The 71387-nt window shown below is 41.7% G+C and overlaps 3 protein-coding genes across 4 annotated transcripts; 2 read left to right on the top strand and 1 right to left on the bottom strand.

Moving 5' to 3' along the window:
• Nucleotides 1–4427: 4427 nt before the first annotated feature.
• Nucleotides 4428–14412, top strand: LOC127373610 (ATP-dependent RNA helicase DHX8). Its single transcript, XM_051418239.1, has 23 exons — nucleotides 4428–4606; nucleotides 4883–4968; nucleotides 5076–5148; nucleotides 5343–5434; nucleotides 5531–5637; nucleotides 5792–6238; nucleotides 6353–6497; nucleotides 6869–7075; nucleotides 7191–7278; nucleotides 7967–8064; nucleotides 8291–8438; nucleotides 9020–9201; nucleotides 9637–9831; nucleotides 9934–10119; nucleotides 10231–10441; nucleotides 10540–10721; nucleotides 11241–11381; nucleotides 11515–11670; nucleotides 12205–12342; nucleotides 12536–12664; nucleotides 13017–13213; nucleotides 13300–13479; nucleotides 13600–14412. Exons 1-23 carry the CDS (start codon nucleotides 4498–4500, stop codon nucleotides 13817–13819), a joined length of 3717 nt encoding a protein of 1238 aa, XP_051274199.1. The 5' UTR covers nucleotides 4428–4497; the 3' UTR covers nucleotides 13820–14412.
• An 861-nt stretch (nucleotides 14413–15273) lies between these two features.
• Nucleotides 15274–25864, top strand: LOC127373611 (ATP-dependent RNA helicase DHX8). The gene is made up of 23 exons (XM_051418240.1): nucleotides 15274–15399; nucleotides 15536–15621; nucleotides 15707–15773; nucleotides 15860–15939; nucleotides 16786–16892; nucleotides 17032–17379; nucleotides 17589–17733; nucleotides 17917–18108; nucleotides 18217–18304; nucleotides 18392–18489; nucleotides 19614–19761; nucleotides 20281–20462; nucleotides 20679–20873; nucleotides 20974–21159; nucleotides 21269–21479; nucleotides 21583–21764; nucleotides 21986–22126; nucleotides 22270–22425; nucleotides 23571–23708; nucleotides 23789–23917; nucleotides 24136–24332; nucleotides 24696–24875; nucleotides 25311–25864. Exons 1-23 carry the CDS (start codon nucleotides 15297–15299, stop codon nucleotides 25528–25530), a joined length of 3579 nt encoding a protein of 1192 aa, XP_051274200.1. The 5' UTR covers nucleotides 15274–15296; the 3' UTR covers nucleotides 25531–25864.
• Nucleotides 25865–26123: 259 nt separating this feature from the next.
• etv4 (ETS variant transcription factor 4) lies at nucleotides 26124–57818 on the bottom strand. Of its 2 annotated transcripts, none has more exons than XM_051418241.1 (12): nucleotides 57602–57818; nucleotides 56767–56857; nucleotides 56493–56540; nucleotides 51172–51225; nucleotides 37076–37205; nucleotides 35968–36150; nucleotides 35059–35504; nucleotides 31649–31717; nucleotides 30861–30908; nucleotides 29601–29773; nucleotides 27758–27859; nucleotides 26124–26639 (listed from the first exon to the last, which is right to left on the bottom strand). In XM_051418241.1, the coding sequence occupies exons 1-12, from the start codon at nucleotides 57656–57658 to the stop codon at nucleotides 26412–26414; spliced, it is 1629 nt and encodes a 542-aa protein (XP_051274201.1). In that variant the 5' UTR covers nucleotides 57659–57818; the 3' UTR covers nucleotides 26124–26411. The 2 variants fall into 2 exon arrangements, with proteins under 2 accessions (XP_051274201.1, XP_051274202.1); XM_051418242.1 differs by lacking the exon at nucleotides 57602–57818 and adding an exon at nucleotides 57122–57318.
• Nucleotides 57819–71387: the final 13569 nt, after the last annotated feature.

Genomic DNA, 71387 nt, shown 5'->3' with positions numbered 1-71387 from the left:
CAACACAGATGCACACAACCGCAGCTACGTAAAGTACATGGTGTACTGTACGTGTTCCATGCTTGTAAGCCAGCAGCAAAAACTCTTCATTTTCATCTGTGTCTGTGCTCTATTCTTTGCAACACTGGCTGAAAAGAACACACAAACATGACCACGTGTTTACCAGGACACTGGAGCAGAAGAATGCAAGTTCAAGTATAAGGACCCAAGGGAGACAGGACGGCCTACTATTACCTCTCCCCCGTCTCCCCCTGTCTCTTTCAATGTCTTGTACACACTTCTAAAGAATCTTTCATGGACCAGCTCCAACAGTAGCTCTCTTTATTCTCTCCTCATCTCTATTTCTCACAGTCTCTCCCTCTTTTGTGTCACCACCATAAACTCTTGAGAAGATCAAGGACAGCTATGCACATGTAGCATGTGGTCTGTGTACATTAGGGGCCTCTTATGTAAGTGTGAGCTCACCCTCCTCCCCTTCCCGTCGCCCATATATTTCCCTGCTTCCTCTCAAATCAGGTCAGGTGAGGACGGCAGAGCTAGAGAACTGCCATGGTCAGGTTAGGATGGCATTGAAAATACAGACGTAATCTTGGAAACCTACACCACACGGGGAGGCTCACGGAAACATGGCGGGGTATTTGAGGAACATTTTTTATAAACATTGGCTTGACCTGGAGCCATGTGAATGGACAGAAAATAAATAGATTCTGTATTAATTTAAAGTAGCAGCACAGTGCCACCTGTTTCAACATTGCTCTTCTGCCGGTGTTGATTAGCCAATGTCATTTTAAAAATACTTTTTGTCTACTTCTATATACACTATATGGCCAAACTTATGTGAATACTCCTCCTCACTTTTGGTCTGGGGCAGTGATTTATGGTTTGGGCCGGGCCTCTTAAAGGTCCAGTGGTTAACATTTAGGAAGATCTATTGGCAGAAATGGAACATAAGAATTATAGGTATATTTTCATTTGTGTATAAGCAACTGAAAATAAAAGTCGTGTTTTCATCACCTTTAAATAAGCTGTTTTTTATCTATGTAGGAAGCAGTTGAACCGCCATGTTTCTGCAGTAGCCCAGAACAGTTCGCAGCCACAGTAGTTTCTCCCACATCCTTGAAAAGCGTTCAGCAGGTCATTCTGTAACTTCACCGCTAGAGGCCACTAAATCCTACAAACTGGTCCTTTAAAGGTGGAGACAGCGACTCTGGAGAAATCCTGTTAAATACCATAGTGCGAACAATGACACAGCAAGTATTGTACCTAATGTTAGCTGAGTTGTGGGTTTGCAAACTGCTGCAGAGAGGCTGCTACAATAACATCACAACAACGGCATGTGTTCACTGCTAAATATCTGAATGTATATTTACAGTACATTACTGGCTACTAGTTGCATTACTTTCACAGCAGATTACTCTATGTACATGTACAGTAAATTACTGGTAACTGGGTACATTACTTTTACATTAAGTTACTTTTATGTACTTTTTACGGTAAACCTTTGTGAAATAACAGTGGTAAGCTGTGACCTCACTGTAGTTGTGCAAGCATATTACTCCAATTTAGGAGTATGCTCCTGTAGAATTACTGTATTTACATGTAATTTCACAGTTAACGTCCACCACATTACTGTAATCTAGCAGTATGCTGTTACACCGTTACCTGACGCACAAATCCTGGATGGAATGGCCGGAATAGTGTTTTGTGGCTTGGTCCAGTCCACTTGGTTTGTTTCTCATTTACAGAGCTAGAGCTGTGAACAAACACCGGGTTTTGTTTCAGCCCACTCACAGAGTGTAAAGGTAGCGGACCGTGAGGAGATATTCACTGAATTTGAAAGGAAGTGTATTGGATTAGAATAGCTTACTTCACTTTTAAGGATATTCTTACAAAAAATACTTCAACATTTTAGAAATATGTGTAGTACTTGGGATTGGCTTAGTTTAGCAAAAATACACCTACTGTACCACCACCTCTAAGGTTGGATTTATAGTTGACAGAAGAGGTTGACCCACTCTATATATAGATTGTGGGCTACACACACTGTTTTAATGTCTTGTCCATGTCTTGGCTGGCCTGCACAGAGCCCCTCCTCAACCCTTTCCAACACCTTTGGGATGAACTGGAACACCGACCGAGAGACAGACCTTCACCCGAAATCCGTGTCTGACCTCTCTGATGCTCTTGTGGCTGAATGGAGTCAATTCCCTGCAGCCAGGTTCCAAAATTGAGACAGTTATAGCAGCACATTAAAGCCATGGTCTCTGTGAAATGTTCATCACACTTTTGGCAGTACTTTTATATTAATCTTAGCTGCAAAAGGATTGCATAAATGTGGGTTGTTTATTAATGCTAGAGCTCATGAATTATAGTAAAAATGTATTTTTCTTTACTCTTTACACTACCAAAAAAGGCAAACAGCTGAATAAATTCCAGATTTTATTTTTAACGGCACAAGGAGAAGAAATACTTGGAAAATAAAAAATGCATTGACTTGGAAAAAAATCATGTGGGGCTTCTGAGGAAAGCAACCTCCTGGGATGGAAGCTTTTCCGAGAGAATCCATTACAGCCTAAGTCAACATAAGAAGACATAAAAATGTAAAATGTACACTTCTGGAGAAGCGAGAGCAGGAGTGTGAGAAATGACAAGTGAAGCAAAAATAATTACCAAAGATTACAAAGATTACAGAGGTTCAGCACTCATCCAGTGTAATGTACTGTAGTGAGACACATGCAGACATAATCTCATAGGTTAACTCCTTCTTAAAATGATAAAATATCAGAGGTTGCGTGAACATCATGCAAGAATGTATGGAAGGTTCCTTGGTCAGGAATTAAGTAGTAGTTAAATAAGTGCTACGATTATGGAAAGGTAATGAGGATTAAATTTAATAAGGAGATTAGAGGTAGGGGGTCTGAGAGGACGGGGCCAACTAGACACTGACAGAGGACAGTGTGTGTATGGAAGGTTGCATAAGATCAGGTAGAGTTGAGGAGGTGTGTGGAGGGTTATCCCAGGACGAAGGGAGGAAGGCTGTCTCCCATGTCCTGCATACCAGCTTGTACTCCCAACATAAACACCATACACTGACCTTATATAATACATTATGATGATCCTGACAGCACATACAGACTGATACAATATGCAGTCTTGATTTACCGGTCCACACTTCTCCCCTCAATAAAACACTTCCAAGACACCAGGAGTCAAAAACCTGTTAGTGAGTGCAAAACCATGAATCATGTACTGCATGTAGTGACACTTTGTGTTCTGGCCAAGATAAAAAACTGAGATAAAGGCACAGTGGAAGCCTGAGCTAAGTGCTCGAGATTGCATAGAGTGATTAATTGCTATAAACTGTGCACAGTTTTTTTGCTCAACGATTGATAGACACTGCATGACTAGAAATGTAGACTCCTAAAACACTGTTGAATCTCTCATTCCGAAAACTTGTGCATTAATACAGTATGGTGCTATAGCCGCCTCCAAATTTCTCTAAAGATTTTATAGTCCAGTTTCAAAGATTTACTACCATAAGAGTATAAGTGAGGTCAGGAAAAATTGGTGTACAGTGCATCCAGAAGGTGTTGGGTGGGGTTGAGGTCAGGCCAGTCAAGCTAAGAAAATGTCTTTATTGACTCGTTTTCTCTATGAAGGCGTGTTGGAAACAAAGTTGGAAGCACACTGTCCTCTAAAATATAACTGTAAGATTTCCCTTAATTGGAAGTAGCCCAAACCACAAAAAACAGCACAAGACTCATGGTTCTACTGGTTCCCTTGGGTTACAGCTGAGCTAAATGGAATGAGTAACATGTTTTTTCTGCGTCTAAAATATCTTAAACCCATCAGACTGAATAAATTCTTCATTGCACTGTAACAAATTATTTAGGCAACAAGGCTACGCTAGACATAATGTAGTTCTCACAGCGCACCCCAAGGGCCAAAGCTAGATCTGTGGGCTGACAGAACATAAAACACAAACCATTAAATGAGTTAAGATGTGTTAAGATGTTTTTTTTGGACACAAGACGTTGCACACAGTAATATCTTTGCCAAAATCTGCTAAAATATGGATTAAACATTTACACAAGCCGTATACAAATCAAGGAAGGAAGAGGAGCCAAATAAGGAGAAAAAATAAAAATATATAGGATATAGTTTCTTTTTACTTTGTGTTTAACTGATATACCTGATTTGTACAGTCTGCTGCCAAAACTCAAATGACAAATTGATATTTCAAACCAAAAAAACTGCACATGTGGCGACATCACTGCTGTTGATGTTTTAAAAGTATTGGTAGGATTTTTAGCGCCATCGTGTGGGCACAACTGGCATCGCTTATATAGCGGCGGTGGTGACGCGGTGAAGGGATCAACCAATAGCGAAGCACGTTTGAGAGCGAAGGCGCGTACGAAATAGAAGCGGAAGTCGCTCACATCCAATATGTCTGCTGGCGTTTAGCTCTCCGCTCCACGAAAACAAGACGCGTGGAGAATGGCAGACGGCGGAGTTGACGAGCTATCGCAGCTTGAATATTTGTCTCTGGTGTCCAAGGTCTGCACGGAGCTTGACAACCATCTGGGAATAAGTGACAAAGATTTGGGTGTGTATTTTTGTGGCTGCTCTAAACGACAATTTGGGATTAGCTACCTAGCCTATGCTAACAAACAGTTGTGAGTTAACTCTAAACGGACATTGTATTCAGCATGTAAAGTGTTTTTTTTTTTTTTTTGCATTTTTTTCCATCCAAACGTAACGTTCACTTAACTTGTGGTCTTTTAGTAAGAGTTTGGATCATCGTTAGTTAATACGAGTTAACTTATTCAACAGTTTGTTTTTGTTTTTTTTTGTCCGCTGTTAATTTGTTGTTGTCTCGCAGCTGAGTTTGTCATCGACCTTGCTGAGAAACAACCGACCTTTGATGGATTCAAAGCCCTTTTACTCCAAAATGGAGCCGAGTTCACAGTAAGTTCAACGCTAAACGTGGCTTTAACAGTCGTACAGTGGCGTGAACTAACATTAAAAGTGAGTCAACTCCGAGCAACTGATCCGTTTTCTTGTGTCCATTGTAGGATTCTCTCATCGGTAATTTGCTCAGGCTCATTCAGACTATGCGACCTCCATCCAAGGAGTCTACGAGTAAAGGTAAGTTCATTAAAGTCATGGACTTCCAAAGCATTCATTGAGGGCACCAGAAAGCATATACCTTGAGAGACATTTCCCCTATAAAAGCGGTGTGATATTTACTGTGTATGTACAATGTTATATGGTGTTTCCACATACATTTCTACCGTGGGAATTATCAAAACTACAGTTGATCCGTAACTGTCCATTTTCAGCCTCTGAGGCTTTGGTCAAGCCGAAGTCAGAAAAAGACAAGTTGAAGGAGTTGTTTCCTGCACTGTGCAGAGCAGATGATCCAGCACCGAAGGTACGTGGCTTTATCTGTGGGACCTGTAATGTTACCGTTAACGCAAGGCAAGATCTTTACTTATAGGCTAAAATACTCACCCTTTGACTTTCTCAGAGACTGCTAGACGAAGATGATGTGAAAGTAGCAGCTGATGCCATGAAAGAGCTGGAGATGTTTATGCCCAGTGTCAGTGGGACGGACTCCAAAAGCAGCAAGAGCAAGTAAGGCACTGGTCACATTTTTATTTGGCTTCTTGAAATTTCACCTGCAAGCGACGTATAATGTAATATCATTTAATATAGGAAACAGAAATGACCTGCCAATGGTGGCTTGTGATATTTGCTTTTATTTACTGTTTCAAATAATTTTTTGCAGGTCGGAAAAGAGCAGACGCCACAGCCGAAGTCGCAGCAGAAGCAGAGAAAAGGACCGACACAGGGACAGGGACAGGGACAGAGACAGAGATCGGGAAAAGGACAGGAAAAGAAGGCATCGTTCTCGTTCTCGCTCCAGGTCCAGGTCTCGCTCCAGAGACCGTGAGCGGCACAGAGATAGAGATAGAGATAGAGATAGAGATAGGGACAGGGACAGGGACAGAGACAGAGACAGAGATAGAGATCGCGGCAAAAGAAGAGACAAATCCTCCCGCTGGAGTGAGCGCTCGCCAAGCCCCAAAAAAGACCAGGACAGAGACTCTGACCGCTGGAAGGACAAACATGTGGACCGCCCTCCACCAGAGGAGCCTTCTGTTGGTGACATCTACAATGGCAAAGTCACCAGTATCATGCAGTTTGGATGCTTTGTTCAGCTGGAGGGCTTGAGGTCAGTGTAGAGTCACCAAAGTGATATTAACACGACTTTTTTTTATTTTTTTGTCACATCAAAAACACCAGTTCTGTAAATCCGATTGTCATGTTGTTGTTCTTTTGTATGTAGAAAACGCTGGGAGGGGTTGGTCCACATTTCCGAGCTGCGTCGAGAGGGTCGTGTGGCCAACGTGGCCGATGTTGTCAGCAAAGGCCAAAGAGTTAAGATCAAGGTGCTCTCATTCACTGGCTCCAAGACCAGCCTCAGTATGAAGGTAAGAAGAGTCTTATCGAACAGACTTCTGTGAAGAATAAATTCAGTGAAATTTATGTGCATGTAGAATTCAGAAGGAAGACTTTCAGATTTATTTGTTACCCAGGTTGAAAAATTGTGATCTTGATGGCAGCGTTTGTGCTTAATTAATTTGATTTAAAAGATTTTGTGTGTGGTGGGGGATTTATTCTGATGTTCTCCTCTTAAATCAGAGCTGGTATTGGTTTGTAGTAATTAAATCATTTAGATTTTCCCGTGAGAGATATTTGGAAATACTAGTTTATCGTCATGGGATCTGCTCTCAGGGTCGATTGTTATCCCTCGACTTGTCAGCACGACGTTCTTCTTATCTTTTCCCCCTGTCGTTGCCAGGATGTGGACCAGGAGACGGGAGAAGACCTGAACCCAAACCGGAGGAGGAACGTGGGCCCAGATGGAGGGGAGGAGATCTCCATGAGGAACCCCGACCGACCGAGCAACCTGAACCTGGGACACGCCCCGGAGCTGGAACAGGACGACACCCTGGAGCGCAAGAGGCTCACCAAAATCTCTGACCCTGAGAAGTGGGAAATCAAACAGGTGGGTCTATACAGCCTGTATTTCTGCACAAAGACTACTAAGGAAAACTCGGGATCCCTTTTGAAGGTCTATTTTATCAAATGCCAATACTCATTCTCTTTATCTGCCCCCCCAGATGATTGCTGCCAACGTCTTGTCCAAAGAAGAGTTCCCTGATTTTGACGATGAAACAGGGATCCTTCCTAAAGTTGATGATGAAGAGGGTAAGACAGTTTCTTTTTACTAGTGTGTAGTAAAACACACATACAGGGTTACTCATGTCTGTACAAGTTTGTAACGAATGATTGTCACTGTTTGATTCTTTTACAGTATTTGAGTCACTAAACAGAAAATACACTTTCTTATGAAAACTTTTATGTAATTTTAATTATTGTTACATTACATAACAGTGTTTTGCCGTTTCCAGTCCAGTGGAGCGCCTCTATCGATTGCATTGTTGTTCCGCCACTTTGGTCCAGACAGAAATATCTGAACGACTGAAAGGGTTTCCACAAAATCGTTTGTTACCCAAAGGGTGAACTGCAATAGCTTTACTTCACTTTCCATGTGGGGCCACCGTCAGGTCAAAATTTCCATTTGTCCAATACTTTGATTTATAACCACATTCTGCAAAACAAATGACCTTCCCATCAGCCTCAGCTGTACTTTTGCCTTTAGCTCTAATTATCAAATGTTCGAATGCTAATGAAGCTAGTGAAATAGCGAACATTAAACCTACTAAACATAAGCATGTTAGCATTGTTATTGTTATTGTGAGCTTGCTGGCATTAGTTCAAAGCACCACTGTACAGTCTCACACAGACACTAGCATGGCTGTAGACTCTTGCATTCCATTCTTATGAAATATGACTTAAGTTGCTTGCTAATTGATCTTGTTTTGCTGCCATTCAGATGAAGATTTGGAAATTGAGCTGGTTGAAGAGGAACCCCCATTCCTGAGGGGACACACCAAACAAAGCATGGACATGAGCCCGGTCAAGATTGTCAAGGTATGTCTGAACATCTAGCCAAAGACACAGAGGAGAGACTTCACAAGAACTCAATTGGAAAATACAGTTTAGTTTTTTTACAAGTTGGTGTGAACTGAAGGGAGGGCAGTTACTCGAAAGGAGTCGATTTGAAAAATATATTGTTTTTGATCAGCACACGGTATATACAACTTAATAAAATGTACACTTAAGTCACATGGTCCTGTGTTTTCCCCTTTGCCCGCAGAATCCAGATGGCTCTCTGTCCCAAGCGGCCATGATGCAGAGCGCTCTGGCGAAGGAGAGACGAGAGCTGAAGCAGGCGGCACGAGAGGCAGAGATGGACTCCATCCCCATGGGGCTGAATAAACACTGGGTCGACCCGCTGCCAGACGGTTAGAAATCCATTAGATGTGCACATTAAGTAATTTCCAAGTCACAGATGTTGATGCTGAAGTACGATTCATCAAAGCGGGGGACAGCCAGAAAAACATTTGCCAGCTTGAAATTTGCATACTGATCATCTTAACCTCTGTCTTCAGATTTTATTTAAATATATATTTCAGTTTAATTTTTGCTTTTGGCGCTTAGGTTTTGATTATTAGGATCCATTTTGGAATTAAATCTGTGTGTTTGTCCCCGCTTTATCAAAACCACATCCCAGTCTGAGTCATACAGGAGACTTGCTCCATGATGGCAGCAACCCCTCAGGCTTCCCAGCACTGGAGATAGTTATCTGGCTTCCTGCATCCACATATCTGGCCGGATGAAATAGTCTTACCATGGTTCAGTGTGCTTGAATGCCCTCCATGGCCCCAGGTGGTCTAGAAAGTTTCCAGTGGTTGGCATTATCCCGCCATAACCACACAGATCTGGCAGTGACGTAGCTATAAATGTGATGAGATTATAGTTGAAGTGTTAAAAATAGACTTCGTTTGTCTTCATTATCAAGCACACTTCTACTCCTCTTTTACAGCTGATGGTAGGCAGATTGCTGCCAACATGAGAGGCATTGGCATGATGCCTAATGACATCCCAGAGTGGAAGAAACATGCTTTTGGGGGCAACAAGGCCTCCTATGGAAAAAAGACCCAGCTCTCCATCCTGGAGCAGAGGGAGAGCCTGCCCATCTACAAGCTGAAGGAGCAGCTCATTCAGGTTTGTAAAAACATAAGTTAAAAAGAGAACCCAAAGGGAGACTTCACATAGATTTAGTTGGATGCTTCACATGGGAGTTTATAATAGATTCTCATTAGGTTCTTTTGAAAATGTGATTATCTTTTAACAAGCAGATGTTGATGCTTAAGTAGATTTATGCTTTAATATGCATTAAGCATCTGCTGGATGTAAAATTACAAGTATTTTTTGTTTTAATTTGCATTCCTTTGGTGCTGATGAAGTGTGATCAGGCAACTCCTTCAGAAATGTGTCTAAATAAAAAAGACAGTACCAGTGCCACAGTGCACTGGTTGCATTGTCTGTAGTAGTATTCTTCTGTTGATATTTCTTAAACTCATATTAGCCTTAAGGGAGACTGGCTACCATTCAAGTGCCAGTTTATAACATTTGCTCTCTTGTGTTTTTCTGTCACAGGCTGTTCATGACAACCAGATCCTGATTGTGATTGGGGAGACTGGCTCCGGGAAGACCACGCAGATCACTCAGTACCTGGCTGAGGCCGGTTACACCACCAGGGGGAAGATTGGCTGCACGCAGCCCCGTCGTGTGGCCGCCATGTCAGTGGCCAAGAGAGTCTCTGAGGAGTATGGTTGCTGTCTAGGACAAGAGGTGAGTGATTTATCTGTTACAAATATCACTATCATGAAATGGGAACACAGTAATAGATTTGTTTAATCTCAAGAAGGCTAATCTAAATATTTTTTGTTCCAGGTGGGTTACACCATCCGTTTTGAGGACTGCACCAGCCCTGAGACTGTGATCAAGTACATGACAGACGGTATGCTGTTGAGAGAGTGCCTGATCGACTCTGAATTGGGCCAGTACGCCATTATCATGTTGGACGAAGCTCACGAGAGGACAATCCACACTGATGTTCTGTTTGGTTTGCTGAAGAAGGTAAGACAGATGAGGAGACGCTTCTTTATTCAGACATTCAGGGGAAGAACAGTTGAGTGACGGGTAGGTAAAAAAAGATACTGAGTGTTTTTTTTTTTTTGTCTATCTCAGACGGTTCAGAAACGCACAGACATGAAGCTGATTGTAACATCTGCTACACTGGACGCCGTGAAGTTCTCTCAGTATTTCTATGAAGCGCCCATCTTCACCATCCCAGGAAGAACGTACCCAGTGGAGGTTCTCTACACCAAAGAACCTGAGACAGACTACCTGGATGCCAGTCTCATCACAGTCATGCAGATTCATCTGACCGAACCTCCAGGTATGATTTTAAAATCCTAAAAAAACACAAATGGTGATCTTGTTATCTGTACACCCCAAAAATGGTCCATCTCCAAATCCGTCTTGTCCTTTGTCCAGGTGACATCCTGGTGTTTCTCACCGGACAGGAAGAGATCGACACCGCCTGTGAGATCTTGTATGAGAGAATGAAGTCACTGGGGCCGGATGTTCCTGAACTGATCATTCTGCCAGTTTATTCTGCCCTACCCAGTGAGATGCAGACCAGGATCTTCGACCCTGCACCCCCAGGCAGCAGGAAGGTAATAACATGCCCCAGATAGGATTAAAAGCTTGAGTTGTTTTGTATTTTTTAGAAAGCCAACATGCCTACATTCAACAGTAATCTTTCAAACACATGGTAATATATGTATCTCATAAGATTGCAACGCTGCACTCTACCTAAAATGTCTGTTTGATGCATGTTAGTCCAAAAATATTCTACTTCTGGGAAAGATTTATTGTTCTCTTGGTTATCTTTCTTCACTTCTTATATTAATGGTCTGTTTTGTATGAAATGCCCTACAAAATATTCATGAATTCATTCAGTCCATAGTCTTGATGTATGGCTTGTAATTTTTGCCCCACTATATCTTCAGCTGGCCTCTTGTAGTAGTTTTATTTATTTATTTGTATTATTTATTACAGTACCATTTCTAAAATGATTTAGGTAAACAAGGGAAGTCCTTGGTTTAATGGGCAATGATGGCACAAAAAAGGTAATTTTATGTTTGACATTTGTTTGGAGTTAATGTGGAATAATCTTTGTTTTTTTCCTTCAGGTTGTCATTGCCACAAACATTGCAGAGACATCTCTGACCATTGATGGAATCTATTATGTGGTGGATCCTGGCTTCGTCAAGCAAAAAGTGTACAACTCTAAGACAGGCATTGACCAGCTGGTGGTGACTCCCATCTCACAGGTACAGTATTGGTATAATGTGCTTGATATTGCAGCAGAAGAATACCAAATGTTTCCTGATATATCTGCATATGTAACTGAAGCAGCTGGCTATCTTACTGAGTTGTTTTTAAAATGTCTGTTTGTTGTTTCAGGCCCAGGCCAAGCAGAGGGCAGGCAGAGCCGGCAGAACAGGCCCGGGGAAGTGTTACAGGCTCTACACTGAGAGAGCCTACAGAGACGAGATGCTGACGACCAACGTGCCTGAGATCCAGAGAACCAACTTGGCCAGCACTGTGCTGTCTCTGAAGGTAAACACTCTGCAACAAACTAATCATGCTTACTTATCTTACACAGAATGGGATGTTTTGCTGTTTACGGCGAGTATAAGCTAGAAACGTAGCTAAGATAACATAGTAATGGAGTAGGTTTGTATTTGGAGACCACAGAGGAGTTTCTTTGGCAGATTATCTCCTTCTGTCCCATAACTGACCCTGCTATGTGCAATATTTGCAACAGTTTTAAGTTTCTACTATATTGCCACTTTGTCAGTCAAATAAAATGACTTTGTGTCACATTTATTGAAACAGTGTCACACCTAATTTAAACATCATACTTATTTTTTCTCATACCCATTATTTGTCCAAGTAATCATAGTTTGAGGATTGTTTGACTTTAAGAAGTAATTTGTTAATCAAAGTGAATTCACACCGCTTGTAAACAGGTTTACTATTGAGTAGCATTTGAGTATTTTTATTTTTAATTTTTTTTAAAGGCCAAAAGTTGTAGCCTTTTTGAGTAAAACCATTAACGTTGGTATGCTTTATTCATGTTTCCTCCACCAGGCAATGGGCATCAATGACCTCCTGTCTTTTGACTTCATGGACGCTCCTCCCATGGAGACTCTGATCACAGCCATGGAGCAGCTCTACACTCTGGGAGCTCTGGATGACGAGGGCTTACTCACACGGTTGGGAAGAAGGGTGAGGAATGCTTTTACTTGGTGGTTTGTCTCAGCTGCAAGGACGAGGAGATTAAATCAAATCACATTAATGCACTTTGTAGTTGGATTAAACTAATGGTCAGTGTGTGGTTGCTTCGTTTTTTCTTTTGTCCTTCACTTCCCTCTTATCTCCTACTTTTTTAACATTGCTCCAATTATTTTCTGTCTGCTAGATGGCTGAGTTTCCTCTGGAACCCATGTTGTGTAAGATGTTGATCATGTCCGTCCATCTGGGCTGCAGTGAAGAGATGCTCACCATCGTGTCAATGCTGTCTGTGCAGAACGTCTTCTACAGGCCCAAGGTATGCCCATGACTTCACTTTATATTCAATGACAGAAAATCTTTCTGAGTGGCCATGTTTCTAATATAATTGAAGACCTGGGTAAAATACATGATGATCATGGGAAGTGTTTTTATTCTTCATGATTAGGGATAGAACATAGCTGTGCTGTTACTTGGAAGCTAGTAAAATAAACGGCTTGAAGTCTATTATATAATACTATATAGACAGTTTAGCCTGTTTGTTTTGTTTGTGGATCATTAAAAAAAAAAAAAATAACTGTCCTGTTTTCTGTGTAAAGATCCAATCATACAGTGCTTTAAATGTAATTTTTTTTTTTCTTCATTGTTTGTTTATTTTTCTTGTGTTAAAGGACAAGCAGGCCTTGGCTGACCAGAAGAAGGCAAAGTTTCACCAACCTGAGGGTGATCACCTGACCCTGCTGGCGGTCTACAACTCCTGGAAGAACAACAAGTTCTCCAACCCCTGGTGTTATGAGAACTTCATCCAGGCTCGCTCCCTGCGCAGAGCCCAGGACATCCGCAAACAGATGCTGGGAATCATGGACAGGTATGATTGACGAGAACACAAAGCAGAACCATGATGCATGTTCTGAAATAACCTTCATATAAAATAACATGTTCTCTTCTCTTTAGACACAAACTGGATGTGGTATCTTGTGGCAAAGCCACAGTACGGGTCCAGAAAGCCATCTGCAGTGGCTTCTTCAGGAATGCAGCCAAAAAGGATCCTCAAGAGGGCTACCGCACCCTCATAGACCAGCAAGTTGTGTACATCCACCCTTCCAGTGCTCTGTTCAACCGCCAGCCCGAGTGGTACGACAACGCCTCAGTTCAACGTTTCAGCAGCCAAACGAGAAATAAATGTCCTTTTTATAATTGCTACTTTCTAAATGTAACAACAGCCTTGTGACATCCTGCCTCTCTTATCCTCAGGGTTGTGTACCACGAGTTGGTGCTGACCACCAAGGAGTACATGCGGGAGGTGACCACCATCGACCCTCGCTGGCTGGTGGAGTTTTCACCCGCCTTCTTCAAAGTGTCCGACCCCACACGTCTCAGCAAGCAGAAGAAACAACAGCGCCTGGAGCCTCTGTACAACCGCTACGAGGAGCCCAACGCTTGGAGAATCTCTCGTGCCTTCAGACGCCGTTGATGTGTGTGACCTCACAAATGCCAAACAAAAATGTCAGATGTGTCGTCGTGTACCAGCGCTGGACATTGTAAAAGACTTGGAAGTTTGCACCATCACTACTCTACTTCAGGCTGTGTATTCACTCCTCCTTTATTGTTTGTGCTCATCGCACAGTTCCCCCAGCGTTAGATTGATCCGTATGTCGGGTTTAGGTGGGAATTTTAGTCTTATCGTTATTGTAAAACCCGGAGCCATTTACTTTTCATAGCACTAATACAGGAACAAAAAGAAAACTTCCACATCTGTCCTTTGTGACAGCAGTTTTAAAGATACTGGAAAACAGTGGACTATTTATTTTGACTGTAAATTGTAACAACACAATGTTTCCCCCAAGTAAGGGCCCGATAGAATTGTAATGGGACTTTTTAATGTTTGACTCGTGAATACGTTGGTGTCGGACCGTAAGGATGGAACAGCTTCTATGTTTGATAGATTTTTGTACTGTGACTGAGACAACTTTCACTCACTTGTATGTGTATCTGAGACTGTTGCTTTGCTATACTTGCCAGTGGAACTATGGAAATGCGTCCTCATTAAATGCTAAATTTTCTTAACTCTGTTGGATTTTGTTGTGATCTTTTGAGTAGATGGAAGAGTACAGTAGATAGAGATTTTATTGTTCTTAGAGGGAGAAGGCATTTGAATGGGAAACAAATTAAAAAACAACTCTGAGCACTCTTAAGATTGGAGGCAGTAGGCTTGAGTGGTAACATGTTAAATTGTGGCATTCTCTGTATATAGCATTAAAGGTTCATTACTGGCCACATGCATGTTATATTTTGTCTGCCTCCAATCTAAGGAAATACCTGCTCAAAACAATATAAAAATGTGCCTTTGATTGCCAGGCAGCTGCATTGTGCCACTTATTTCTACTTTAAATTTGAATCTGTTTAAATCTATACAAATTGGCACAAGTCCCTTACTTGAATAAATATATCAATAGTCTAAATTGTACTGTCTTGAAAGTCTTGAGTTCAAAATGTTAGATATGTAGGATATGAGAGTATTATCAGCTCAAATGCACACAAAGAATCAAAATGAAAAGTACTCACTATATTTGGATAGTTTATGCTGCTAGATTTTGTCTACCACTGAATTTACAACAACATATTGTATTTAATTAGGTTTTATCTGCACGTTAAACCCTTCATTTGCAAACTTTAGTTACTGTAACATATATACAGTTGAGTAAACAATACAATATCAGCCACTGAAATGTAGCGGAGTACAAGTCTGAAGTAGCATGCAGTGGAAATACTCGAGTAAACTGTACAGTTATTGAGTAAATGTACTCTATTGGGTTTATATGTGTTGAACTGTAAACGCTGTTATCTGGCCGGTGGCCGGTAGGGGGCAGCAGCAGCACTGAAACACATCGTTGGAGCTCAAACCAAAGAAGAAGGAGAACTTCCTGCTCAGGTCCAAACAAACAGGAGAAATGGCTGCGTTAGACGAAATTAAACGTCTTGAATATTTATCTCTGGTGTCTAAGGTGTGCACGGAGTTGGAGAATCATCTGGGAATAAGCGAGAAAGATCTGGGTAACGTTACGACACGACAGCATTGTTCTACAGAGCTAAATAACTCTTTATTTGTCATTAAGAAACAGGATAATGGTAACTTTGTCAGTGTTTAATTTAGCACGAATAGCTCAACGCCACTTTCTCTTTTTAACAGCTGAATTTATCATCAGTCTGGCCGAAAAACACCCAACATTTGAGGCATTCAAAGCAGTGCTGTGTGAAAATGGAGCAGATTTTACAGTAAGTGTGCAGCCTCATAAAAAGCTGAGTTTCTTTAGGTTTGTTGCATTTAGTTTCCTCACTAACCCCATATTTCTGTTTTTAGGATACCCTTATTGGTAATTTACTCAGACTTATTCAAACAATGCGACCCCTACCATCTACAAGTAAAGGTAAAAAAGTAATATATTTTATGTAAGACCTTATGTTTTCTAAAGGTCTACTGTTACATTATCTCCTCTGTGTTTCTGTATGACAGAGGTCAAACCAAAGAGTGAGAAGGACAAGCTGAAAGAGAAATACCCTGCTTTATGTAAACCAGATGCTCCTGTGTGGACGGTAAGGCTCCTCTGATATAAGATATAAAGCACAACTCCCACTGAAACATTACAGACCGAGGGTTGGATCCTAACAGAGACCGGGACAGCGCTCCAGTTCTGATATTGCCACACAGACGTCTTCTTTAGCGTGTATTCTAGCAATTTCACAACCATTATATCCAGATGGGATTAATAATAAGTTATAACAACCGGCACAACAAGTACGTCCCAACAGGGGGAGCTACAGCCTTTGGCACATGATGTAAAATACATGGAAAAACCACAAAACTCAACACAATGTATATACACTTGATAAGAAACAAGCTTATTAAATCTGATTATTTCCAGTGGGAATGAGTTTATGAGTAAGTGTATCCAGTATGTCTCCTTTTCAAGAAGGATTCTGTCCCTATTGCTGCCCCTCAATGGCATCGTCACAGGTCTCAGTGCCCGAATAATATAAATATGGATATATATAAATTCACTAAAGTTGTAATAAAGTGTACTGATGATTACAAATAGATCACAGTTTCACAGATCCTGGTTTTACCAACATTATACGCTTTACATGGGTTTTAACAGATAAACCACTGAGTGTTATTCTACCCCCGACCTTGATGTCAACACTTTGTCTGTGTGGCTAAAAGATAAATTGGAGTGCTGACCTAGTCTTCTGTTTTAGGGCTCATTTGATGACAATTTGCTGCTGCTGCTGTTATTACTTGTTTTTACTTAAACCTTCATATCTTCTAGTAAACCTCTAAAGTAAAATGCAGCTCTTTGTCAGTGGGAACATCTGCAATGACATGAATGATACATTTCAGAGGCAGTACGGAGTTGTCCCTAATTATTACATCTCCATCAGATTCCACCACGACATGCAGATAAAGATGACGAGCAGGTTGCTGCAGCAGCCATGAAGGAGCTGGAGATGCTTATGCCAAACTTCTGTGGAACGAGCTCTGATAACGGGTAATTAACAGAGTTTCTTTCCCCCAAAAGTGGATATCTGCCATCTGGAAAAGAAGTGGCTCTCACTCGCAGTATTGTATAACTGAATCACCTCTTTATAACCACTGCGCACTGACAACAGTTTGAATTTTCTCCTCAGGTCAGACAGAAATTTGCACAGCGACAGAGGTCGAGACGCAGACAGAGAAAGCGCACGTAAGCGAAGTCGTTCTCGCTCCAGATCGAAAGATCGTGACACAGAAGCAAACCCCAAGCGCAGAAGGAAACGGGTGTCCCGCTGGAGTGACCATCCACCGAGCCCTCACAGAGACGGTGACAACAACAACAGCAACAACAACAACAAGAAGGATGACGGAGACTCTGAACGCTGGCACGATAGACTTGTGGATCGGCCTCCACCAGACGAGCCTGTTGTGGGTGACATCTACAACGGCAAAATCAGCAGTATAATGCAGTTTGGCTGTTTTGTGCAGCTGGAGGGTCTCAGGTTAGTAAGCTGGGTGGGCCTGTATTGGCCTGCACACCAGTACAGTGAGAGATATGTATTTTAAAACATGTTCTGTTTGTTTTTGAGGATTTCAGTATTGCTTGTTTGTCATCTATACTTCTTAAAAGTTTTAGATTTCTCCCCTTCTTGTCTATCTGTATTGTTCTTTTGCATCCTAACCTGTAGTGTGTGACTGTAATCGTCTGCAGAAAACGCTGGGAGGGCCTCGTGCACATCTCAGAGTTACGGAAAGAGGGACGTATAGCCAATGTGGCTGACGTGGTCACCAAAGGCCAAAAAGTGAAGGTCAAAGTGCTGTCATTCACTGGAACCAAAGCCAGCCTTAGCATGAAGGTGAGTCATGTTTAAAATGGTGAAAGAGATGGGTTGGTTTATATCAAGGGAAATCCATTTACAATGTAAAGACAGTCGTATGTGTGCAGATAATGTTCGCCAGCAGCTGGAAAAGTAAAATATTTAAGGATAGAACTACTTACCCACCTTGTAAAATAATTGTACGTGTTTTCATGTTGCCAGGATGTCGACCAGGAGACCGGCGAGGACCTGAACCCCAACCGGAGACGAAACCTGGACACTGGAGTTGGAGAAGAAGCCATGAGGAACCCTGACCGCCCCATTGAAGCAAACATGTTGGAAATGGAGGAAAACCCAACAGAACGCAAGCGGCTCGCCAAGATCACTGACCTTGAAAAATGGGAGATTAAACAGGTATTCATCACACACATTCCCACAGAGGTGTAAAGTCTTTCAGTCCTCAGCGGCGATGTCTTCCAGGGAATGCTTTTTGAACCCTCTAGTTTTGTTTCTCCCCTTCAGATGATTGCAGCCAACGTGCTTCCTAAAGAAGAGTTCCCAGAATTTGACGAGGAGACGGGAATCCTTCCCAAAGTAGATGATGACGAAGGTGAAACATTCAGGGTAACGGTTAAAGGTTTTTGCAACATGAAACGTTTTTGCTGCATGATAATGTGTGTAACTATTCCGTCTACAGATGACGAAGTGGAGATTGATCTGGTCGAAGACGAACCTCCATTCCTGATGGGACAGACTAAATATACTACCAACATGAGTCCAGTCAAGATAGTAAAGGTATCTGTACAGACTCCACAAGGTCTTGCTTTTGATAAAATGTCATGGAACTGAGCTCACGTTTAGCAAGCTACAGCCAATTCGACCCACAGATGTTAACATGTTACCTTCTGCTACTGTTTCCACCGTTACACCAGCAGGACTAACTGGCTATCCAGACATTACATTTGGAGTTTTTTTTCTTTGTGTGTGTTTGAGGTTTTACGTTTAATGCCACCTAATTACATGTGTTAATTCATTTATCATTTGTAGCCGTCTCTAAACTTCTATTAAGTTGCCTTAGTATTAAACAGTAACTAAATGACAGGTTCACTGCCCTTTGTGGGCCACTGATAGCTGTGATTATTTGTGTGCTCTGTTGCAATTTTTACATTATTGCAGCAAGTTAAACCACTAGAGGTTAGCGAAAACATTTTCTGGGGTTGTTTAATTACTCTTTACTATACATACAGGCTATAAAAACAGCCTGTGCAGAGCAAACTGCACCACCCTATAGTGCAGATATGCAGCACCAAAGACAGAACTCACCCTCTTTTGTCCTCTGCCTCCCATCCTGAATCCCCCCCCCCATGGACAAATTAAAACCTGTCAGGCTTAAAGGGAAAGTTTTTGAGGAGAGAAAACACAACATGTCACAGCATTGTGAACTCTTTACTGTTCCTATCTGTATCTCATTCTTATAGGTTTAAAATGTGAAATATATAATCTAAAAAAAAAAAACACAAACTCAGCAGCTAAACGTGTGTAGAAAAACTGTCCACGTAAGACTCATTGCCTGGAGATGGCACAAGTATCAGAATTGCAGCAGCTGTTACTTTCCGTACTCTTAGATGGCAACACATACCAGTCTGCGGTTATAATGTGCTGCTGTTGTTACTGTAGGTTTGACTGAGCCTCGTGCCGTGAAATGGCTGGCACTGGGTCTGATTGTGGGTGCTTTACATCACTGATACTGATACTTATTCATTTTCATCCATTTTAAATCAAGCACGTTAGATACCTGGATTTGGATTGGGGTTTGGATGTTTGTCGGTAGTCTGTAAATACTGATGAGGTTTGACAGCATTTTTTAAAATTTGTTTCTCTGTCATCATACCAACAGTTGTTTTCATTTTGTCCATTAGAATCCAGATGGCTCCCTTTCCCAGGCAGCCATGATGCAGAGTGCTCTTGCTAAGGAGAGGAGAGAGCTGAAGCAGGCGGCTCGCGCAGCAGAGATGGACTCCATCCCTACCGGTCTCCACAAGAACTGGATAGACCCAATGCCGGATTGTAAGGACCTGGACTATGCATTTTACAATTTATAAAAACGGCTGTAGATTTTAATGTTTGCAACCCTGACAGTGGGATGTCCTATTCTTATCAGTGGAACAAATGTTTGCCCCAAATATGACTTCCAACCGGAAATTAATTAATCTATGTTGTGTCGGAGACTTAAAATTTAGAAAATAAAATGTACCCATCTGTCTTGTGCAGGCCTATTACACTGTTAGATTGTTACCACGGCATGGCTGGAGATGATAATCTAGCTTCCGTATGAGTTTACACTGGCGCACAGAGTCATAATGCACTATGACTTCCGTCGCCTGAGGGGACATCAGAAGCTTTACCAGTTCCTTCCAGACCTGGTTACTATTACCTCTGACTCATAGTTTATTCCAGAAAGAGCTTGTTGGGAAGTTCATTATCATTCTAGTTCATCCTGATTGAATAAAATAGCAGAGGAGGTCGTGGTGGATTTTGCCGGAGGTTTACAGAGGTCCTGACTCCCTGTTCCTCTCCCCCGTACAGATGAAGGGAGGCAGATCGCAGCCAACATGAGAGGCATCGGCGCTATGCCTATTGATCTTCCAGAGTGGAAAAGATATGCCTTCGGAGGGAACCAGGTGTCGTATGGCAAGAGGACAGAACTCTCCATCCTGCAGCAGAGAGAGAGTCTGCCTATTTTCAAGCTTAAGGAACAGCTCGTTCAGGTATGAGTAGTGGTGAGATAAGTTTCAGTGCATTACTGGTTTATTAGGCACAGAGAGGAAGGGGAAATGATGAGAAAACAGATTGAGAATGAGGAATTGAACCCACATTTTCACCTACAACATGAACATACACCCACTGAGCCATCAGTGCACCCATGTTGTTCTTTAAGTCTTCATTAACACACCTTAATACCAGTTATTTTTTTCTCCCAATAGGCTGTCCACGATAATCAGATCTTGATTGTAGTTGGAGAAACTGGGTCCGGTAAGACCACGCAGATCACTCAGTACCTGGCAGAGGCAGGCTACACCTCCAGGGGGAAGATTGGTTGTACGCAGCCCCGTCGTGTAGCTGCCATGTCAGTGGCCAAAAGAGTCTCTGAGGAGTATGGTTGCCGTCTCGGCCAAGAGGTAAATCATCCACTTAACCCGGACAAGAAATTCTCAGTGAGAGCTCTCTCCTGTAGCATTTATCAGTTTTTGTAAGACGGCTTTCCTGTTTTAATTTTAGGTGGGCTACACCATTCGTTTTGAGGACTGCACCAGTACAGAGACAGTCATCAAGTACATGACCCATGGTATGCTGCAAAGGGAGTGTCTGCTGGATTCAGACATGAGCCAGTATTCCCTCATTATGCTAGACGAGGCCCATGAGAGGACAATCCACACCGATGTGCTCTTTGGTCTTCTCAAGAAGGTATTTTACATTCTACCACCCATACAGTATTTTTTAAAGAATAATACGTGACCTAATTCCATAGCAGCAAGGCAATTTCACACACAATGACTTCCCCTGTCTCTTTTAGACGATACAGAAACGCAAAGACATGAAGCTGATTGTGTCCTCGGCTACGTTGGATGCTGTCAAATTCTCCCAGTATTTCTTTGAAGCTCCCATCTTCACCATCCCAGGAAGAACCTTCCCAGTGGAGGTTCTCTACGCCAAAGAACCTGAAACAGACTACTTAGATGCCGGTCTCATCACTGTTATGCAGATCCATCTAACCGAGCCCCCAGGTACGGTTGTTTTCTTAATTGAATTTAAGGTGACTGTTTTAAGGTATTTTGAATGATGATTTATGTTAAAAAACATTCTTTTTCCTCCCTGTCCGTTGTCCAGGTGACATCCTGGTGTTTCTCACTGGACAGGAAGAGATCGACACCGCCTGTGAGATCTTGTATGAGAGAATGAAGTCACTGGGGCCGGATGTCCCTGAACTGATCATTCTGCCAGTTTATTCTGCCCTACCCAGTGAGATGCAGACCAGGATCTTCGACCCTGCACCCCCAGGCAGCAGGAAGGTAATAACATGCCCTGGTTAAGATAAAGCTGTGTTGTTGAACATTTTTAAAGAGTGAAACTGGTTCTTTTACTCCTGATCTTATTCAAGTTACAAAATAACTGAATTGAAGTACACTTTATTGTGCAATAAAAGGCTTTTTATTTCATTCAGTACAGCACAAATCATACACCTTAATTAGTAATTTATTTCTGATTCTCTCATTTGTCTTTTTACCACCAGGTCATCATTGCCACAAACATTGCTGAGACGTCTCTGACTATCGATGGAATCTACTACGTGGTGGATCCTGGCTTTGTCAAACAGATTGTGTATAATTCCAAGACAGGCATCGACCAGCTTGTGGTGACTCCCATCTCACAGGTAATCTATTTTAACATAACTCCTTTTCACATTTGTCCTACTTGGTATCAGCTGTGTTTATCATATGCTGAAAAGTTGAAAAAGAACCATGGGTAGCGATTTAATAGATGGATACATCTTTACTACATATGATGTGTTTTCAGGCCCAGGCCAAGCAGAGGTCAGGTCGTGCCGGCAGAACAGGCCCGGGGAAGTGTTACAGGCTCTACACTGAGAGAGCCTACAGAGACGAGATGCTGACGACAAACGTGCCTGAGATCCAGAGAACCAACTTGGCCAGCACTGTGCTGTCTCTTAAGGTAATGTACCAACTTTTCTAAAACCTCCATAATCTGTTTCCATCCATTTAACTGCTCCTGGGTAAGGATGTTGATATTTGTAGCACTGTTGTTAGGGATTATTTCTGTGTTTTCCTTGATTTGTCAGTTTCTCCTGATCAGAGAGCATACTTGTTGTCTTTTTATGGAAGCTATGTCCATGTCCGTGAGCCCGGTACAGTCTGCAGTTGGTCCATATCATATTTCGAAGGCAAGGGCTATATTGTGGCCATGACTGATCATAAATCTGAGCGGATCAACGTTACGTGGAGTCCTCCAGGGTTCGATTCTTGGCCCGCTATTATTCAACCTGTACATGTTCCTCCTAGGTCAAATCATACATGACAATAATGTTGCTTATCACAGCTACGTGGGCAACACCAAGATTCACTAGCTCTCTCACAAAGTGACTATTCTCCCATAGACTCACTCTGTCAAGTCTTCAAGCAAGTAAATAGCTGGATGCAGTTCAGTTTCCTTCAGTTGAATAAAGACAAGATGGGAGCGATTTGTTTTTGGCAAAATGGAGGAAAGAATGAAAATTATTGCTCAGCTTGATTCCAGAGCTATAAAGACAAAAGCTCAAGCTAGAAATCTTTGTGTTTTCAAAGATTAATATCTAAGCTGCAGGAGCTACATCAACACAATAACTAAATCAGCAAGAATTAGAGGTTTCATGTGGAGATAAGATTTAGAGACTCTCATTCATGCCTTCATTTCCTACCGGGTGGCTGCCAGAGTTCTACCTAGAACCAAGAAAACTGAGCACATTACCTGTTCTTAAATCTTTACACTGGCTTCCAGTTACTTATAGTATAGCTCTTTAAGTGCTGCTGCTAATTTATAAATCACTGGACAATCTCAGGCCAAAATACATTTCTGATCTCCCTGAAGAATAAAAACCCCCTACGGCCCTTACATCTGTAAGCAGTCAGCTGGTAGAACCTCGAGTCAGAGGTTTTAGCTATGATGCTGCACACAGATGAAACCAACTTCCTGATATTAAATCTATTAAACTGCCTCTGTGTTAGCTGCCCTGCCTTGGGTTGAATGATGCATGTCATTAGACATCTTAATCAGAACATTATTCATGATTTTGTTGCCCAATTATTATTATTTTCTTCCAGGCGATGGGTATCAATGACCTCCTGGCTTTTGACTTCATGGACGCTCCTCCCATGGAGACTCTGATCATAGCCATGGAGCAGCTCTACACTCTGGGAGCTCTGGATGATGAGGGCTTACTCACAAGGCTGGGTAGAAGGGTGAGGAGAATAATCTATTGTTGCATTATACTGTACACCGTGTAGACTGCATTTGATTTACACCTGTCTCTGTGGTGCAGATGGCCGAGTTCCCCCTGGAGCCGATGCTCTGTAAGATGTTGATCATGTCCGTCCATCTTGGCTGCAGTGAAGAGATGCTCACCATCGTCTCTATGTTGTCTGTTCAGAACATCTTTTACAGACCAAAGGTATGTGGCTAATGCTAAACAATAGGCATACTGCTCAGATTAGACTTCAGAACGACTTCAGTGACGTACAATTTCGATTCGTGATCAGACTAACAAGTTATTTTCACATAATTAAAACATTATTCATGGCAAAAACATTGTAAAGCTTAAAACCGTTGTGAAATAAGACTCAAAGCTGCCACAAAAGACAGGAAAACACAATTCTTTTCCATTTTCAGGACAAACAGGCCCTTGCTGACCAGAAAAAGACAAAGTTCTTCCAGCCTGAGGGAGACCACCTGACGTTGCTGGCTGTCTACAACTCCTGGAAGAACAACAAGTTCTCCAACCCCTGGTGTTTCGAGAACTTCATCCAAGCCCGCTCCTTAAAGAGAGCCCAGGACATACGCAAGCAGATGCTGAGCATCATGGACAGGTATGAAATTCAGCTGTGTTTCAACCATTTGATTGATTTATCTCTGTATATATCAGTGTTGTTGTATTTGTTGAAAATGGAAAACAGAAATGGAACTGTAGCTGAGTATTACTGCAAATTCTTTTCATAGATCATAGTGTTAAATGGAGAAATTACTGTAGAGAAGCAGAATAATCCTGGTAAATAATATATAAAAATATGCAGCAATGTATCTTAATGTATGCCAGACTGGGAGAAAAATACTTAACACTGTATTTAACCTCACTCAAACATAATCGGTACATGATGTGAGAACCTACAGTTTGAATAAAGCTTTTCACTTTCAGTGTAGAATACAAACATTAAACACTGAATATTCCTCAGACACAAGCTGGACGTGGTATCTTGTGGAAAGGCTACAATGCGGGTCCAGAAAGCCATTTGCAGCGGTTTCTTCAGGAACGCTGCCAGGAAGCACCCCCATGATGGGTACCGTACCCTGATCGACCAGCAGGTGGTGTACCTGCACCCCTCCAGCACTCTCTTCAACCGCCAGCCGGAGTGGTAAGTCCTGATTGTGGGCCATATCCCACAAACATTACTGGGGCCTTACTCAGAGCTGTTATTGTTCTTCATGCAGAATTAGTTTGAATTCTATGGATTTCTCTCTATATTGTTGCTAAAAGTTGAGCTGTTGTAAATAATAAGTTGTAAATAAAATATGTTTGGGTTTTGAACTGTCATGGGAAGGGTTCACTATTCCTTTTTTAAACAATAAATCTGGTGACTAAATAATGTGTGACTAGGGTTGAAACTAATGATCATTTTCATTATTAATTGATTTGCTGAATATTTTCTTAATACCTACACCGATCAATTCTCTGTTAATTAAATAACTGATGAATGACTGACCGTTTCAGCTCTCTTTGTGACTTATTGTCAATGAAATCAGCCCTAATACTTATTAACTGTACTTTGTCTTCATCATACTTCCTGCAGGCTTGTGTACCATGAGCTGGTGCTGACCACCAAGGAGTACATGCGGGAGGTGACCACCATCGACCCTCGCTGGCTGGTGGAGTTGGCTCCGGCTTTCTACAGAGTCGGCGACCCCACGCGCCTCAGCCGGCAGAAGAGGCAGCAGAAACTGGAACCCCTTTACAACCGTTACGAGGAGCCCAACGCTTGGAGAATCTCCCGCGCCTTCAGACGACGCTGAAGATCTCCTGTGCCTCACGCCTTATACCAGCTGGACAAACAGTGTAGTGCAGACAGACTGACAAAGACACTATGCTTCATATTTTTTGTTTAGCTTTGCTAAAGACAAACCTTCGACTGGACCAATGGTGATTAAACCTTATTAATCGTCTTATTGGAATGTTTTTCACAATATTTAAGCTTTCTTAACTAAAGATGTGAACATCTAGTTGGTCAATATTTCCTATATTGTATCTTCTATGAAATGTTTAACAAATAGGTCGTTTTGATTTTTAAATGGTAATCTTCACCATGTTGTTTTCTGTGGTTGGACATAAACACTGGATGCACTTTTATTTGCTGCCGCCGCCTCCTTATTGTCGCGTCTTGTCTGCGTGGATTTGGACAAATATAGTCTTTATGCTAAGATAACCTAAGTGGCAGCTGGGAGTAGCTTCATATTTACCGTACAGACATGAGAAAGGTATCAGTCTATTTATCCAGAAGAAAAAAAGCTTTCCTAAAATATCTAACTGTTGAATCAGATAATTATTCGCTCATAAAAATGGAAGCAAGAAACAAACCAAACACAGGAAAGAATAGTCTGGACTTCAGTTTGCGTATTATTATGGGTATTTATTAAGCAATCTCTTCAACCACAGTCATGTTTATGGATTGAATAGGCCTCAGATGTGAGAGGAATGCAGCTCTTAAAAACAAAACAAAAAAAATCCCTAATGAGATTAATTTAAAACAAAAACACCATAGCCTTATATACAAGTGGATGGGGTGGGCATGTGCAAGAGGTGCATGGGGTTTCAGGGTGTGTATGATGATGGGTCGGTACAACAGGGAGATTTCTGAAGGTGGGGAGAAAAGAGGGAGGGAGGGTGGGGGCTGGCTTTAGTACATGTAGCCTTTGGAGTAGGGCTGGGGGCCCATGTTCTGGGGGGCTTGTTCCGCAGTGTAGGGCACTGCCTCATCCAGGTGGGACAGGGGCACCGTGTCCTCCTCGTTGACGTAGCGCTCAAACTCGGCCTTCAGGCTGGGCCGCTGATTGTCGGGGAAGGCCAGGGAGATGAGGGCCTCAGGCTCACACACAAACTTGTAAACATAGCGCTCCCCTGCCACCTGGAGAGAGAGAGAGAGAGAGAGGCTTGAGTTTTCCAGGCGTGCAGACTTCTCAGTTTACAATTTAGGATCTTAAAGATCTGAGTTTGTGGCCCAAAACTCGTCTGTTCATTTAACAGACACGTAATGTGGTTTCTTTCTCCCGTAAATCATCGCAGTAAATGATCAGAGCCGCACCACAAAAGAGGAGTGGATGCCGTGACCCAGTTATCATCTGACAAAAGTTACTCAGCTGTGATTGGTGAGATTAATCAGGATTTAATTTGACTCACTGCAACCTAGTTTTGCTTGTTTCATTTCGCACAATGCCAGAGACACATTTTAAATGTATCTACAAATAGCTCTACACATAATGTCAGCTATAAATCACTGTTCAAGACATGCCATTATGATATATTGACAACTGGTTGAACATCAGTGCTGCTTGTCAATAATCATTTATATAATTAAAGGTTGAAGTTTAAGGCCTAAGAGAATAAAATGAGTGAACAAATGAGGTTTTAGTGACAATTACAATCACTAAAACCTCATGTTTTCTAAAGTTTCCGTCCATATTGTGGCTTTCTATATGTATTCATAGTAGTAGCTAAAATGTGTATTTTAATCGTTTTATGGCTTCACTTTTGATAGTTGTAACTTTTGGCTTTATAATGGCTATAGAAATATTTATAATAATGTTTCATAGAACTTTTGGGTTGCCATATTTTCCTTTTTTGTCTTTTTTAGCTCATTTACCAGGAAGAATGTGATCTTGAGAAGATCTGCAGACTGCCTGTACCAAAATCCATTTATTAACAACTTACTAACATTTACAAGTGCAGACTTTGTTGTAAAAAGTGTTAGTGCCATGCCAGCCAAAGGGGTTACTCACAACCCCAAATGTTCTCTTATTAATGGCTCATGTGTGATCTATAAAGCATTAATATATGATTAAAACCCATTAGTCACAACTTACAAACTCTTTATAAAGATACTTTATATGCAAGTGGGCCCATAAATTGAAAGAAGTGAACCTGTTGCAGTTACTCTACTATAAACACATTATTGAGGTTTGGAGACAGCACATAATATCTGGATATGAGGAGAATTTGCACTTTGAAAAAGGTTGTGTTTTGTACCTTCTGCATGATTCCCTTCTCGTAGTAATAGCGCAGAGAACGACTGAGCTTGTCATAGTTCATGGCTGGACGGTTCTTCTGCATGCCCCACAGCCTGGCAACCTGAGCAGAAGGAGAACGAGGAGACAGAGGAGGGGAGAAAAGGAAATGGCTGTGGTTACACTTCCAGCATAGTTCAGCTTTGGAGAGGATCATTTAAAGGTGACTGGTTATTTGCTTGCTTTTTGAAGGGCTTAAGAATATAGCCTTCCTCAAATGACACGTCAACAGGAGAGAATCGCTTGTGTCAGCAATTTTTTTCTTTTTCTTTCCTGAAGTTCATATTCCAAAAATCATAATTAGACACAGTTGTTTGTATTTCCACACTGTGGCCACTAGGAGTCCTCGATGGCAAGTCAAACTCCTCTCTGCTCTTTAACTCAACAGCGTCAACATGCCAAGACCAGGGCGAGTCCCCACATGTGGATTCACTTCCTTTTTATGTAACCCATTACCACTTGAATGCAACCAGAGTCCCACAGTGTTCGCAGTGAAATAGGAGTCATGGCTGGTTGTCAGAGGCAGGCCATGAAATACACTCCCAACCCAAAATTGAACCCTCAGCTGACGAGGGACCACTAACTCTGATAGCAAATTAGTGTCTCACAACAACCCCACACAGGCAAGGGGAAGTAAATCAAATCATTTCGCAACAGCGAGCAGTCTTTGTGTTGACAAACATCTGAGATTTTGGAAGAAACTGCAAAGCTGGGAGGGGGGGGAGGGGGAGACGCTGAGATTCATGACTCAGGAAGAGACAGGTTGTATCCCACAGTGGCCATCAAGCCGGCAACCCTGTTTGATCTCTGAGTGTGCTCTCAGCCCTAATTGCTCTTGTAAAACTCTTACCCCATTCATTTTTAATGTACAGTAAAAAGATAATGGAAAACACAGTATAGACCAATCTGTATCAGGACCCGCCTAAATGGACGCTGTCTGATACATCCAATCAAATTGCAGACTTAAACATCGCAGAATTGTCTCGACTAAAGAAATGTGAGGAGGTGAGAGAGAACAGGGGTGTTGGATGATTCTGTGATAGCGCTTGTCCTTCATTTATCAATCCAGTGTTTCATGTGTTGAATAATGAATGGGGGACTAATGGAAGATGGATCAGAGAATAGACCTGTGAGGAAAGTGGCCAAATCTCACTTCTGATCACTCTGATCTAGGTAGCGCCTTCAAACCCAGCTAACATAAATTCATTCCAAGAATAACTCCTGTACTGTCCTTATCAGATTCATATTAACGTCATGATCCATATCAACACTTCTCCACTATCTGTGAAATGAGGCATACTGTAATACTAACTAAAAATAGTGCTGATGCATTTTAAATGGTATCTCTTTAATTCAGATATTTAAGATAATATTACTACAGTTTTAATAAAAAGAGGCTCCGGCCTGGAGAATAATGGAGATAATATTCAACAACATTGAGCAAGAAAATATTCAACATCATGAATTAACACCTTAACTTGGTTGTTTGCCACCAAAACCTGACCCAAATGCAGTAAGGCTGTAAGATACAATCAATGGCTGCTAGATGCTTGCTACAAAAAAATCTCAAGATATATCAACTTCTATCTAAAGAAAAATAACCCTGTACACTGATCCTCCATCTATGATTGTTACTCATGATACAGTGGAGGATCTGCTGTAAACAGGCAGAATACTGCATCTGTTCAACCGAATGAAATACTGTAATGAATCAATTCAACTCTGTAAGACGGCACCTCTACTCCTGCCATTCGGACACAAAGTTTTCCTGTTCTGATTGAAGGAAAGATGGGTTTCAGACGTACCTCTTCAGGTTCAATGAGTTTGAACTCCATGCCGCGGCCGGTCCACGCGATGAAGTGGGCATTACCCGGGTCGTCCAGCAGGGCCACCAGGAACTGCCAGAGCTGCAAAGAGCCACGGCGCTGGTAAGGTGTGCCCTCACGAAAAACACCACCCCCCTCCTGCTTCACCTCACCTGGAACAAGGAGAAAACAGACAGGAGGTCAGCGGGCTGTGAACACAGGCGTTAAAATGCTTTCTTTGTGTTACAAACGGACCGGGAGTTACTGAATCTGACCAGCTTATGATGCAATTCAAACATCTTTGTAGCTTCAGTTACACTGCGGTTTATCCCAAGTTCATTTGATATCTGATACATTTTGGCACATTAATCTGCATCAGACCATTAAGATTCAATCATTAAATTAGGCTCTGAAATGGTTCTTATATTACAGGCACAAACAAGGAAATTTTGACTAATAACAGCTGGGAAGTATCTGAATTCTAGAGGGGCCAGTACGTCTAATCTTGATGTTTCATGTTTGTATACTGACGTAAACTGAATCAAATGCTCATTAACAACGGCTTATCAAAATGACAGCTAAAATGGCAGAAATGTGTTTAGTTGAGATAGAAACAGGAACATTTTTAGGGACATTTTAGCCCTGAGAAAAAGAATGGAAGGTAATACAGAACACATGCATGAATGAGGTGCGTACTACTTGTAATAGAAATAAAACCAATAAATGAATACAGGGTGAAGCAACGCATAGGTAAGTGGACACTGATTCGTGTTTGGTTCTTGGTTGTTTACCGGTTACTGGATATGTTGTACACAAGTGTGGGAACATGAGAAGCTCAGCTAAGTTACTGCTGTTGTCTCTCAGAGAACTTGCACACTTCACTGGTTGAACCAGTGCTGACACCCTCAGGCTCTCCACTCAATCTCCTTTAGCGTCAATCACCTACACCACCAACACCATGGGAAACGGCTTGCCTCTGCTCTCACCGTGACAGAGGAGCCCTACATCGTGTGTGCGGAGAAACCAAACCCACTAACTAAGCTTTTGAGTACACAAAGACCCATGTACCCTCTTTCACAAAGATCCCTGACGTCGATATAAGACGATCAGGTCAGGTATAGAGATTGGAGTGGGTGACTGTATGGCTAGTGTTTCTCTCCTATACCCACTGTCATCCAACTAACACCTTGCCAAGTGGATTGTGGTGTGCAAAAGAAATTGTGTGTGAATGCAGAGGGATTATGGGTACAACAGGCTCACCTTCGAACTTCTCTGGAACCACACGAGAGTCATTTTCAAACAGATAGCCTGGGAGACAAAGAAATAATTGTGTTAGAGTTTCAAGGGGCCTTGATCTTAGCACAAATAGGTTGTTCATTTGGGATCGGTGCCAAGCTTTGAATACCATCCCAACAAAATACAAGTATCTATTCATGCATTGAATAACGTTAAGCCAATAAGTGTGTACTTTTACAAAAGTAGACCAGAGCACTTCTGTAACAGGGAGAGGATTTCATATTGGAAACATTTGAAAGAGACTTGGATCTTTGCTCCCAGTTTCAGAGCCTGTGAACTTATTGTAACATCTCCTGGGCATTTGGGATTCATTCCTTCACTCTTATGTACTAAACATAATTGGCGAACAAGAATTTGGATTACCCAAAATGGTGTAACAAACAATGAGAGTGAAGGAAAGGATTGTTTTTCCTTTTTTGCTGGGGAAATAGGGTCCTTTTTCCAGGAGTTATGTTTATTCAAGGATTCTTGAGGCAGGGGTGAGGCGAGAGCCTCTGCCAATGGAAACATAGACACACCGCTGGTTAGCCAATGGAAACATGGACACTCTACGCCGGTTAGCCAATGACCGCAGAGCTCTAACCAGTGATGGCTCGATGTAGATAAAGCATAGGAGAGGAGGAGATTGGACACATGCAATACTGACATCACTCTGATTCCTATACTATAAATATAATTTGGCAGGGCTGGGGTTAGGGATGAAATAAAGGTCACAATATAAGTTGTAGAGAAAATGCAAAGATTCTTATTACCTTCATTGCTATGCTGGGGGTTTGGGTAGCCCTCATTGTGGTGGTACATAGAGGGACATCCAGGCACATCTGCAATGGAAACCCAAAGCTATTGGTCAAAATGTAACTTATTTGAACAGTAAAACAATGATAAACACAAGGCACAACCACTGGATAAATCTCCACCCATCCATCTATCTCCATCCATTCTCTGTTTATCAACAGAAAATTAGATTTGTTCTTATCAACCATGTTGTGACAGGAAAACTGCTCATAAGGGGTTAATTGTTGGAGAATAATCACTTTAGTAAATATCATAAGTTCGAGTGAATAAAGACCCAAACGTCCTGCTATATCAGCCAATATCAGCTAGAGAAAGTGTGTGTATTAAATGGATAGTGTGTGTGATCAGCCCGAGCATTGCAAGGACAAATGCTGCATTTATCATATCACTTCTCTTGTCTCTGGCGGTATTTTTAGGCCATGAGCAAGCACCTTCACCAGACCAGAAAAGTGGTACAGTATACAGTGTCTGCACTTTATCTGGGCACATCATTGACTGACTCCACTAGATGCATTCCCCGAAAATAGATTTTATATTCCTCCTCATAAACCCTCAGGCAAAATTCTCTGCAAGTTGGAACCCATTTATGTTATAATGAGTTCTGCAATCTGAGCAGTGTTGCTAAAAAGTTTTGTGCGCCATATCCTGTGACTGCTCTGCTCACCTTTGTGTGTTTTTGTATGTTTTTCTTTGTCTGTCCGTGCATAAAAAAAAAAGGTGTGTCACTAACTATTCTATTTGTATTTGTTTTTATAAAGTCTGTCAACTGTATGAAAAAGACAAGCAAGAGAATAAAGACTGAAAGGTGCAGCTCTCTGCCTCTGGCTCTGGCCGTGACTCACTCCTGGGGAATGCAGCTGCAGCACTGTGACTGTGATAAGATGCCATTGGGGAAAATCAAACCCTCCATTCTGGGGCAGCAGCACTCGATCATACTGTAAATAATACGTCTGCCTGCAATGGCAGGCTCTCAGCAGGGAGTGATGGGTAGGTTGGGTGTGAGAGCATCGGGGTTAATTGTGTACTGACTGGCATGACCATTTTGTGTCTTTCATGCGACACAATAGCAGTGATTAAGCGCTGGAATGCCAATTTGTGTGTGAAACTAGGAGTCTCATTTTTAAGCCTGCTTTTAAAATGAGACTGTAGACTTGTGGCATTTGGCTTTCATTGTTCACATTGTAGACATAAAAAGAAAGCACAGGTGTTGTTGTCATTACACGCCATTTACTTCAATACACATCTTTTGTTCGCTCCATTACCTTCTTCCCATTACATGCCCATGACTTTACAGTTTGGGACAGGTTTTCTTTCAATCAAACAACCATGAATGCATTATAGATCAGCCCCAAATAAACAACAATCATTGCGGCCAATTTAGCGCCGTTGGCTTAGAAATCATATTGAAGCCTATGTTTTGTTTGCAGGGTGTATTCACTTAAAAGCTCTTTAAACACAAATGATCCAATTAACTTCCTGACAGAAACCATCTTTTTACTGCATCTGCAAATTAAATATACATTACTTTAAATGGTGGTGGATTAAGGTTTCCTTTTTCTACTGATGTGGATTTTTTAAAGACTACCTTGAATTCCATGACCAATCCCTTTTAACAAATTAACATTTTTATTTATGCTTCTTACAGCATTCCTTTCATACACACGGTTCTATAGACAGTTGATTGAGAGTCTGAGCTCAAGGAGATCTAGCGGTAATCGAGTGAAATTTGTCACCCTGTATTAGCTCATGAAACGTGCAGTGTCTTGTTTAACTGTCTGCAAAAGAATGATAAACTCTGATCTTTTATGTCTGATCGGCCTCTGCATTTGGTCAAACTCATATCAGAGGCACTTCTGAGGAAACCACACCAAATTCAACTTTCTCCTTCTCCCGGGCAGTTATCCACAAACAAACATCCTTTTGTATTTCTTTCTCAAGGTTGTGCGACTCCTTGTCAGCGATATCCGGCCCTCTTATCAAAAGGTGCAAGTATAAAAACCTACAGAGTGAAAAGAATTAGGTCGCCTTTCCTTGGGTTTTTATTATGCGTAAAGGGCACTGGTTTCAGTGCTGGAAGGCATGCTTTGTAGCCATCCACTAATATACAGTGGGACCTGTGGGAATCTCAACAATAGCTTTTCTGCTCTGTCCTATAGCAGCTTTAATACAGGTGAACGAGTACACAATGTATGCAGAGTGTTATATTTCTCACTCCTTGTTTTAAATTCAGAGGCAAGCAGAGGAGCTGGTTTCTGTGCTCTCCAGTGGTAGAGCTTGTTGTTAAAACGCCTGAGCTGGCTACCCCCCCCACTCCTACCACTCCCTCCCCTCACCCTCTCCCAAAGCCCAGCCAGTGAGAGGTTCGGGTTACTGCGGCCACGCTCATTTTTCCATTATGAGTTCATCTGCCTGCAGAAAAAGGAAGCCGCTGGTGCAACCTGAAACCCTGGAGCACTCCACCAGGGACTCTAGTCTTTCCAGTGCCCTCCATTTTCTCAATGAAATTCCTCTGCCTCTCTCTCACAGAGAGCAGTGGAGGGAGGGGGGGAGTGTAGCTGCGGCAGAAAAAAAAAATAAGTTTTTTTCTTTTCTTCGCAAAGTGTCAGAGAGTTGAAAGGAGGAGTTTTGGAGGCGGGGAGAGAGTCGGGTAGGAGTCTAGATACAGTGAAGAAGTTTGTTTGCCTTTTGGACATTTTGTTCTTGAGTTAGCTATGCACATTGGGGAGGGTTTGTCTTCAAAGGGACATTTGTGAGGCGGATTGCAATGCCAAATAACCCTTAAAAATAATGTCACCCATTGTTAAGATTCTAGTTTCAGTTCACAGGTACACATTGTATTTGGCACACTCTCTTAAATGCTAAAATTAGATTTTTAGGAACACAAATGAGATTAAACTGACGATCAAATCATGTTTCTCATTTCTCTGTGCCTCTAAATCACAATCCAAAACAGAGGTGGCGGTTTAGTTTTTTGTAGTGAATGTTCCCCCATAGTGCTGAAACAAATAGTCAATAAATCACTTTTTTGATCTACAGAGAATTAATTGTTAGTAATTTTGTTTAGTGATTAATCGCTTGGTCAAACATTTGCTGGTTCTAGCCCCTCAAATGTAAAATTTTTGTTTTTCTATGTTTTATATCATTCTTTATAAATGTGTTTGGGTTTTGGACTGTTGTTTGGATAAAATAAGCAACTTTAAGAAATGTCTCATGGGCCTGGGGAATTGTGATGAGCATTTTCATATTTTTCTGACTTTCATAGGCACAGAATCAACTAATCAGAAAAAATAATCACCCTAATCCTCACTGAAAAGCCAAAACTGAATTCTCCTGAATGATCATTTTTAAATATATTGACATCACTCACCAGGTTCATAGGTGTAGTCTGTGGGCTCCTGCTTAACCATCATATGGGCTGGTGGGAACCTGTGCGGGTGTGAGTGTGGATGTGGATGTGGATGTGGGTGGGGATGGGAGTGGGGATGAGGTCCATGCCCGTGCCCGTGTCCCGGTCCACTCCCGTGCCCGGACCCTGCCATGTGAGCCGCCCGCTCATACAACGGGTCTAGGTATTCTTGCTTAAAGCTCTGCTGCAGGTAGGGCATGCAGGGGTCAGAATGCTGCCGGTGATAACCTGCACCGCCACCGCCACCACCGCCGCCCCCACCTCCGCCCCCTGGCCCTCCACCCCCACCTCCTCCAGCTCCACTGCTGCCATGTCCGGCTGGGGCAGATGGCATGCGCTGAAAGGCCTGCCCCGGTGGTGGGAACTGGGGGCACATGGGGTCTCCTGAGGGGCCCTGATACCTGGAACTGAGGAATGAAATATAGCAGGTTATTTCAGGATCTCATATATATAATAATTAATGCAATGTGCAGCTCTAAAATAATACCTTTTTGTACTTTACTGTAAATCAAAGAATATGAACATATATTTTAATTAAAGAAAATCGGTCCAGTATCTGTGTATAGTAAATATGTTTTTAGCTTCCTTGTGTTGCTTGAATGAGTGCAATTAATAGGCTGAGTTGATCAGACTTATGCAACAGTTTTAACAGCTGCAAATGCACTTTTTAAAAAAAAAAACATTTTCATGATAGTTTAACATGTAATATGAACATATAACCATCAAGTCTACAATTAAAATGCCATGTATCTGCCAATAGCACTTGCTGCTCTGGATAATAATATGATTTCTTTCAAAGTAACTGTAAAATATCATGTGTGTGGTAACAGGTCATTCACAGCTGCTGCTAAGACTTGTGTGGTGTGTCACCTGGCGTTGATGGGGTAACTGTTGCTGGGTAGCGGCTGAGAGGTGGCAGCAGGGTTCATGTAGCCAGCATCAGGCCGTCCGGCCGTGGCAGGTTTTGGGGAGTAATGCTGCTGCATGGGAGACATTGGAGTCCCTGGGCAGGAGCTCTTGGCTCCTCCTGCAGCCCTTTTCTGCTCATAGGCACTGTAAAACATGGACATACTCATGAGGACATGCATGTTACAGCAGGGTTGTACTGGGGAGGGGAGCTAGTTTTACTATTTGTTTTCATGTCAATACTACAAACAGAACTAATGGTGGGTGGGGGTTGGTGGTCAGTAGCATGTGGTCAGTGTGTTTTAGCTGTGCTGACTAATGAATGACAGCTGACCAGTGCTGGGTCATCAGACAAGGATGTTGTTACTGAGAATGGTAAAATAAAGTCATTTCATTTGTTCTGTCCTTGGTAGCAAAGGATGTCAGTAAATATGCAGAGAGATAATAAATCAGTTTATGTATCAGTGCCCTAATAAAATTTGAAAAAGGCTCCAAATAAGAGATAAACAAAACTTAAAGGAAGCCTGGTACAGACGAGAATTAAGAGGAGGAAATGACAAGCCTCGTCTTTGTTCTTATCTCGAAACCAATGCTGAGAGAAAAGATGAGAAACTAAAAACGTTATGTGAAGGAAAATATAATGCAAAGTATAATTCCGCATACAAGTAAATCATATTTCAATGATTGACAATAAAACAAATGCTGAATTCACTTTACTCTTATCCAGACATGCAGATGGTTTTGAGATATCTGTCTCTAAGATTTTTGTTGCCACTTCAATACGACGAACAAAACATTGTGAAACCTTGCTGTGGGCAGTGGGTGAATTACTACTGAGGAAACAGTCTCTCTATCAGTGCGTCCTGTGGATTCTTAAGTGTAACAGCGAGACTGCTTCTGGAAAGATGTTGATTTAAAAAAAATGTACAATAGAGTATGTAAGAAAATGTGTTATTTGCTTTGTAATTTGGGTGCACTGACTTCTTGAAACTGTGAAGCACTTTTAAAGACCAACAACATACTACCACACAACATGTATTTTAACACTTCTATCAGTAGAACTTGGAGGTACCTGGCATAAAGGCACTGCTCTCCACTTGGGTAGCTGAAGCTCTGCTTGTGGCTACAGGACTGGCTGGGGTCGGAGCCCGGGCTCTGCGGTTCCTTCTTGATAGTGACTGGAGGGCTGTGAAATGCCACCGCTACAAGAGACAGTAAACAGAAAACAGAGATGAGGGTTGGCACACGCACAGCAGGCTTTGTATATTCTTTTCTCACCCGGGCCCTGCCCCGATACTACTGTCGTTAAGCTCAAAGGCAAAAGCAAATACTTCTGTCTGCACAGGAATCTCTTTTACATGCCAGCCAAAATGCTTAAGTGACTGTCAGCTGCAAAACACAGGGCAGCAGACAGACACGTATAAACACACATCACACTGAGGAGAGCAGGCACACAAAAACACACACGCTCACACACGAACGCATTCCAGCAGTCATTTGGAAACCCAAAGTGTCCTCGCCCACTTTTCTTCACTCTTCCAGACACAACAGCAGCCAAAACTTCCTCTGTCAAAGTCAAGCTTAAAGCTAAACAACTCTACGGGCCAGAGAGATGTCTGTGGACTGATGAAAGCAAATGTCACACCTCTATTAGAACAGCATATACACTGATTCTGAATCTCTGCATTCTTTCCTATTGGTATCCAGATGTTGGCCATCGCTTGTAAGCTTTGTTTTTCACATTTGAGTGAAGAGGGGGACGTAAAAAGAAAGGACAGAGTGTGATAACCTCATAATGCCACATATTCCCTCAAAGTCAAAAATACTTAGGAACCTTTTTTGCCATTTCATGATTCTCCAAAGATATCCACTCAGTCTCCTGCACAGCAAACTGTCTATCAAGCAGGACTGCTGGAGGGGACCTTTGCCTTGATGGCCACAGAAACCACCCAAAGTGGAGCTTCAAACTGTGCCGAGGGCTTGTGTTTATTATGTGAGGGGAGGTTTTCACCCGGAGAACTGTACAGGATGTTTTTCTGGTCCCGACAGGGTAAACAGCAGCAGCTGTGCACTTCCAGCTGGGGAGGCCTGTATTTATGTGTGCGCATTGAGTCTGAGTTGTGTGTGTGTGTGTGTGTGTGTGTGTGTGTGTGTGTGTGTGTGTGTGTGTGTATTAGCAATCTCGGCTAGGCTGTATCTGTGTGTGCATATTCAGTGGGTGTGGAGCTTGTGGAGCTGACGGAGCAGGCCACACTGAAAGCTCAGCCCAGGTAATTACATACTGTCGTCCATTCACAAAAAAGAGAGAGAAAAAAAATGTCTGGCTGACTGAATAAGGCCAGAGCTGGCTGCTCCACTATGGCGACAGATAGAAAGTGAAAAAAAAAGGAGGAAGAATAGAGTGAACAAAAAGTGAGAAAAGATTACAGTGACATAAACCACAAACGGCCTTGAGAGTCTGCTGTCACGCTGGCACTCTGGATTTTCCAGCAACTCTCAAAATTGAAGAAGTTGAAAGCCGTTGATCAAAAACTGTTGAAAAAAGAATGATCTCAATCTATTACCGTTCAAGTCATTTATAAAAGGTAAAAATGCAGAATATTCAAATGATTCCTGTTTCTCGGATGTAAGGATTTGTTGTTTTTCCAGACTTATATATAATTATGAATTTAATATTTTGAGTTGTTAGTCCGACAAACAGTATACAGTTTAAGGACCAGTTTGTAGGATTTAGTGGCATCTAGTGGTGAGATTACAGGTTGCAACCAACTGAAACTTCTGGCAAAAAATGCAAAAGGCCCTATCTGGACCCAGTGTTTGGTTTTTCCATTCTGGACTACTGTAGAAACATGGCGGTTCCAATTGGTGAACTCTTATTTTCAGGTGAATTATACTAATAAAACAAACCTATGGATCTTGTATTTCATTTTATGTTCAATCTTTAAATTGATAAGGAAAATGATTGTTGTTGCAGCCCTATAGTTTCATTTTTCTTATTTTCTTTCCAGTTGGTATTGAAAATAAAGCTGTTTCGTTGGGTTGTCACACCTAAATAATCTCTGTACTAAAAAAAAAGAGTCCAACCATCAAACAGCACTGCTCCTCATCATAACCTTCCTATTTTTGGTCTGTACTCACTCTCCCATGGCAGGCAGGCAGGTGAGGAAGTGTTGGCTTTAGCGGAGGATCAACAGGATTAGAGAGCATTTACCCAGATTTCCCAGACAGACGCGATGGGATTCCAGCCTCCTCTAAGTCTCCGACAGCTCGTCTGCTAGTACACAGAGGGTGGCACATGACTCTAATAATACTAGTGTGTTTGTCTATTGACATTCCCCCCTTTCTCTGCCATGGTCATGAACTGCAAACAATCCTCACAGAGTGTACACAAGTCCACTCACAGTGCAGCCAAGTAGAGCCACTAATGCGATTGGCAGGAATATTGCCCTTGATGTGGCTCTCGGTTTATGAGGATGTTCCATTTCAAACAGTCCGGCCTGGGAACGGCGTCAGCTGTAGATGGAGGGGTCTGCGTAGTGTGTGTGTGTGTGTGTGTGTGTGTGTGTGTGTGTGTGTGTATGTGTGTGTGTTTGAGCTATTTGTGTGTGACCTTTCTGGAATATTAATTAATCTCGTAAATGAGCATCAGAGAGCTTTTTGTGTTTGTGTATTTGCCTGTGATTGTAATTGCTGGCTGTTACGTCGCATGCGTTTCCAATTAGACAGAGATGGTTGATGTTCCGATTTAACAAAGTCTCCAACAAGTATACACCAATTCATAAAGTTATAGATCAAGGAACCAAAGAGAAAAATGAACAACTAAACATACTTTGATCCTTAGATTCTGAATTGCCTCATGATTTTGGTTAATTAACAAATTTGAGCAAGACTTAGAGTCTACAGCCTTGCAAGCCACTCTTTGAGGCTGTACTTCAGCATGCTAACATGCTCACAATGATAATGCTACATGCTGATGTTTACCATGTTTATTAGTTTAGTTCAGCTTTTTAAGGAACCTATCATCTGCTACAGTACATCTCAGGCTGATGGGATTCATTAAAACGTTTGATCTAATGGTGGCACTAGAGAAAAGTCAGGGCATCACCGAGGTTTTATACAATTCATCTGGAAGGGGACATGAATGTTTCAACCAAATCTCACAGCAATCCATCCAATATTTGTTGATACATTTTACTTAAAAACACAAATGTCAATCTCATGGTGGCACTAAAGGAAAGGGGGATTACAAACATTTTTAAGATACATCATCTGGGAACCATGAATGTCTATACAAAGCTGCGTGCCAATCCATCCAGAAAATGTTCAGATATTTCACAGGATGAAGTTAAAATGTCGAACTTTTAATGGCGTTAGATGAAAAGTCAAGGGATCAACAAAATTATTAAGATCCATCCTCTAGGGAACCATGAATATCTTTATTTAATATTTGAATATTTCATTGCTATCCATGCGATAGTTGTTGAATTATTTCAGTCAGGACAAAAAGCAATGGACTGACATCGCCATCTCCCAGTGCTAGCGTGGCTAAAAACACAATATGGGAATCAATCTAACATCCAGTTCCAAGAATAGTACTTAAATTAAAACAAACTCTGTTCTCCACCAACTATTACAAACTCTCTGGCACATTACAGTAAATCTCCCTGTCCAGATGATGTCAAATTTGCTGCTAAAGTTTATAAGGTGGTGGCAGTCTTGTAAACGGATCCGGGGAGAGTTATGTTCTTCAGGTTCCCTTCTCTTCCTGCTTTTATTTGGGGCAATATGACCTCCTCTAACTGCTTTGTTAAATGTTACATCACCCTTTCACAGAGATCCTCATATTTCACAGGTTCTCCTGTACACCGAATAGCGAGGGTCGGTTCATGAACTTAAGCACAGAGTGTGAACCTGAAAGGTGTTTAGAAGTGAAAAGACAGATACAGTACACAATAGCTGTTGCCTTTTAAAGCAGACAATTTTGAGAAAGCGCAGAAGTGTGTATAGTAAAGTATATATGTGAGTCTTTCTGTGCGTGCCTGGGCAAGGGTATGCACTCTCTCCTTCCGCACTGGGCGGACCATGGCAGATTCCCAGCACCTCCTAAACCGATAAGGTCAAAGGGCTCTTCCTCACTCCAAACTTGTCGTATCTCCTCCTTCCTTATTTTGTGGTATTCTTTACCGTCTCCCATTCACTCCCTATTCTGAGCGCTAGGTTTGGAGATGACCCCCAGCTAAAGGCAGGGTGGAGATGGACTTTTACATATGTAAATGTTGGCTCTTAGAGGGGGAGGATGCAGGGTGAAAGGTGATGGTCATGGTTGAGTGCTTTAGGAAGTAGAGGGATCATTACATTGAGGGGGGGGGGGGGAGGGGGGTCCCATTCAACAGACACCCACCACAAACAAATCGCGGGAGCTGGGATGGCATCCCCCCCCCCACACACACACGCACTCACACATACTCTCTTCTACACAATGGGCCCCTCAGCTGAGCCGTACAGAGGTAGTGTGAACATGTTGGGAAACACTATGGGATTCCTAAAAAACACAAACAGCGCTGACAGAGTGATAAAGTATAACCGCTTCTGCTAATTTTTTGGGATTTGCACATAAATAAGGTTGGTGGTGATATATTAAGATTGCAGTTTTGCAAATTTGACTAATCCACCTAAAACAATGCAACATTTTGACGCCTCTTGTGAGAACCTTGAAAGAGACCTCACTATGAACTCCCCCATCTTATTTTAGACGGAGTATTTCCTACCATTAAAGGCCCTAGTGTAGGGAAATCCAATCTGAAGACAGCAGTGGATCTGGAGAATCTTACATTGGATGTTTATGTGCAACTTGGCCAAGTCTTAAGCCTCTGGAAGTCTGCAGTGCATGACAGCCTCGCTCACAATAACTCATTGGACATCAGACCCAGTGTCACACAGGGTGACTGGATCTTGCTAAACCGAAGAGCATGTGAGCGTAACCTAAATACGCACTTAACAGGTCCAATCACACAAATAAAATTCAAGTCTTACTCTTAAAGGAACCATCTCAGGGCTTTCTGGAGATCTGGTTCTTATCTCACACAATCTGTATTGTACATGTGGCGGCACAAGCGGCACGAGGCTTCAGTCTGCTGCACAGACACACATAAAAGCAAGTGTGATAGGCTACACCTGGTTCTCTCTCCTCATGTGGTGAGGGATCAATAGAAACAAGGATGCCAATTATGCCACAATGGTTTTAAAGGTTAAAAAGGAAGCTATTGATTCACATGGGTTGCAAATGACATTAGTTGCTTAGCTGAATACATGGCTCCATTGTGGTGAAAGGGGGGCGTAATAGGGAAAAGCAACAGTATAATTTTAAAGCATTTGACCGTCAACACATGCATTATATGTTAGATATAACCTATACTTTTTATGGTAATTTTAAAGTTCTGCACGCAGTGGTATGTTTCTCTTTCTCAAACCAAGTTTGGATGCTAAGTTGGTGTTGGTATGTTCAGCTAAGGATAAATGTGTCTATCTCACAATCCAGCTTTAACTCGATATGGATCTCTGGCTCCAGCTGTCTAGTTTGCAGTAATGATGCCCACATACAGAAATACAAAGTATGTTTTTTTTTTTAAATCTCTGTTTAGATGTTACTGCAAAGTTTGCATGCATTTGTGAATTTTGTAGCCCAGCAGTTTGTGTGCTTAATTTACTGACCCTCTAAAAATGTGTTATAAGGGAAACAAATTAAAATAATATTAAACTATATATTAATATTTATAATTATGTCTAAGGGGCGTCAAGGTGTTCATAAAATTCTCTTCCTACCCAAGTCCTGTGCTTCTATTTGTGACAGCTTTCATTACTAGTTACTAATGACTTTGCAGAGTCAGATTATCAATATAAAATATAATCACCTAATAGATTATGATGAATTCTTATAGATTAAGCCACCCATCAGTACATAGTTAAAACTAGCCCCCCATTAATGATATAAACACATTAATTTATCAATAATCATAATCCAATAATATGTTGTTCTGAAATTGGCCATTCTGCGTGAGAACTTTTGCTTTTGGTACTTTAAGTAGACTATAGTTTAATGGCAATACTTTTATGCTTTTACTTTATTTCTACGCTGTGGTATTGATACTTTCAAGTAAAACTACTTCTTCCACACTGGCTCATTTAAACAAAACAAATGATCTCTTAACACCATTATAACTGTCTATGTTTCATACGGTAAAGCTAATGCCAAAAAGTCTGATTCTGGTCTTCACTCTATTTTGAAATATGCATTTACTGCATTTTGTCTTCGGTTATAGTTCAGTGGAAAATTCAGAGAAAGAGAGAAGGAGAAACAGAGAGTGAGAGAGGGAAGGGAAGCGAGGCAGTACAATATGATCCAGACCGTTTCGACTGTATCCAGTCATTCCACTGGTGCATGGAAACATGTGCTGGACATGTGTGTGTGCTTCTCAGGTCACTGCAAAATCAGGAAGATACACTGAGAGAAAGAGAGAGAGAAAAGCAGCCTGGCCAGCACGGACAAACTCATCCTCATCTCTGAGAGCCAACAGGCCCAAGAGTGGCTCTAGTATCTGTCTGCTCAGGGAGCCCAGGAGTGTTGCATCCATTAGTGTCTGCTCTATCTGATTTACAGGTCGTCCTCTCTCATCTGATAATGGTTCAGGCTCCTTGAATATTTAAAGAATGGTTGTCAGATACCTGCCAAACAAGCCTAACGAGATTGATGGAAAGTACAATGGTATCAGCGAGACAGGTGATTGGCCGGGACACTGTGGCCCTTCTCACAAATTGTTTTTTTTTTGTTGGCCGTTAAAACGTCTTTTTTGGTGCATCATGTTGCATTGGCCAACAGGATGTAGATCTGAATGACACCCATCATGAGAAAGGCAGTAACACAGTTCATTTTTGCAAACATTAAGGTTTCGCTTCCCTTTTGTCAACTGGAAATGCAGCATTTGTCTGAAGTGATGGCAATGTTCCCTTCCCACTTTTATCTTTAAATCTTCTCAGTGAACTCAGTATCAGTCACCAATTGTATGGGATATCTGTCATGGAGAAGGAATCCTAATTTATGCCTGTTAGAGTGCTGTAAATAATTGCTTAATGCTACCCAGAAGAGACGGATATTTCAGCCTGAGCAAGGATGTGATTGAGGAGAACATAAAATCTCAGTATGAGGGAAGGACAATAAACATTTCCAAGTACAAATGGAGCGTTTACAGTATATTTACACAACTCCAACACTGTAAGAGAAAAATTATACTCAAAATATACTACTACACTTCATATTTCCATGGTCTTGGTAGCACCAAGGGTTCACAGTTTTAATCGGTAAGTGTTCTGACATCTCGCGTTTTCCCTATTGTCCACTTCACTTTCAATTGTGCCGCGTTGGCTTTTTATAAATGGCCATTGACCAGTCATAAATCTCACTGCTCCATTGCTGTTTAGTGGACCTAATACAATACATCCCTGTCCCGGGACATGTGCTGCGAGAGGGACAGCCCGTCACAGGCGAGAGGTGGATGTAATTAATCTGGCACAATATTGACTCCTCACTCTCAATCCCTCAGCCCCCAATATAGCTGTCCCCTCTTAATGTTTAATGTAGCCATCGATCCACCCCCACACTGTTACTGAAATGATATAATGAGCTCCCACTGCCCACCAGGGTATCATGGATGTGAGGGAGGGGTCTGCATGTGCAGTGTTTCATTTGTTTGTTCGCCTGTGTGGCAATGCGTGCCTGTACGTGTGTTTCAAGCTGCTGTTCCTAGGCACAATCTGCCTTATCAGAAGGAGATAACACACAGAAAGGTCGGGACACCTTGCTTGGAATTATCAGCGCACATGCCACATCCACAGTTCTTCCCGCTCTTCTCGCCCACCCCCCACCCTATCTCAGTTTCTCGATCAGGATCTCTACCGTAATGCTTCACGGCACGTTTGACCCGCTCTTACCCCTCTCCTTCTCCTTCAGCCTTCATGCTGATTTATCAGTGCTTTATCTTTATCAAGTCATCTATCAACCCTCTCCATCTCCTCCTACTCCTCTCCTGGATCAGCGAGGATCGATACGGCCTTACGCTGGCTCTCAGCTCACTCTGCACACCTACTGGTCTGTGTCAGCAGGTTACTATACATCCACCCTCTGCAGCCATCGCCTCCACTCACGTGCAGTGTGCGGTTTGTGTGTCGATATGCGTGTGTGCTGGACTGTCAGGCATAAGTGGAAAAACAGAGTGAGATGAGAGTATGATGGTTGGGCAAGAAAGGACAGCAAAAACCGCTTTTAAAGGATAATTCCGCTTCATGGCCATCATTTTTAACAGTTATGACTAAAAATAATGAATCCGGTGACATCCGGTGACACTGTTACGACAAAGTCAGAGGGGTCAGACAATCAGAAAGGTTTAAGGCCTATTTTGTACTTTTCACTCATTGTCCAACCTCATCTGAAGGCAGAAGTGTTCATTGCTGGTATGAAAGAGGTGAAAAGCTACAGAAAAGGGCGAGGTACAATCGGTTGTTCAAATGAGGATAACGGCGCACACTTTCAGATAGTCTTTGCTCAAAAGGCATTCATGGTGCTGCACTTATGAAAAGCGACACGAGCAAAAGTTCAAATCCTGCCCACTTAAACACCTCTGCAGACCTGGCCAGTCGCTGCCTTAAGAGGATGTCAAATTGTTTGGAAATGTACTAAAAAAAATAATTTACAAAAATTGTTGACCGCAACCCGCTCAATTCAGACATCAGAAAGGTTTCTGGGTGAGAGAAGTTTCAGGCATTGTTTTATGATCCAACAAGCGCTTTATGTGAAGCAAACTATCTTTTTTAGACTCAATCTAGCCAGATTATCAAAACCAAAATGAATACGCCACATGTCCCCAATAATCCCTCATTGCACCGGAAAACTGTGCATGGACATTTGATCAAAACTGAACAAGATAGCCCGTCTGTAAACTGTGTTGGATGGTTGAAACGGAGTTTGGCTAACCAGGGGTTCCTTTACAACCTGACTGACCTTTCACAACTGTCCGACTTCTTTTCACCAAAGTCTCCACATTTCCAGATCTCACCAATTAACTTACAAACAATCTTCAGTCACCAATAGAAATTATGGCCAAAACTAGATCCCTAGAGACCCCGCTTTTGTAAACTGGGATTAACCTTCAACAGGCAAGATGTCCAACCTGGACACGGTTGACACACTCCCCTATCTTCTTATAAATGACTGTTTCATGTTCGACTACTGTTATTTTTACGGCCTCGCCCCGTCTCTTTCACAGCATCTGATCCCCTCTTTGGTCTGCGCTTCGCTTTCGAAAAGAGAAAACATTCCAGCTGCAGAAAGCAGAGTCGTCCCCGTTGGAGTAAACACAACAGGGACATAGAAATGCACAGGCACGCATGAGCATCGCAGGGATGTACTAGCACACACACTCTCTCTTTTCCTTCCACACACCTCCCCTCACTCTCCTGTAATAAAACACACACTGCCGTCCATTCACAAAGCTATGCTGCTGACACTCGGGCTGTGCTGCCTGGCTCAAATCCCCGCGGCCCCCTGGCTTTGACAGGGCTGTTCTGAATCAACACGCAGAAGTACAGCTTTTACTTGCCCCACTGGAAGCTGTTAAATGCCTATTACTCAACATGCCTGGCCTTTACAAACCCATTTTCGTTGAATTTGATTGACTAAAGATGACTAAATAATGTTGTAAACTAGCAGTAACTTTTAAAAATGACTGTGGTGCTTTTTTCAGAATCTGACAACAAATTCAGCTGAAACTCAAAGGGGAACCAAAGAAGTGATAGCAACTACTCAGAAGAAAAGAAGTGCAAATAAAAGCATGAATAGACAAATACAGCTTGGATCTTGAAAAAATGTTGTAGTCAGATAAAGGCCGGTACCTCTCATAGGTGTTGTTAGTGTTGGAATAACGTCCCCCAATGTCATGAATGACGGTTCACTCCCCTTAACTCAATGTGCTGCCTCAGCCAGTCTTTCACAACCAACCCATTCATAAAACTGCGGGGCTGAAGTTTGTGTGTGTGTGTGTGTGTATGTGTGTGTGTGTGTGTGTGTGTGTGTGTGTGTATGTGTGTGTGTGTGTGTTTGTTCACCAGGCCAAGTGTGTTTTTGTGTGCACATGAGTAAGTGGATGTGAGGCTGTCAAAAGAAATCATCTGTTCACATACGAGAAATCAACCATTTTACTCATAAGCAAAACAAAACAGCGCAACAAACACAAGCTTCGCCACCCCTGGAGCGAGTAAGCGAGCGGTATCCGTGCATATCTGGCAGGCACCTGGCTGTTTTTGCGCACTTTGTTGCATAGCAGCTGTATTTTGGAAAGTGGAGAACACAGAGCTGCATGTTTCTCTTTAGGGGAGAGAGGGAGTTGGAGAGGGAGGGGCTCAATTCACCCATCGCCCCATGCTCCAAATAGGGCCTGATTGGGCCAGTTCTGATCCAGAAAAACAACCCAAACAAGAGGAAGGCTGTGAATTCATGACAAAGCAGAACACACAGAGCCAGAGAGACACACTGCTGGGAGGATTTGGTTAGAGCCGAGTTACTGGAATCTTTCCTTTCTCTTGTTATTTTCTTTCTTTCAATGCATCTCTCTTTCTTTCTTTCTTAATTAATCAGCAACTTTTTTGATTATCAGTCAATCATTTGAAGGTTTAGTGTGTAACACTTAGGAGGATCTATTGGCAGAAATGTAATTTATAATATTCATAGGCATGTTTTCATTAGTGTATAATGACCTGAATTTAGTAATTGTTGTGTTTTTGTTCCCTTAGAATGAGCTATTTTTATAGTGGCCTTCAATGGAGTTCACCACGTTGAACCACCATGTTTCTACAGTGGACAAATGGACAAACCAAACACGCTCTAGAAAAACCCTTTCGCGGTTTTCATGGGTTTTGCGGCCACCACAGTTTCTCCTACACACTTGGAAGACTGAGCTGTATTCAGTTGGTGGCAATCTGAAACGCCAACGCTAGAGACCACAAAATCTTTTTTTGTTTTTCTTTGTCTGATGTGATAGTGAAGTGAATATCTTTGGGTTTTGGACTATTGGCTGGACAGAACAAGTCATTTGAAAATGTCACCTCAGACTTCAGGAGACTGTGATCAACATTTTTTAGACCAAATGATTAATCAAGAAATGACTCGTGCAGCCCCACTGCATTGTATACTAACTAAAATAAAATAAATCTTGTTGCACACAAAGCATTAAAAAAAAAAAAAAAACTCAAATAAATTGACAGAAATGGAGACTGTGCAACCCATAAAACAATCAGGATCAAATAAAAATCAAAAAGAGGATGCAGATTTTGACAAAGCATGTGTTTATATTCTTATTTTATTTTCCTGCTTCCTGTCCTCCGTTCTCTTCCTTCTTTTCTTGCTTTCTCTTCTTTGCTAAAGTTTGCTCTGTGAAAAGCACTGTAACGGCATTCTATAGCCACAACTTCCTATATAATTACTGCAAGGCACAAAACTAAACAATCGTCCCACACAGCTCAGAAATCGCTGGATTAGTTCACATCTTGGAACACTCAAAGTGTGTGTGGAGAGAGACAGAGAGAGAGGTAGAGAGAAAAGGGAAAGGGGGGGGTCCAGATTTTTAAATTCGACTTAGTTTGTACAGAGACAGGAAGGGAGGGAGGGGTTTGGAGTATCCACTTGGAGAGGAGGGGGTTGTCAGAGAGGGGGGATCTGTAGTACTGTAGGGCTTTTTTATGAATGAAGACTGAAGGAGAGAGCAGGCGGAGGATTGACTGAGAGAGAGAGAGAGAGAGAGAGAGAGAGAGAGAGAGAAAAGAGAGAGAGGGGGGGAGGGAGAGGCACACTTCCTCTTACGCACGCAGGGAAGAAAATTTATGAATGGGTCACATCTCTCGAGCTGCTCCAAGTGTAAACAACATACTTGGACAAAGAAGAACGAGCTCTCGGCGCAGGCAGTGCCTCCATAAACGCTCCAACTGAGGCCTTTTAGTGCTTTTTGACACAAAAAGTAAAGTAGTGACATGTTCAAACTATTTTAATTAAGTATGTGCACTATAAATTTGACTGACACCTCCATGTGTTTCGTCCCCGCAGGCGGTAAACAGACAAAGGAGTCAGTCCGACAGCCTAGCGTCAGGCCAGGATAACCCCCGAAGGTGCTGTCAGCACCGAAAACCAAACATTAATCCTCCCCTCCTCTTGATGAGCACGAGATTAAAATCACATCCTTCTTTTTAGGGCTTCCATGCAGGGCCAGTCACATTTTTGAAAAAACAATGGTGCACCGTTATCACCAATGGCTCAATTATCTTTAAAACACACACACACACAGGCAGGTCAGCAAGTACATAAAAGTTGCATGCTTGTGTAACCTTCCCTCAATGGCAGCCTGCAGACAGAGCACGCTTGTTAGCTGTGAACAGGGAGAATGGACCAGATGAGATAGATTTACCAGATGTGCAGGTATTGCACAATCCCTCCTTTGCCCCTCCTCTTCCTTAATCTAGCATTCCAACATGTCCCAGTGTTTTTTAGTGTCTCTTCTTTTGCTGTTACACTGGCTCCCTCTCTCCGTCTCTCCCCTCTCCGTCAACACCACACCCATGCAGGTAACAACCTGACTCAGTAAACAACAATGTTTAATTTTTACCAGGGCGCCGATTTCAATGCAAACCTCAATTATATTCTGGTCACCTGGGAGTAGGGCTTTGCTTTATGCTCTTTTTTTATGTGCTAGAGTTTCCAAAACAGGTGAGTCACCTGTTTTCAAAAGTACGCCAGACACCGAGCGTGCCTTTCGTTCAGTATGGGAAAAGATAAGCCTTTGTATGCTTTTAATAGACCACATACAGAATCCAGAACAAACACAAAGATGAATTTATTTATGGTTGCTTGTCAGCTTCAATTTTCCAGAAATCAAAGCTGAATAGAGACGCTCTGACTGGACTCTGTGGCTATTGACTGGGACCAGCAGGGACACTGTCTGTCAACGCGGGAGTGTCTCTACCGCGTGTAAGTGAGCTGCCCGTCAAACTGAAGCCCCCGTGACCCTGCAAATCATACCCTGGTCAACCGTTAGCAGAGGCCTGACAGCTGATTGGCTGACAGGTCAGGGGGTTAAGTAGACATGGCCTCTGCGTGCCCCGGGGTTCATCTGCACTTCCTCCTCCACATTGTTGGCCATCAGACAGCGACAATGTTGCACAGGGCATGTGTCACCAAGGGGCTGACCAGTTGTGACTCAGAGCTGCTTAAATCACATGATGTTTACACACAAAGGACACATGGGTTTCAACGGGAGGAAGTGCCTTTGACTGCGACTGAAAGCTGTCAGTTTTTGGGGATGAGATTATGCTTGAGGTATTTCAAGTTCTCTTTACGTTTCCAAGCATTTCAGTGTCATTGCTAAAGATGGAGATGCCTGCAGTGTGTTGAATGGGACAGAAAAAAACTGTTTGTAGAGCAACACGTACTCCCAGCCAGATCCTGAATCGCCATTGTTAAGACACACAACAAGAAAGGGAAAGTCATTCAAATAGCCGCTCAGTTGTGCTGCCCAGGAATTTGCTTTTCCATTTTACACCTTCCGATGAACACAAAAGGCCATCTTTGTACCTGGGCCCTGAATAATTTTTTACTGGTTTCCTGGGCCGTCCCCATTCAGCTTTTCAAAGGCATGCAAATGGATGACGGCAGCACATAATGCCGGCATCCAAATTCACTTCATGATGACTGGCTCATTAGGCCTTCTGTTTCTGCATAGCTTTGTCTGCCAAAGAGATTACTGTAACATCAGCGGGTTACAGTATCCCCACCTAAGCCTCTGGCGGTTTCACAGCCCAAATTTGACCGCTGGTTTCGTCCTCACTTTCTCATGACATGCATACTTTAGGTGGAATTACATGATTGGGCCAACTGGACAAATGTGCACAGCTCTGTATGTTGCATGGATCACTACTTGATTGAATAAATTAAAAAAACCTGATCTGTGCAATATATGGTTAGAAAATCAGATTTTTTGGACATTTATATTTAGATATAGTGACATAGATAGACATATTGCGCATTTGCACACACATACAATGAAAGGACACAGAAATTGAAAGTGGAGTACTCACAGTTCTCAGAGTGGAAATCAGGAACAAATTGCTCATCACTGTCAGGAACCTGAGCTGAAATAAGAAGAAACAAAAGAGCAAGCATAACTTAAAACATTATTATTACATTTAGAACCACTCTGACCTTTCTATGTCCCTAATTTCCTTCTTCATTCTGTCTTTTTCTTCTTTCAAGTGACCTTCACTTCATGATTTTTGCAGCAAAATGCCAGCACTTTGTCCACCCATAGAAACAATACACAAGAACATGGAGCACCTGAATGGCATCAAAGATGTCAACCTGCCAGCCTGGTTTCGTGTAGAGACCCAAAGTGTTCAATATTCAATTCAATTAATAAATTATCAGAAATATAACCATGAAATTATGAAATAAATCATTTTTTTAGCTCTTGCTTTCTTTCACAATAAAATAGTTCTATATTTCACAACCCAGTTTTCCCCAATGACCGTTTTATTTCACAACAATGCTTTTCATCACAAATTCTTTTGCAACTAAATAAAGACAGAGACTGACAGTTGATTCAGTCCTTACGGTCAGAAAGCCATATTCTAGTAGTAATCCCACAGGTCCATTAATACATCCTATTTTAGAGTTTCTGACAACTCAAACTAGTCAGCTATCTGTACACCCACGGTCAAGTTTGTACCCCCAGCTGTTAACCAGTTTCTTTTTATTCCATTGTAGAAAGCCAGACAGACTAAACAGGCTGTTCTGGCTAAACAAGTGAGGAAATTTGTCAAGTGCTGTGACGAATCAGCTATTCAGATTCAACTTCTCTTCGTACCAAAATGTTCAGGGACTCTTGTCTAACAATCTAAAAGTAGTCTGGATTTCATCTTATTTGAGCAATCGAGAACAAGGAAAGCAGCCTCAAATCAAGAGGAGGAGTGGGGAAGTGAAACAAGAGCAAGTTAAGGTTAAAGCAATTCTTAGATCTCCTTGTGAAATGGCCACAATCAGTGGTGAATTAGTGGGTTTTCTACAGCTATACGAAGATTCGATCACACTACTTAAAAGTCCATATATCCGCTTATATAAATCGCTGTGATGCATAAATGTAAGTGTGACAGAGACAACATATAGCCAGCTTACAATGATTTGTAAAAATAGACGAGTCAATATAGTGATATGGTGTGTGATATCTTGATCTGACACATAATGACCTGCAGTGGTGTACAATTTCAGTGGCCCTGATTAGAGTCTCTCATAACAAAACTCATCTAGGATGCAACTGAAAAAGCACAATCAGTAATGCCAAGCCCAGGTGCAGCAGAGCTAGACAGACACTATTGTACAGCCTTTTTTTTTAGGAATCCAAACCCATTCACACTTGTCCTTTTGGAGCTTTGGACACTGAGTCACACAAGCAGGTTAGAAAAGCCCAAATCATTTGACTGCCAACACCCTACAAGGGGTGAGGAGGTCAAATTCACCCGCTGAGCCGTGAGCATTTTGTTCGCCTATCCTCAAATTAACAACCTAACCCTAAAACGTAGAGCAGAAACAGGGCTAGCAACCTTTTAATCTGGCACCACTCCAGCCCAACAAGTTGCTGGGTTTTTTTAAAGTGTTTCCACTGCTTTGGACCCGCACTTACGTCATGGTACAGGCTAACTGGTAGGGAAAAGTTGATGGGTATCATTAAATATCATGAACTCAATCACGGGCGTAATGGGATGCAAAACAAAGTGGCACCATGTTGTGTGTAGTTTCACACCACTTGTTCACTAAAAGTGGACAAAGCAACCCCCGTTTTATAAATAATAAAACTCATCTCTGTATTTTTTCCCTAAAAGCAGACATTTGAAGGATCGACCGTGACTCTGCACCAAAAGGATGTGATTGTACTCTCACCCAAGAACCTAAATCTGACCCAGAATTCAACCTCAACCTCAATTCAACCTCAATGCCTCTTCTCTCTCACTTCATCTGCCATTTATGGTTTCCAGACAATGATTCCCAACACAGAAACCCAAACTCAACAGAGAGACAGAGAAAGAGAAACAGAGACAGAGGACAAAAAGAGGAAATAAGAAATTTAAATCCACTTTCTTGTCGTCACACTCCTCCTTCCTGTACAGAGGAAACCGGATGACAGCGTTTTGGAGCATGTTCAGATAAATGACATCGATTTCTTATACAACGCCGCATCCTGTGGCCTACTATACCATAATAATATTACCCCCTTTTAACTTTTCAGTGGTTCGCCCTCAGGGGGGGAGAAATAAAGCTGCTGTATGAGACAGAGCAGCAGCCGATATTTAGTTCGCAGATCCAACAATCAATCATTTCCACTTGTTTCAACATGTCCAAAACGGAACATGCTGGACCTCATAAAGAGGCAGGAGAAGAGAAACATGGATGATGAGCATCAGACATTATCGCAAACCCTGCTGCGTGCTTGCGTCTGTGCACTTTCCTGTGTGTATGTGAGCGCTTGCATGTGTATCTGATTTGTTTCCAGGAACACCTCGTCAGGGGCTTTGAGATGCAAGTCAGCACAAGAAAGAAAGTGTGTTTATACGAGCGCAGACGTTCTCCCCGATGCTTCCAGGCACCTTGAATGACTTTTTTTTTTCTCTCAGTGGGAGATCCTGGGAGGAGCTAAGCAGCTTCAGTCATATAAACCTAAAGGCCAAAATGAGACAAGATGTGACAAGTTCCTGAACTCTTGCCATTCAGTGCTTCACCCTTTCTGTCTCTCCTCTTGCTTCCGCTCTCCTTTGGCGGAAAAAAAAAAAAAAACTCCCTCCAGCTATACCCAGCTTTTACAATCTTGGTGAATCCCTCACAACTGCAATCAGTCATGATAAGGTCTTTAATTAATGCAACAGGAAAGGAGAGGTCTAAGCCGGGGAAGCTGAAAACAAGCCAGTACTTAGGGTTAAATAACACTTTGATATAGTTACACTTCCATCTTTCTGTCCAGCTTTTCTTTTTTTTTTTTTTTTTTTTTTTGCTTTGTTCGTTCTGTGACTCAACAATAAGCTGCCACCCAATTTGTAAATTTAGTACATGAAATAACGGCTCCTGCTAAAAGGTTTGGTTCAACAAAATTATAAAAAAAACAACATACTTTCTCATTTACCACCGTGGTATCTAGCCATGCAGATAGCTTTGGTTTCATTTGCAAAGGTTTTGTGGTTTAACTGTCTGTGATTTCTGCCATCACCCCAGTACAATGGAGGTGAATGGAATATAATATGTGAAGCTTATACCTATAAAATGTTTAAAAACTTTCAGAAACAATGTCCTCCACTATCATCAGTTTTTATCAGGACAATTTCTTTTGTAGAAAGTAGTTCCAATTGTCCATTATTTCCTTTTATCCTTTTAATGTATTTTTTTTCAAAGCTTTGATCCCCACAAACTAAATTCTATTCAGTTTCTATTCTATTCATTTTGTAGTGAGGTTTTGGCATAAATTGCAGCCTGGGCAAATAAAACCAAAATTATCAGAAAGACTATAAGAGGTAAGTGAGAAAAGGGTGTTATTTTTCTGGGTGAACTGACCCTTTAAGGGTGGTCTTTACAGTGAAATCTGTGAATACAAATAGGCTCCAACTTTGAAGCGACACCCATTGTTGCAGTTTTATTGGGCTCTGGCCCTTGTCTTTGTCTGCGTGAGACGCTGGTGTGAAGTGAACTTGCTGGTTTTTGACGCTGCATGAGAAAAAGGTGAGAAAGCTAACGTGGATACAGCATTGTTTGCCATAAACAGTGCAGCTATAGCCGGGGAGTGGGCTCAATTGAAATGCCTGCAGACAACCGCTTCCACAGTGTCTCTGATTGTAACTGCCTCACTTCCCTGGTTTACTGATCTGCTGTAGTCAAATTCTGCCTCTGACTCAAAGTCAATACTGAGACTCGTTGTACTGTTAAGGTGACACACTATTTTAAGTATGATTACTTACCCAATTACCCACAATAAGAGCACCACCCAATGAGAATAGCATTTACAGAGAATATAAAATGACAACTCCAGATCCCCTCCAGACATTTTGCTTGGAATAATAATTTGATCTGATGTAGTTTTTCCATTACTTACTTTAAAATTCTTCAAATTACATCTACTGCTTCTCCCACATTAAAAGAATCTAAAATCTATGAAAAATGCAAATACTGTTCATTTCAAAAGTTTAACAACAAGAGGCAATATGTCTCCTACTTCACTGATTGTGCACTGGAGGCTAAGTCGCATATTGGCACCACACACTTCCAAACTAGTTGTGATGTGACAAAATCGATTGTACACGCAGTCTTTAAACTCAGATTTAAGGTGAGGACAGAGAAACTTCCTCCCTTCAGCAGACCAGTGAAAACAGCCTCCTCACGTCAAACTCTGCACATGCATCATTCTGCACAGTGAAGCTCAAACATCCAAGTGAAGGAACAATAAGCAAGACGTGCTTTTTTCCTGTGGCGGGGGACTTTAAACAGGATTTATCAGGTTGATGTGGTTCACATTAAATGCCAAAAATGAGTGGCATTTCCCCTTTAAACCTCAACATCAAAGCACATCAAAGCAACCGACACAACAACATTCACACCTCCGGGTGCAGTTCTCATTTTTACTTGCAGCTTTAAACACATTAGTCCCACTGTCCTGCTCCAGGTCAGCACCAAAAACAGGCACAATGACTAGCAGCTTGTGTTGTTTCCCTCCTCTTGACATACAGTATAATTACTCTATTAGGGCTCACATCATCATTGCACTTATTAAGTCTACTAGCTGACAATTGCCTCTGACTGGGCCTCATTTCATTGCTATGTGCCTTTGAGTGACACAAGCCAAATAGCCTGTTTGTTTGCATTGGCCGCTGGCTGGCACGCATGCTACATGCCAACATGGCCAAAATAGGACATGCTCAAAGCTAATAATGTCCCGTCTGTGTTCTCTCTGGCCTCTTTTTTTTCCTTTGGTGTTGTATGGTTTATGAGCATGTGTGTTGCATCAGAAAGTTTGGGCTCTCTCAAATGAGATTCAGCTAAAACTAAGGAGGTCATCTTTTTCACTAAAGCCACAGTTTTATAAAAGCATTTGAATGAAAGCGCATTAACTTTGTTGTAAAGCTGTTGGACTGACAGAAAACCTGGAAGCATTCATGCTTTTTATGGATGATGGAAATCAGCATATGTGTATATATATATAGAGTTGAATAAAATAGGAAATAATATCATGTATTTTTCTTTTGGTTTCTGTGTTCACAACTCTTTTCTTTCCAGACAGACACATCATCAAACCTCATGACTGTCACTAATGACAGAATCACAGTAAAGTACAAATTAAGTGGAAAAGCAGCCTGCAGGCAAATCTCACCTTCTGTGAGCCATGTCTCTTGGAGTTGGCTTAAATCCTGGAAGAGGTCTGAACCGAAAGATAAAAAAAGAAAGAGTACATGATGAGTACACAGCAGAATGACAAGCCACCAGTTAGACCACCAGCTCACAAATAAGTGTCTTAACCCAATCACATTTTAAATGCAGCAACTGAGACTCAGCCTGACATCGGCTTGGGGGTTGATACACCATGATGTAAACATGCAGCATGTAAAGAGACCAGAGGCCAAAACTGTGAGCTTCCACTACTTTACCTTCGGATTCCTGAGGGGGCAATTCTGTGTCCATGTATTTCCTTTTCGCTGCCATCAACAGTCTATTTAGGGGCCCATTTCCATGCGACTTCTGCAAAAGCCACAGATGTTAACAGAGGAGAAGTGAGAAACAGACTCCAAACTGCTCATGTCCAACACATCAGTGTCAAAAACAGCAAATGCCATGTTTAATGTGGCGTGTGTAGAGTGAAGGAACAGCCACCACTTGGACACATTGGACAAAAGGTAACAAGAAGTAATAATACTAATACTACTACTACTAATAATAATAATAACAGCAATAATAATAATAATAACAATAATAATTTGTAATGAGCTACAAATGAGAGCCTACTGCAGCTATAGGTGAACTTCAAGAGCTCCTCAGAAAACAACACATTTCTCAGTTGTGGAGGCAATCTGGGGAAAAACAAACGCGCTGTTTGCGTCTGAAGAAAGTGACCATTTGGCACACATTGACACGCTCTCCAGCCAAAGTATCCCGCGGACGAAACCCGCTGACAAACATTACTAAATGCACCACTTGCTATGCTTTTTAGTTTGTGGAGATTTTGTGTTAGTTTTTAAGCGGGGTGGGAAAGAGTTTTTCTATCGCGCGCACACACAAACACACAAACACAAACACACACACACACACACACACACACACACACAGCTGCTTCGGCACAAAAACTCGTGCAGAAGCGAGACAGTGAGAGAGAGAGAGAGAGAGAGAGAGAGAGAGAGAGAGAGATAAAGCCCGGTAGCCGAGTTTTGGTATTAAAAAAACAAGCGAAAAAGCATTGAAGTAACAGAAGAGTTCATCCATACGTACATTTGCTAAAGTGTAAGGCACTTGCTGGTCCAAATATCCATCCATCTTATAATCCATCCGTTAACCGTTTGTGGTCATTGAGGCAGAGTTGAGTGAGATCCACGCAGGCTGCAGGGAGAGGAGGGAGAGCGCTGCTTGTGAATGGAGCTGCGTGGAGGCTGCATGCATAATGAGCTCCATTCACAAAAAATGCCGAGGGGAAGTGATGGCGAGTGATTACCCAGCGGGCTGCTGCCCTCTTTACAAATCTCTCTCTCTCTCTCTCTCTCTCTCTCTCTCTCTTTTTGTGTGTGTGTGTGTGTGACACAGTATGCACATTACCTGCATGTTTCAGGTGAAGCTTTTACACCTCAAGCAACTTATTTATCCCTTTTTTCCCTTCTTTTTTTGTGTGTGTGTGTGTGTGTGTGTGTGTGTGTGTGTGTGTGTGTGTGTGCAGAATAGTGCAGTTTTGTTCGGGTTGTTTGTGTTGTTTGAGTCACGCTTTCTGGGTTTAAAACCGGGTATCAGACGGGTCATAAAGCGCGGATGAGTTATGGGTGTTATTTAGTGGCCCTGTTTCTTGGGCTTTTTGCCACGTCTGCCCAGATTGCCAGGCTCCACTTTCTTTAGGAAACAGTCCAGCGCTCGAACAGTGACGGGAAACAGATGTTGCGTTTTTTTTTAGTCGAGTCACACGCAAACACAACCAAAACGCTTATTTCGACGCCTAATGGCTGACAAACAGCGGTTGGAGTGAGTTGGAGTAAGTTTGTATGGGGAGTGAGGGGACTTTTGAGAGCCAGCTGTGCTGTCATTTCTGCTACAGACATGATTTGGGGGAGAATGGGGGAGACTTGCTTTTCCTCGCTCGGGCCAGACCAGGTTCGTGATTGGTGGATTTCCTCTTTCAAGGGCTCGAATTTCTTGCCTTTGTCCGGATGAATACACTGACTTATGAATGAAGTCTCGGCTCCCCGTATGAGCCAATCAGAAGCCTCGTACCGGGGCTCCTAGCAACCGTGGGCGGAGCTTGCGCCGCAGCAGCCAATCATCTCCCGGCAGGTTGCGGGCTTTTTATACAGGATTTTCCAGTTGTTTTTCATTCACAAAAAGAGAGAGGGAAAGTTAGAAGAAGAAGAAGAAGAAGAAGAAGAAAAAAAAAACTTCCATTCATAAAAACCTGCCCTGGCACGAAAGTCCTGACATGTTTTTCCTTTTCTGCCCGGACAAACTCAAAGAACTTCACTTTGTTTACCTCATTTCATGTCCCTGCCTCCTGTAGGAGACAGATCACAGCCAGGCAGGAAAAAAAGTGGCACTAACCTCTGCAGGAGCCCTGTGCATTAATACGAGCATCAAAACTGACGTAAATCACCTCAGGAATATGCATTCTTGCATTCTTGTGGTTTTTAAGTCTACACCACACGAAAACCACAGGATTTAAAGTTGTCCACGAAGCTCTGTACACAAGACCGACTGAATGGTGAAATGCTTGCTGCTTATTGAACCTAAGCTGCCTAACTAAAGCCACAAAGACTGTTTTTTTAAGGATGAGGGGGGGAAGCCAGGAGACAGGAAACAAAGTTCTGATGGGATTTGAGTTTTAGTTTCAGTGGTGATTGAGATTCAGAGATGTAACAATAAACAGTTTAAGAGCATGTACACACTCCTCTTCCTCTGTTTGTATCTGATTCAATCTCCATAACAGGTGATATTGTACATGTGATTTCCTGCTTAATGATATTTAGATGTGCATTTAGATATACACAACAGGCTATAAATATTACATCAGCCGTGCTCTGTTGCTCTGTAGCTCTGAGCGGTTTCACCACAGAGCAGGATAGACTGGAGGATATTAAAAAAGTAAACATCACGGTTGTTTAGTAGTTGTTTTATTAAATTTAAGCCACTCTATAAACTCTTCTGTAACCATATAGGCCAAGACAGGGAATCTAAAGAGGTCACAGGAGGATTAAAGGGAAAAGGATGGAGGAAAAAAACAAATTTAGCCTAGTTTTTCTTTCTTTTTTGGGGTAGTTTTACTTCTTAGACCTTTAAAATCCTTCAAATGAAAGAATAAGTAACTAAGGCTGTGATATTAGGAACAACTGGAGTCAGACTTAAATCTAGTATGAACAGAAAGAAAACTACACATTATTCTGTTGTGAAGGGCCCACGGAGCATGTTCTGTAATCTCAATCTTAATCTTAAATTTTTCCCCCATATCATTTGCAAAGAAATGTACAAATTGAATCCATTGTGTCATTTAAATACCTTTTTGATAGGCTTTTATTAATTAACGAAGTACATTGAGACAAGCCTTTATGTTCTGCATTTGCTTCCCTGTTCTGCTTTTCTGAATCTGGCGATCGTTCTCTGTGTCCCAAACGGCGGCCTAGGCCCTCGCTGACTTTCTCTGAGTTGCACTTTTAGATTTTCATGATTTACCTTGATTATGCGAGTAAAGTAAATTGACTCTCTGTACACATCAGTAGATTTCTCATTCAGTGTTTTATACTACGACCAGAGAAAAAAAACTTCAACTTCCAATTGGTTAACCCTGTATATATATATATATATGAAATGAGTAGAGTGAGAATACACCCTGATAAGTTATTCTATTGAAAGCATCAGTTTAACATGGATGTTCATCGAGTAGCTCTCCTGGACGTTTTCTCCATTTAAGTAGCCGTCACTCTCAAAAAGGTCGGAGACCCCTGCTGTAGACACTTTTCTTATACTGAATACTTTTACCTCTTCAGACCTCTAAAAATCTTTCAAATGAAACAGCCAGAGAAGGTAAAATCACTCTTTTGGGTTGATTGCTCACTACTTACGTCCACACTGAAGGCATAAGCTGTGACAAGAGGTCACAAGCCAAGCAGGTTGGGTTCACTATGCTAAGACTTTCTTCTTCTGATGAAAGAGTAGATGGAAAGAGTTTGTGCTGATGGGGAGATTCTCCTTTATTTCATTTCCGCAAACTCATTTGTCCTGTATTAAAGCATGACTCAATAATACTGTGTTGTTACCACAGTACTGGCAAAATCCTGTCCTTGCAACAAAAAAAAAGTCGCACATGATATGTGACATCAAAGCATGTGAGCTTTTTGGACACCAACTTTTTCCATTTGAAAATGGCTTTCTGTTTTGCTTGTGAATCATCTCTCTCTCTCTCTCTTTCTCCCCCCCTCTCTCAATGTGAAACTAATGATCAATGATGATTTTAAGTGAATTAAATAAAAAGTTCTTGTGTGGAAAACCCTTCTTCTTAGCTCACTGTCACCTCTTACCCATGAGTCAGATTTTTCTTACATTTGAAGTGAAAAATGTCACATGTGATTTTGGTAAAGAAAAAAAAAAAAAACGTTTTGAAATGCAGCACGTGTTTGGAAAGCACATGTGTTTTTAATTCACATGTGGTTGACATCTTTAAATTGAAAAAAAAAAGAAGAAACAGCTGTGTTAAATTTCTACGCAGTGATACACCTACATTTAATATTGTGCTGATACAGACATGTTACAGGATTTACAACTTCTTTAGGTCCTTTAGGATGGATTGAAATGGTAAAGAATATAGGCAGTTGCCATAGATCACTTCTGCGTATTTCATTTACATTACACACACACACACACACACACACACACACAACACAGTGCTGAAATGCATTGTGAAATCTATTGTATAGTATATAGTCATCCACCCCTGAGTCTAATATAGCTTTGTCAGCAGAGAGATAAGTACTGACAGAGACAGAGGGGAGACATTTTAAGTTCAGTGTGGTGCTGTGGAGTGGACTCAAAGTGCTTATTGATCAAAGCTGGCTGTGCTTGATGGATGGGTGAAATGTTATTATAGCTTCAGCTGTTCTACTTATTGAGACAGAAGTGAGATGTGTTGAAATGGACGGAGAGAAATATTCGGAGACAGTGAAACGCTTTCAGGAGAGAGATGAAAAGAAGCAATGGAGACAAACAGAAAAAAAATAAAGGATGAATGGAATGAGAGAAGAAGGAAGGCGAGACAGAGTGAGAGAAAATGAGGATGTGGGGAGGAGAAAGACAGAAGGAGCCAGGGGCCAAGGCTTCTTGCGGGGGATGGTATTGTTTGGAAGGCTTGTCGACAACACCTCTCCGCCTTCCTCTCTCTGGACCTTCGTCTTCCTCTCTCCATCCCTCCCACTCCTCCCTCGCTCCTGATAAGGCTGATGGTGACTGATAAACAAATGAAGATCTTTGATAAAACAAGGACATCACACAGGGACTTACTGGAAGCATGATCAAAATATCCAGTCACACACAGGATCTGTTTTTCTGGGTTGACAATATAACAATACTTTATTTTTAGGATTTATTCATGTTACACACGTTAATGTTACCAAAGTTCTTGCTGCATGTGCAGGAAATAATATAGGAAGTGAGTGACCAGTTTACAAAACAAGCAGCACCTTAAAGCAGTAACAAGGAACTTTTATTTTGTTTTGAGTCTGGCGACCCCTGTGGACAAAAGTGGTAGTGTTTCCATCGCCTTGTTTCATTGAATTCAAGGGGAACCTAACCTTGTGGCAGGCATTAAGAATAACTACATAGAAACTGCCAGCTGATGGGTTTGCTTGTGTAGGTCAAATGGAGGCATTACAGTATTAATTTGAGACAGTAGTTTAATAATAACTCATTGTAGGTGGTTTAAAGTCAGTTTGATAGTAGTTTTGGAGCTTTTGATAATATTACATGAAAGTGCGTCCACTTACTACAGGCACTTCTTGTTCATGTTGGCTTAAAGGACCAGTGTGTAGGATTTTGTGGCATAAAAACAGCTCATTCTAAGGTAATGAAAACACAACAGATCTTATTTTCAGGTGATTATACACAAATGAAAACATACCAATGATTATTATTTTACATTTTTGCTAATATACCCTCCAAAATGTTACACAACCTTTAAAAGTTGAGTTTAGCCAACAGCAGAGAAAGATGTGCTGAATTAATTAAGAATTAATAATGGTTGACTTCAAATATAAATTGATGGTTTCAATTGTGCATGGTTTTGCTGAAGAAGTCTTTATACTTTTACATGATGAACAACCACCTCTGTGCACAAACAAATACATGTTCTCCATGATATATATGATGAGAATTTAATGTATCTTTGATTGTCTATCAAAATATTAGGCAGGTTCCAAGGTCCATATTAACCAAGCAACTATGTCCATAGTGTGTTCAGCAGCCGCACCCCCACTGGGAATGTAATGGTTTCCCATAACAGCCATTGCTCTGCTTTACCAGGCAATGCCAAAACCAAAATAAAACCACATGGGTTCAATCCATGTGTGCCAATATGGCATTCATTTAGAACCGTCAGTCCAATCCAATATTCACTCTCTTTTTAACTCTGTTTTTGGTCACCACCGACTCATGAGGGAAATATTTGAATCTTTAGCTGCTAAATGCTCCAATATGTTCACCAGCTAGTGAAAAACTATAGTCTGATATTCTGTATTCTTATTCAAAGTTTCCTTAGACCCTCGAAAGAGAAATAAAACCGGCATCTACCACAGGACATTCACTGCATGGATGACATTAGTTCTCATTATGAACGCTGGGCATCACAGGACTATTAAAACAAACAGGACTCAGGCTGGAGGCCGCCAGAGAGCCCGCTTTGTTTGGAGTGTGGAATAGGCTTCCGAGGAAGAGCAGCCTCTCTCACGTGCCATGCCAACTGAAAAATGATTCCTAATGCAAACACTCATTGTGTAACACAGCGCAGTTAGTTGTTTCACATGCCCTTGTAACTTGCTTGCGTGTCTGTGCCCAGAGACAACCCTTTTCCAGTTTCTCTTTCAGAGAGAGCAAAAATAATATCAACTCTACGTAAGTTTCCTGACTTATCATACATCCTTACCGCACCGCGTTGCCAAATCTAGACCCCCCAGGGCTACCTTGTGTCCTGCTTGTGCAAAATCCACGGTGCCTGATTTACATCCAGGAGAATATTTCCTCCGCAAACAATACATACCTGAAAATAACTCCAGACCAAATAGAGGCAGCTATATTTGTTGCATGATTTTAAAAAATGCAATGAACACTTCCTTAAAAGGTCAGGTTGTATTATTTGAACTTGCAACCTTCCTGGAAACATCCCATTGTTTAGGGCGTTAAAGTAGCCTAGTCCTTATCATGTTGCTCTTGGCTAGCTGCCCTAAACAGACACGCATCAGTGCCTTGATTATGAGAGAGCACCTAAACAGTGAACGTACTGTATTACAACCTGTGCTTACAAGAAAGCTAAAAGTTGATTTGTGAGTCACTTCTGTTGACATGATTGATCGTTAGCTTGGAAAATGTTCCAGGATTTTGATTTACACCTCCTGACGATGTGCTCCTGAGGCTGGTGCAGGGGATTGTCACTGCCTGCCGGGCTTTAGACCACAGAGACAGGTCGAGTGATTTCCCACCCGTGCACCACCCCTGTGGAATTCCTGGCAGTGATGTTCAGTCAGCACCCCAGACAGGCTTCGCTCGCCTCAGTTGAGCCCTGCCTGCTCTCAGCAACAGATGAGCTCCAGTGGAGGTGTGTGTGTATGTGTGTGAGAAGAAAAAGAGTGAGACAGAAAGAGATCTTTATTAGTGTTTTTATGAGAAAGTGTGTGTGTGTCATGTTTAATGCATGCGTCCACGTATGTACGCTCCCATACATCTCCTCCTCCTTTGCCTGTGTGTGCAGTAAAATCCGCCCAAGGCCTGTTCTTCATTCCCCCAGGACACTGCACCGTTGCTGGGATGCTTGCTTGTGTATAGCCATAGTCAGGAAATGTCACTGCTGGCATCTGACGAGGGCTAGTGCGCCAACCCAAGCGTGCCTCCTAGCCACCTGCGGCCCAACCTCCTCTGCCGCAGACACTGGCTCGCTTGTTTGTTCACCGACCATTCCTTGCCATTCCCCTCCAAAGTCAGCCTGTCTGGCCTGCTCTGGGCCTGTGAAAGATCAATCAGGTGAGCACAATAGCATTTATAGGGGTGTTTTTGACTGGCAGCCCTGAAGAGAAGTAGCTGCCATGCAGCTGCACCGGCCCAGCTGAGCTGCCAGATAAAACACAAAGCTGACTCTAAACTCTCCCCCACACAGATACACAGACACTGCAAAACACCCATTTTAACGGTTTACGGCTGGTTTGTGCTCAGAGTGTTTTATGTTTGTTTATGATTTTGATATATTAATCTTTTATCTTACTCTTTTATTTTTGGTCTGCATCAGTCATTTATTTATTTTATTAAAAGTTACATTACACAAATAGAATATTTAAAATATTAAGTATTTAATATGCTTTACAAAGTTACACACTTCACGCTTTGATCTGTGGATTAATACACATTTGGTGCATTGGTGAATATTCATGGCAGCAGGATGGTGAATGTGGATTGCCTCAAAATGAACAGTGGCCATGTTTACTGTAATGAAGGAACATGTCACCCAGTTTAACAGTGTCACTCACTGATGTGTTTTTGGACAATAATAAAGAGCGCTAGAGGAATAAGATATATCAGGATTTGGCTACATAGACCTATAGGATCAATTAGCTGTTTTGGTCTTTTCATGGGATTGGATTTGAATAATATAAATATAGAATATCGCCGGTGCTTAAAAGAGTTTAAGTTTCTAGTTTTTAAAATCAATTTTTATTTATTTTCTGGATACTTGCTAAGTCATCAAATTATTCATTCAAACAGACTTGTGAGAGACACATGCAAATATGCATGCATTCACATTCATGCGTATTAACACATTCACACTATAAAACCGGCCCTCCATCACTAGCCAAAGGCACATCGTGGAGACCAAAGTGTGTTGTGAGAGACATTGTTTTGTTGTAAAAGCAGGATGGATTTAAGGAGACACAGAGGAGCCTTGTTGACGTCTCTCTCTGTCTGTCTCTCTCTCTGTCTTGCTCACTTGTTCACTGCCCACATAGCACTGGTTCTGTGTAAACCCTCCTATTGTTGCCACCAGCCCCCTCTTCACCCACATTTCCATTTATATCCCATTTTCCACTTCATTTCCATGCTAATTTGGGGGAGGACAAAAAAAATCCCATGTTATGTCATTTATAGTGATGCAGCTGGTTTATTTATCCATACAAGGGGAAAACCAGTGGGGCTGGCCCCGGGGCATGGCCTCCCCTTCATCAAAACTGCCTCTGTCGAATCAAAGGCAGGATATGTAGGACTGCATGGCGTACTAACCATGAAGATGTCTCTTATGAATTTAACATAAAGGGACACTCAGTGTTGAGTTGGAAATCAAACAAAAGCCAAATTAATAGCAAGTTATTTTAGCTTTTCTGAGCCCTGCTCCACATTTTCTGCTGGGGTTTCATGGTTTTGCAATCCTGCATTGTAGTGTTTTCACAAGGGAGCCTGTCTAATTTTGTTGGATTCCTGCTTGTAATGACTCTCAATCCTTGTAAACTCTGTGGTGTAAACAATGCCTCCAGATCTTTCCACCAAAACAACACACAAGCCTGTTTGGAGGCCTGAACAAGTGGGCGGTTGTGTTTAGTTTGAGTTTATCCGGTACTAGGAGACCTGATAACACAAGGTCACTCAGCTTGACCGCAGATGTCCCACCATGGGTGATAGTGAGTTTAATAGGATGTGAGGGTTATAGATAAACTCACCTTAACAGAATGTTCTGAAGGTTTATATATGATCCCTGGTAGTATGTGCTGCTTTTCTTGTTCTTTTTGAAGAAAGGCTTTTTTTAGTTAAGTCATTTTTTTTCGAGACGTTTGATCCTCAAAAAGCAACAGAAAACAAGAGTCTATCATCTTCTGGGAACTGTCAATGTCTGCCAAATTGCCTGCAAGTCATAGGAGTAGCTTACCCAGTTTGCCTTGCAATAAGACTCCTTCCCTACTCTCCTTTGATTGGCTATACCGCGCCAGGCGTCTGCTAAACACTAATTCTGACCTGGCTATGATGCTAACCGGCGCCACGACTAGACAGGTCCAGGATTTTAATGTTGTAGTTGGTTGAGGTGGACCTCCTTTTGTATAGGTTTTTTCTTTTCTATTTCCTCTGCTCTCAATTTTTATTTCATTATGTTTTTTCATATTGGTCTATTGGTGGAAACATTACAGTGTATGTTAAATATATTTTAAGATAGTGGATGCTATTATAAAGCAAAATGAAACATATACGTACCCATATATCATCTGAATACATCTACAGTATCATCACTACAAAGAGGGCCCTCTTCAACCACACACACACAATCATAACTGCAAAACAAAAGATAAAAGGTGACCTTTTGCACCTGTAAGAACCAGCTAATTCCCCACATGTAGGAAATGCCTGGCACTCCGCGCTGTCTTTGAAGTGAGCAAACAGAGGGAGAAGTATGCGAGACTGGCACCCGTGCCATCCTGTGACATCTGGGACTTCACCGGGCCAGGAATGTGCATGACTGCCCTTGATGGAGGTGCGTGTACTGAGCTTCATGTGGGACTGATAGTTCAGAAGCAGTGAGGACATGGTTTAAGGGCTATTACCATAAGCTGTGTCCTTGGGGGTGGAAATGCCAGTGGGTTTCTGCGATGTGGCCCTAATGAATGGTATCCTTTGACAGACACTGGATGCCTCTCAGTGATATTAGCACTACATTTATGGTAACTGCGGGTTCGTTTTAGTAGGGGCTGGTACCTCGATATGAGCATGTACTGTGTACAGAGCTTTGTGTTCTTTGAAAGTTCTCATCAAAGGAGCTTGGACAAAAGTCAAAAAACAAACTTGTCAGTCTAAATGTTCACTTTGAAGAGTGTAAAATCACTACTATACCATAGCTAATTGAATGCACTTTTGAGAGGCTTGAAAGACAAACAACTCTCACATCAACACTTGTTAACTCAAAATAACTCAATGTAAAAATGAACACTTGAATTTGGGCTTTCCTCGTCATGTCTGTTTTTAACTTTCGAACACAATGAAGCTATCAATTGTGTGTAATTGCCTCTTAGAGAAATTCGGCATGAAGGGCCCAAAAACACGAAGAAGGAGCCCTCAAGCCTTCGCTGATATCACTGCTCTGAGCTGTAATGGACGTGGACTGCATGTCCAGTGACTTACTGTGATGAGGATCAAACACAACAGAACCTCCTGATATACTTTAATAGAGCACAAGAAGTATAAACCATCTTAAACGGACTTGGACTTATACAGTCTTAAGCACAACTCAGTCATGTATGGACTTTTAGAAGAGAAGATGCCTTCGAAACAAAAAGAACTGTTCAGACTCCTTATCAGCATTGTGTATTTAAAATTTGGAAACCCATATGTGCCATTGTCTCTTCCCTGGAACATACTGGACATCTGATATAAAAAAACATACTGAACCCTGACATCTCCACACACTTCACTACATAGCACTTTATATCTTATGTGAATACTTTATTACTTAGCACTTATTATTATTGTATATTGAATAATTCTTGGTCGTATGTTTGTCTATTGAGCTGTTTCACCTTGTGCATTTTCCTTGTTAAGATTTAAAAGCCCAGGATTTATTGGCATCTAGCGGTGTAGTTGCAGATTTCTTCACCCTTCCCCTTTCAAGTGCGAAGGAGAAACTACTCCACTACCATCCAGAGCCATCCAGTGTTTGGTTTGTCTCTTCTGGGCTACTGTAGAAACATGGCGGACTCCATGGAACGGAATATTATATTCTATTTCTGCCAATACAGCCTCTTAAATGTTAAACTGCACCTTTAAGAAAGAAAAAGTAGACTACAGAGGGTAGTCTTTGGGACTGGGTTTAGCATTGGGAATACACTGTGTTCACTTAATCTAAACAGTAAACATGTGTTGTATATTCACTGGGTTTTCTAATACAACACACTTCAGGAGTAGTGAAACAGTTTATCCCTGGACATAGATGTCCTACTTATTAAGCAATTTCCAAAGATAGGCTGGATAAGACAGAGACATAAATAAATCTGATCTGAAAACCTGGGTTAAACCTTAGCTCTATGCCATTTATCAACACATACAAACTGATGTGATTAATTCTCTCATATTTTACGTGTAATTACACTTTATTACAAACTGGATCTTATTCAGTTTTGGCCATAATTCCTAAACCCCCTAGCAATGAAGTAGATAGATGAGATTAGGGAACCTGAGACTCCAACCAAGAACTTTGAAAAGGTGAAAAAAACACAAGCAGTCAGACGATCAGACAGGTTTTTTCCCGTATTGTTGTGTCTCCAGATCTTAGCAGTCACTGATCTTAACTTATAGAATGACCAAAACTCAGAAAATAAGGCCGAAGTTTAAATAAACTGAAAGTATTCTTTAACAAGGTTGCCTAGCTTAAACGTTAGAGAAGTGAAAACAGGGTGCGAACAGTATGTAATGTGGCACCTTGTTTTCTTCTTTCTCGGTACATGTTTTGAGGGTATAGCGCCATACAGCATGATGTAATAAAAACAATATTCCATTGAGAAAACTTGGGCCCGTATTGCGGGCAATGCTAAATGACCACTCCCTTCTCGTGTCATGCTATATTTGCTCTGCTCAGGTAAAGCTGCACTGATGTCAGCCCTCTCTCGGCCTCACATCAGGGAATGAAGTCAGTGGTGTTTGAAGGAGTGAGATCACTTTTCCATTGACTGCAGAGTGGGGCAGTGTAAGGGACACCTCTTGTGGCAATCAGGGAGATGTTGCTTGTCTGCCTGCTTGCCTGTCTATCGACCTGCCTGTCTATCTGCTTTTATTTGTGCCTGCTTGTCTGCTTGCTTGTCTCTCTGTCTCATTCACGCCATTCCAAAGAGATGATGAAAAAAACTGACTGTAACTTCTTTTTTTCCCTAGTTTTGGTATTTTTTATGGACATCATTCTTATTTTTTTTTTTATCGTTTATAAATATTTTCCAAAATTAAAATTCACATGGAAACGATTTATTCTTCAGGTTTATATTATTAGGACCATTTCCAGGTGTAAAGTAATTTAAAGGAATAGTCTGACATTTTAGAAAATATGCTTATTCATGGTGTGCTCCCTGAAGGGAATTTAGTATTGTTGTTTGGTTGTTTGTTTCAGTGTGGTTGTTATTTTTGGTTTTATATCTTAGTTTTTCATATGGTGTTTTATTTTGTGTCTATTTTACTCAGTGTAAGGTTTACTTCTACTGATGCATTAACTTGTGATGCTCAAGTTACAGTGAGCATCACAAGTGGTGTCCACCCAGGGAAAACAGATGAAAGTTATGAGCTTTTAGCTATATCAGGTACAATACATGTATTGTAATGCCAGGCTAGCTGTTTCCCCCTGTTTCTAGTCTTTATGCTAAGCTAAGCTAATTGGCTTCCGGCTCCAGCTCTGTACTCAAAGCACAGATATCACAGAGAGTGGCGATGAAATTAAATAAGGAAGTATCTCCAAAATGTCAAATTGTTCTTTTAAGAGCTCAATCCCCCACTCAGAAATATCATATCAGCAGATCTAGCAGAACCTAATAAAGAAACTGGAGGATTTAAAGATATTCTGGATCATGATATGTTCTGGTCATGGTTTTCTTACCGACACATCCACTGCAAAAAACTGCGTACATGCTTAAGATCACTTATTCTTCCTCAGTCTTTGTCTTGTTCTTTCTCTCTCTCTCTCTCTCTCTCTCTCTCTCACACACACACACACACACACACACACACACACGCACACACACACACGGGAATGCATATACGTAAGTGTACAAGACACACGTAGTAACTGACATACCCTAACTGGAGCACAAAGGATCCATGCACAGGCACATTACACCTGTGAGAAACACACTGTAACAAACAACATGAAACGAAACACTGCTGCCCACAAACAAACAGGACTACACACACACACACACACACACACACACACACACACACACACACACACACACACACCTCTCTCCTCCCCCCATTACCCATCTCAGCATGACATCAGCTCGTCCTGGGTTACTCGGCCTCCCGAGTGTCCTGATGGCAGAGATAAGGCAGGAAAGTCACTGATTAGCTGGGAATCTCGTTACACTGGGAGCAACGGATCCCTCCCTTCCTCCTCCTCCTCCTCCTCCTCCTCCTGTCCACCACCCCTCAACTCCTCTCCTCTCCACCACTGATGCCATGCGTGAACAGTTCTGATGAGCAGAACGAGCCAAATGATGAGCAGATGAAGCGGAAACAAATGTAAGAGGAAAAACACATAAACAAAACACCTCATTGCAGATGACTCACACAAACACACCCTGGACCTCTGGGAATCTGAATCATTTCAACTGAACAAAAGAGATAAATGAACAGAAAATAGACTAATGTTATTAATAAACTATTGATTACCATGAAAATTGGTAAAGGTATTTATGGTCTCCAGAGGATGAATTTTAATGTATCTGGTGATCCTTTGACTTTTCATCTTGCGCCACCAGCAGGTTCAAAGTTTTAATTTATCCACTGAAATATTTCTACATCTACCAGAAGCACCTTAATACATGTACTTTAAGGCAAAACAAGGCACAGTCTTTGCTAGTGCAGTGGTTCCCAACCTTTTTCCTTTAAGGACCCCTCTTCTATTTATACAATTCTCTGTCTGTATTATGTATTTTTGATCATTTTTAACAATCATACAGAACTAATAGGCTTCTTTTTTTTTTTTTTTGAAATTCTGTGTTTTCTTGTCACTGACGGCCATTGTTCTGTTAGACAATTTAATTTACATTTCATTTTCTGCATAAAAGTGAACCAGATGCTGAGATATAGGCCGACTGTATAT

The sequence above is a fragment of the Dicentrarchus labrax genome, unplaced genomic scaffold (assembly GCF_905237075.1).
Source record: "Dicentrarchus labrax unplaced genomic scaffold, dlabrax2021, whole genome shotgun sequence".
NCBI classification, from domain to species: Eukaryota; Metazoa; Chordata; class Actinopteri; family Moronidae; genus Dicentrarchus; species Dicentrarchus labrax.
This window is presented reverse-complemented; position numbering and strand designations above follow the sequence as displayed.

What these genes read in the sequence shown, in the direction of transcription:
- LOC127373610 (XM_051418239.1), top strand. Translation starts at nt 4,498, where the DNA reads ATGGCAGACGGCGGAGTTGACGAGCTATCGCAGCTTGAATATTTGTCT. An exon ending in GCCCGGTCAAGATTGTCAAG is followed by an intron (nt 8,065 to 8,290) that starts GTATGTCTGAAC and finishes CTTTGCCCGCAG; the next exon opens with AATCCAGATGGCTCTCTGTC. An exon ending in GCACTGTGCTGTCTCTGAAG is followed by an intron (nt 11,671 to 12,204) that starts GTAAACACTCTG and finishes TTCCTCCACCAG; the next exon opens with GCAATGGGCATCAATGACCT.
- LOC127373611 (XM_051418240.1), top strand. Translation starts at nt 15,297, where the DNA reads ATGGCTGCGTTAGACGAAATTAAACGTCTTGAATATTTATCTCTGGTG. An exon ending in CCTACCATCTACAAGTAAAG is followed by an intron (nt 15,774 to 15,859) that starts GTAAAAAAGTAA and finishes TCTGTATGACAG; the next exon opens with AGGTCAAACCAAAGAGTGAG. An exon ending in TTCAACCGCCAGCCGGAGTG is followed by an intron (nt 24,876 to 25,310) that starts GTAAGTCCTGAT and finishes TACTTCCTGCAG; the next exon opens with GCTTGTGTACCATGAGCTGG.
- etv4 (XM_051418241.1), bottom strand. Translation starts at nt 57,658, where the DNA reads ATGGATTATAAGATGGATGGATATTTGGACCAGCAAGTGCCTTACACT. An exon ending in GAGCAGTGCCTTTATGCCAG is followed by an intron (nt 36,151 to 37,075) that starts GTACCTCCAAGT and finishes CATGTTTTACAG; the next exon opens with TGCCTATGAGCAGAAAAGGG. An exon ending in AGTTACCCCATCAACGCCAG is followed by an intron (nt 35,505 to 35,967) that starts GTGACACACCAC and finishes TTCATTCCTCAG; the next exon opens with TTCCAGGTATCAGGGCCCCT.